General features: G+C 37.8%; 2 protein-coding genes across 2 annotated transcripts; one reads left to right on the forward strand and one right to left on the reverse strand.

Annotated features, from left to right (window-relative positions):
* The first annotated feature begins 2,210 nt into the window (after window positions 1–2,210).
* Window positions 2,211–3,816, forward strand: LOC138871354 (uncharacterized). The gene is made up of 3 exons (XM_070149226.1): window positions 2,211–2,333; window positions 3,229–3,284; window positions 3,483–3,816. The coding sequence occupies exons 1-3, from the start codon at window positions 2,211–2,213 to the stop codon at window positions 3,814–3,816; spliced, it is 513 nt and encodes a 170-aa protein (XP_070005327.1).
* Window positions 3,817–9,674: 5,858 nt separating this feature from the next.
* Window positions 9,675–56,655, reverse strand: LOC104224561 (uncharacterized). Its single transcript, XM_070149227.1, has 13 exons — window positions 56,453–56,655; window positions 55,412–55,497; window positions 54,617–55,053; window positions 53,588–53,632; window positions 16,670–16,762; window positions 16,454–16,570; window positions 15,937–16,353; window positions 14,437–14,553; window positions 13,920–14,336; window positions 12,384–12,500; window positions 11,867–12,283; window positions 10,360–10,476; window positions 9,675–10,259 (listed from the first exon to the last, which is right to left on the reverse strand). Exons 1-13 carry the CDS (start codon window positions 56,653–56,655, stop codon window positions 9,675–9,677), a joined length of 3,168 nt encoding a protein of 1,055 aa, XP_070005328.1.
* Window positions 56,656–72,089: the final 15,434 nt, after the last annotated feature.

Below are 72,089 nucleotides of genomic sequence, written 5' to 3' on the forward strand. Positions count from 1 at the left end.
CTGATCACAGAGGTGATGGCGTACATGTTATAGAAACAAATGAGGAATGGGACCCTGAGGGGTCAATCAAGCTTATTCGAGAAGGCGATGACGTAAGGTTGCAGTCACACTTACTCCTATCGTAGTTCAGACTCAAGCACCTATTGATGTTGAGATAACTACACCAGTTCCATTCGAGGTAGAAGTAGCTCCGCCCGCAGCCACCTCCGTTCCATTTGAAGTAGAAGTGGTCATACCTTTTACTGTAACGGTGTCAACCACACCCCCATTCAACTCAAAAGTAATACCCTAGGATTATGTTGCCGAGGCTCGGCGAAAAGGGAAGACTAAGATAGAAGAATCTGACGCCGCAGAAGGAATGACTAGAACTGGAAGAGTCTACACACCTGAACACCTAGGAGGTTCAAGTAAGGATACCACTGCTAGGCAGACTGTCATTGAGACTGGGCCGGATGACCTGTGGAGGAAAGTTCAGGCAAAGGAGTATTCTATTATTGACCATCTGAACAAAGTCCCTGCTCAGATATCTATCCTGTCACTATTACAGAATTCAGAGGCACACAAGAATGCCTTGATGAAAGTACTGTGTGAGGCTTATGTACCCAATAATATCACTGGTGGAGAAATGGCCAACATGGTCGGTCAGGTGCTGGAGAGCCATAAGATTATCTTCCACGAAGATGAGCTGCCGCTCGAAGGTCAGAATCACAATCGAGCATTGCATATTACGGTACAATTTGAAGACAATTTCATTGCCGGGGTCCTGGTTGATGGAGGTTTGAGTCTATATATTTGTCCACTAGATACCCTGAAAAGGCTGGACAAATGTTTCCACGAAATACAGATCGGAAGCATGAATGTGAAGGCTTTCCATGGGTCCTAGAGGGCCACAATAGGGGAAATCAACCTTTGCTTGTAGATGGGACCAACTTGGTTCGACGTTGAATTCCAAGTCCTTGACATACTAGCCTCATATAATCTTTTGTTGGGCCACACATGGATCCATGTTGCTGGAGTCGTGCCCTCCACGCTACATCAAGCCGTGAAGTTCGAATGGAACCGTTAGGAGGTAATCATTCATGGAGATGGGAGTAACCCCATCTACACTAGTCAAACCATCCCGGCCATCGGACTTAGAAGGAGGCTAGGAGGGGAAACCTATCATCACATTGAACGGGTCAATGCCACCGAGAAGGATAAGTGGTGGAGTAACAAAATAGAAAGCATACTAGCATGGCCCGATCCGGCAAAGGGTTGGGAAAGAACATCCAGGGTATCACCAAGCCGATATGACTGAAAAATCATGGTACCACCTTTGGGCTCGGATATCAGTATATATGGCAAGAGTACAGGGAGTGGTCGCTTCCATGGCGTGGACCATATTATCTTCTTGAGCAACAGGTACCCCGTTTGGAACAAACTTTCCATCAGGCGGACACAATATAGGGAACTGCAGAAGAAGAAGCACTAGCTGGGCTAAATGATCTGTTCTTGGAAGTGATGACATGGATTGTTGTGCCATAATAGAGGAGGAGGAGGAAGAAGGCCTCACCATTCAGACTGTGGCAAAGGGATTTGTCCTCAGAAACTTCACTGCCACACCATCCCGACTCCGCTGAGTCCCTGGGTAGCTTGGCAGAATTTATAGCCATTCTAGGCATTTAAATTTTTCAGCAATTTTGTTTTAAGATTTCTTTGTTTCAAAATAAATGCTCGATCCACCGAGCCAAGCTTTGTTTGAACAATTTTCTCACTTTTAATCAAATGAATTTATCCTTTATCATTATGCATTACTATTTTATACTTTTCCCTTCTACAGTATTATTATTACTTTTCCTGATGAATCAGTGACTGTGACGTGTAATGAGGCAATACAACATGAGAATAGTGACTCAGAGGAAGAAGATGAGATACCCGAGGAAATTGTCAGAGAAGTTGAGAATTTTGAGAACAAGCCTAAATCCAACTTGGACGAAATAGAAGCAGTAAATTTGGGAGACGCCAAGACCGTCAAAGAGACCCGCATCAGCATTCACTTGTCGCCAACAGAGAAGGAAGAATACATCCATTTTCTAAAGGAATATGAGGATATCTTTGCATGGTCATATGATGATATGACCGGTTTGAGCACATCTATAGTAGCTCACAAGTTGCCTACCAATCCCATGTGTCCGCCAGTCAAACAGAAACTCAGGAAATTCAAACCAGACATGAGTTTGAAAATCAAGGAGGAAGTTACCAAGCAGATCAAAGCCAATGTTCTCAGGGTGGTTGAATACCCAACATGGTTAGCTAACATTGTTCCAGTTCTGAAGAAAGACGGGAAGGTCAGGGTATGTGTTGATTATCGGGATTTAAATAGAGCAAGTCCCAAGGATGATTTTCCACTGTTGACTATACACATCCTGATTGATAACTGCGCCAAGCATGAACTCCAATCCTTTGTAGATTGCTTCGCAGGTTATCAGCAGATCTGGATGGATGAAGAAAATGCCGAGAAGACAACTTTTATTACACCTTGGGGTGTATACTGTTACAAGATGATGCCATTCAGTCTGAAGAATGCTGGGGCCACTTACATGAGAGCCATGACAACCATTTTCCATGATAAGATACACAAAGAAATAGAGGTGTATGTGGATGGAGTTATTATTAAATCCAAGAGGGTCACAGATCACATAGCAGACTTGAGGAAATTCTTCGACAGGCTCAGGAGATATAATTTGAAGTTGAACCCTGCAAAGTGTGCATTCAGGGTTCCCGCAAGAAAGTTATTGGGATTCATTGTCAGTCGCCGTGGGATCGAGCTAGATCCATCTAAAGTCAAAGCTATTCAGGAGCTACCACCACCTAAAAGCAAAAAGGACGTGATGAGCTTTCTAGGACAGCTCAACTACATCAGTCGATTCATTGCACAATCCACAGTAATATGTGAACCCATCTTCAAGATGTTGAGGAAAAATGTCGGGACAGTTGGATCGAGGACTGTCAGAAAACTTTTGACAAGATCAAGGAATACCTGTCCACACCGCCAGTTCTGGTCCCTCTAGAACCAGGATGACCGCTACTACTTTATCTATCCGTGTTAGATGGAGCCTTCGGATGTGTTTTAAGACAACATGATGAGACAGGAAGAAAGGAGCATGCCATATATTACCTGAGTAAGAAATTCACACCTTACGAAGCACGGTATTCTCTGTTTGAACACACTTGTTGTGCTTTGACCAGGACAACCCAGAAATTGAGGCATTATTTCTGTGCCTACACTACATACCTCATATCCAGTATGTATCCCCTAAAGTACATATTTCAGAAGCCCATGCCTACTGGGAAGTTGGCTAAATGGCAGATACTACTGAGTGAGTTTGACATCGTCTATGTAACTCAAAAGGCAGTCAAGGGACAAGCATTGGCAGATCACCTCGCTGAAAATCCGGTGGAAGGAGAATACGAACCCTTGAAAACGTATTTTCCTGATGAAGAAATATCATTATAGGAGAATATATTATTGAAGCATATGACGGTTGGAGGATGTTCTTTGACGGAGCGGCAGATTTCAAAGGAGTAGGCATTGGAGCAGTTTTGGTATCAGAAACGGGTCAGCATTATCCCGTATCTGCTAAACTCAGATTTCCCTGCACCAACAACATGACAGAGTACGAAGCCTGCGTACTAGGGCTCAACATGGCAATCGACAGGAACATTCAGGAATTGCTAGTGATTGGTGACTCAGATTTGCTTGTACACCAGGTAGAAGGAGAATGGGCCACCAAAAATTCCAAGATATTGCCATTTTGCACCATGTGCAGGAATTGAGAAAGAGGTTCACAAAGATAGAATTTCGACATGTGCCCAGAATTCAGAATGAGTTTGCTGACGCATTAGCCACTTTGTCATCAATGATGCAGCATCCAAATAAGAATTATATTGATCCCATTCTGGTGAGGATCCATAATCAGCCAGCATATTATGCTCATGTCGAGGAAGAATGTCATGCCCCAACATCGGGAGGCACAACCGGCGCTCAATCGAGTGAACCCAACTGAGCAAGCCTTAACATACACTTTCTACTCAACTTAATACGATTAAGGAAATCATGCTTCCGTTTATTTAGACAATAAAAAAGATAGTACATTCAACATTGTTGGTTCATTCTATAACACAACCTTAAATCGTAGTTAAGTTTTCAAGATTCCATACGATTACACTTTAGAGAAGCAAGAATTATAATTACAACATAGTTCATAGTAGACCCATCCAACACCCGTACATAACCCACACATACGTCTACGGAGCCTCTAAGGATACAAAAGACAAGTGTGATAATGCCGGCAACAAAGCTCCGGCTATACCTCAAAAGTGGAAGTCTGCAACAAAAGATGTGCAATATAACCCCTTCAAGGAGAAAGGGTCTCACCAAGACTTTGAGAAGAAGGTACTCCGCTACGTGCAATCGGCACTATTCGCAATGGAGCCACGTACATTAATTTAAAAATGTAGCGCTCCCGGCAAAAGGGACGTTAGTACCATGGAATAGTTCTAGTATGTATAACTAAACACCATCTAGTTAGAATGAACTTTCATACAAAAATAAGGAAATCACAAGTATAACTCAAAAGCTTTAAACGATCACAACATTATCAAGGTAAAAGAATCATACAATTTTCACATCATGTTTCCATAGCCTTTAGTTTGGGACATTTCATATTGTTCAACATTGTTCACAATACCACCGCTATCTTGAGCGGAGTCCGATCACGACCCGATCGGCTAGATTGCCTCATTTGAGGCATATACTTCAATCACCATTTCATTTCCCTTTTTCCAGAATTCAATATCATTACAGTACCACCATGTGTGCGGCATGGTGTCCGATCACGGCCCGATCGGCTAGGCTGCCTTACCTAGGCGTTGTTCCTTTCTCATTAATCATCTCATTTGAATCTTTATTTCATATCTATCATATCAACTCATTGGCACTTAGGGACACAATTATCACATCATTTCCACTTTCAATGTTAGGCTTGTAATTTAGGATAATATGTGCACACAAGAGCAAATAAAATTGTAATCATAGATGAGACTTCACATAGATGGCACAATATATGCAGCTTCAATCTCAATTTAAGGTTAAGCATTTCAATACATGATTCATATTCCTTGCACCTTTTCAAGTTATCAAGAATAATATATTAATCATATTGAGATACATCTTTCACGCATATAAGGTCGCAACCCCAAATTCATGTGAAACAATAATCAATACAACAGTTCAACTTTAATCTTACCGTATTTACAAAAACACCGACGGAGCTCAATTTCTAAAAGACGGGGTTTTAGCCATACATACCTCAATTGAGCTTCCTTAGACTCTACAATGTTCCAGAATTCTTAGCAACCTCAATCTATTTTGGAAATATAACAATTTGAACAAAAATTAGGAATATGATCATAATTCTAGCTCATTTGAGCATTTCATCAAACACTATGTGTGCGTTAAATCTTTATGGTCCTTTTATAGAGGATTTCATCAACCCACAACCCATACTTTACCATTTTTAGCTCAACAATGTTCCTACACCCTTTGACAACACATGCAAGCAAGATAACAACTCCAATACCCACAAACTTTCTTGATAAATACCCATCTTTAGCTAAAATTCGAAATTAAGGGTTAGGGTGTAGAATCTTACCTCAAAGATGAAGACCTAGTGTGTTTTTCCTTGTTAATCTTTCAAGATTTGAGCAAGAATTGAAGAAAAATTGATGAGGAACACTTTCCCACTCTAGGGCACTCTCTCACTCTAAAAATATCCGGTTTTAGCTAAAAAGAAATGACCCATTGAATTCATTTAGCAAAATGAGGTCGTTTTATAACAAAAGCCCAATTTTTTGCATAGCCGGCGCGCATGGGGCACCGCGGTTGTGAAAAATGTGCTCAGAAAACGTTTTTGAATGCTCTCTGTACCTCCCCACAGGCGCACTGCATGGGGCGCCGCGGTAGTGTAAAATTATGCGCTGCTTTTGGTAATTTGGTCATAACTTCTGGTAGCAGTGTCCGAATGTCGAACGGTTTGAAGCGTTAAAAATTAGACTTGAAGATCTTTCATTTGATAAGTTGTACATCCCATAACTCCTTAGGTATATGTATATATGCTTGTCCAAAATTTGGCCTGGTGCGTATACATTTGTAACATTAGACTTATCATGTAATCTTCCAACTTGATTAGACTTATGACTCTCCTTAGACCCCATATGACTTATAATGTGCCTCATATACTTATTATCATAGCCAATTGATATCCATCATGTTAATAGCACATAAAATATTATAATTAGCCAACATGGCACCTCGAAATCCTAAATTACTTAGCAAAAATTTTCCGAGGCCTTACAAAGAAACAGATAGAAAGCCTTGGGTCCATGACATCAAGGAGTACTTATCAAAAGGAGAATACCCGGAGCATGCAAATCACATTCAGAAACGCACACTCCAGAGACTATCAAATCACTTCTTCCACAGCGGAGGAAACTTGTATAGAAGAACTCCGGATTTGGGTTTGCTAAGGTGTGTCAACACAAAGGAAGCTTCTAAGCTACTTGAGGATGTGCATGCTGGGACTTGTGGTCCACACATGAACGGTTTTGTCTTGGCCAAGAAAATACTCAGAGCAGGTTACTTTTGGATGACCATGGAGACGGATTGTTTTTAGTATGTCCGCAAATGCTTTCAATGTCAAGTGCATGCCGACATGATAAAAGTGCCGCCAAATGAGCTCAATGCAGCAAGCTCACCTTGGCCATTCGCCGCCTGGGGAATGGATGTTATCGGTCCGATTGAGCCCACTGCTTCGAACGGACACCGGTTTATTCTGCCATTGATTACTTAACAAAATGGGTAGAAACCGCATCTTACAAAGCTGAAACTAAGAAAGTCGTTGCAGATTTTGTCAAGGATCGTATTGTATGCCAATTCGAAGTTCCTAAGTCCATTATTACTGAAAATGACGCCAACCTCAATAGTGATCTAATGAAAGCTATATGTGAAACTTTCAAAATCAAGCACAAGAATTGCACCGCCTACAGACCTCAGATGAATGGAGCCGTAGAAGCCGCCAACAAAAATATTAAGAAGATACTAAGGAAAATGGTAGAGAATCACAAGCAGTGGCATGAGAAGTTTCCCTTTGCTCTGTTAGGGTACCGCACCACAGTTCGCACGTCAACCGGGGCAACCCCCTATATGCTGGTTTATGGTATCGAGGCTGTCATCCCAGCTGAGGTAGAGATTCCTTCTTTAAGAGTCATACAGGAAGCTAAACTCAGCGATGTGAAATGGACAAGGAGCCGCTATGAACAATTGGCCTTTATCGATGGAAAGAGGATGAACACAATATGTCACGGCTAACTTTACCAGAACAAAATGTCTAGAGCTTTCAACAAAAGAGTCAGACCAAGACAGTTTACACCAAGGCAGCTGGTATTGAAGAAATCTTCTCGCATCAAAACGAAGCCAAAGGGAAATTCTCTCCCAACTGGCAAGGTCCGTACATGGTTCACAGGTCCTGATAGGAGGAGCACTCATACTTGCAGAGATGGATTGAGAAATCTGGCCAAAACCAATCAATTCAGACGCAGTCAAGAGATACTATGCCTAGATTATTTCACATTTCTTTTATGATGTAATGGAACTACGCTTGACCTGATTCCCGTTTAAGAGGGGATACATAGGCAGCCTTATGGGTTCGGACATATCATAATAAAAATTTTATTTCTCCCCAAAATCAGAAACTGGGGCAGAATTTTGAGGAGGGTCCTCAAAATTCCGGAGCAAGTCCATCCAGCGTCATCACATGCCAGGAAGTTAGTAATCAGTCAAGAACTGGGGCAGAATTTTGAGAAGGATTCTCAAAATTTTGAAGAAGACTCAGCAGGGTCCGCCATCCGCAAACAGTTAAAAATCATCTACCAAACTTGGGCAGAATTTTGAGGAGGACCCTCAAAATTCCAACATAAGAGAGCTGCAATGCCTCTGAAATGTGTCACAGTCGCTAGTTCATCAAAAATTACTTGATATATCAATACGCTTCCAAAATGATTCTATCTTATCAATGAATTCATATTTTTCGAAAATTCTACTTTTCATAATGGTCAGGTGCTACCTAGGGGAACTCGAAGGGGGCTTCCAGAGCAGAGCAGAGCAAGGTCGGCTGACGAAGCAAGAAGCAACCTTCCCTCCTAAAACTTACAATTTTTCTTTGAACGCAGGCACATTTGACGTAACGGTAGCATTTGTGAAACCTGTATACACAAAGCAAATTCACCATCCATCCGGCCATCAGACATTGAATATATCAAAGTTAAGACATACCCTACCCTTATCTGTTATTCGCTCTTTGCATGAGTCTAATCTCTGACTCCACGCTTGCATGAGTCTAATCCCTAACTCCATATTCGCATAAGGCTAAGCACTACCCTTTCTTTGCATGAGGTTAAGCTCTACCTCCATACCTGTGTAAGGCTAAGCACTGCCTTCTCTCTACATGAGACTAAGCCCTGTCTCCAATCTTGCATGAGTCTAATCTCTGACTCCATATCTACATAAGGCTAAGCACTGCCTTCTCTCTGCATGAGACTAAGCCCTATCTCCAATCTTACATGAGTCTAATCCCTAACTCCATATCTGCATAAGGCTAAGCATTGCCTTCCATGCATGCACTACAAGAAATTAGCTTTATTGCGGCGACTAAAGTCGCTACAAAATCACTGAAAGTCGCTGCTACATGTTATCAGTGGCTACATTTGTGTTGCTACAAGAAAAAGCGTGCCTGAAATGTATTTGTGGCGACAAAGCAAAGTCGCCGCTAAAACCGGTACATTTTGCGGCGATACAGTTGCCACAAAAGGTGAGAAACCTCGCTACAAAATTGGCTCCACAAGAATAGAAAATTAGCTTTGTCGCCACTGATATTCATCTTTAGTGGTGAGTACTATCGCTGCCAAAACTTTTTTTTAGTGGCAAGTTAAGGTCCGCCACTATAAATAACTATTAGTAGCGACCCGTGTTGCTACAATATAATAAACCATGAAATACACAATATCTTTCTGTAGCAACTAAAGTCGCTGCAAAATGAAGATTGGCAAATTTAACATTATATTTTGTGACAAAATAATGTCGCCACTAAAACTTATCTTCTCAAAAACTACATAATGACGAAATTATATATATTTCCAGTAGGAACCGAATTCTCTAAATTTAATGACTGTATATTCACATAAATTGAATACCAATATAAAAAGCAACCAATAATATTTAAAAATACCAAAAGAATTTCTCAAACTGAATATTATAAATATTTTCATTACTAAAAAGGTCAATTCATAATACAAAACTACACTTCATTATGCATTGTAATATAATTGTACGCATATACATATCCCAAAAAAGATAAAATATTAAGTGTCTTGTAACTGCTCTTGTCTACTTCTACACTTGACTGTTCACGCTCCTCTGCCAACTTCCTTTGCAACCCAAGTTCCATATTTCTTTGCTATGGTACATATTTCACATAAACTAAGGTTTGCAAAATTCAGATTTCATATAGACTAAAAACAGCCCAATAGTCTATTATCAACTAAGCCCCTGAAGCCCAACGTTTGCAAAAATCTAGATTTCACATAAACAAAAAACAGCTCAATAGTCTATTATCAAGAGGATAAAAGTTAAAGAAGGATAAGTTGACAAGAAGATATGGAGCAAGTGACAGAAGAATTGTCCCGAATGAAGGAAGAAGAAATGCCGAGAAGGAAGAAGAATTGTTAAGAAGCAGCGGAGCAAGTACCTGTTGTAGCATTCTGGTCATCAAACTAGCAAATTGTTCATGCATCCTCTTGTCCACTTCTAGATGGATCCTCTTGTCTACTTCTACACTTGACTTTTCACGCTCCTCTGCCAACTTCCTTTGCAACTCAAGTTCCATATTTCTTTGCAACTGAGCAGCCATTTGTTCACGTTCTTCTTGCAACTTTCTATCCATCTCGGCTTGCATCTTTGGACGCATAATTTCCATAGCGAAAGACACGCTGGACTCTACGCTTGCCTGCTGCATATTACTCTTTTTAGGAGGCTTCTTTCCGTATCCTTTTCCGTGAACATAACCTGTTCTCTCACCAAGAACGGTGGATAAAATCTCATCTCTAGTCATAGGATGCTCGATCTCTTCAGATTGTTGCTGAGTGACAACTTCTTGGAGTTGACCCTGGATTTATGCTTAATCATTTACATCAAAATATTATAAAACACACTGAATGTAACTTGCAGAAACAGAAAGATAATAGTCTATGATTTTAGATAATTACATGAATTTGTTGGGATTGTGGATCCACCCACACCAATTCTCCTCTATCATCTTTGCGTGTATGTTGGATCTCCCAAACTTTATCTGGTGTGTCTATTTCTCCAGTAATAGGATTTCTCTGCAATATAATTTTGGACAAAAAATATATAAGCAAATATATAAATATGTAAATAACAAAGAAGCGTATGTGATAGTAGGGGACTAAATATATTTTTACCGTAGATCTACACTTCATTATGCATTGTAATATAATTGTACGCATATACATATCCCAAAAAAGACAAAATATTAAGTGCCTTGTAACTGCTCCTTGGTCGACACCATCCTTGCATGATACCATTGTTTAAGTGCATTGTCCCTCCTAAAAAAACTATATATATATATATATATATATATATATATATATATATATATATATATATATAAGGAACATAATGATATTTTTTATATCAAAAAACATGCATAGAAAAACTTCAAGGATAACAAAAGGGTCTCAGCTGATTCCCAGTTTACTCTAAATTTGCCCAAAGGTTTAATAGCTTTAAGGTTGATGTGTGGACAACAGTAAGTAAAACTAACCTTCCGATCGAGTTTTCTACTACCAGTTGAAGATGATGTAATTATAACTTGATCCTACTTTTGCAGGTCGTTAATCCTTTCATAAAATATCCTTTACTGAATCCATGATGGTTACATTTTATCACCATTCTGGTCCACAACTAGTATATAAAAGAAGTGATACTTAAACAAAATATCCTTGTTTTATCACTATTCTGGTCCTTTCAGGTAGTATGTAAAAGAAGTGATACTTAAACAAAAAAGAATCCTACTTTTTCCAGTTATGCTACATTAAGAGTGAACACTTGAATTTTTTCATGCCTAGCTCTTGCATTAGCCTAAGTCATCAGCTAGTATTTAATTAAGCACTTCTTGTCAAAAGATTCTGATCCTTTTGATTTAGTTTAAAGGGGGTCTACTAAGTTTAAAGATGATGTGCTTCTTTTTATCTAAAAAGAGTTATTGGTTTCATATTTAGGACAAACTTATGCTTCATTGGCATCTTGTCCACTCCCTCAATTCCATTTACATCCTTCTACTAGCCTCATAGTCATGAATCAACACCAGGAGAAACCACACAAGTACCAACTAAACAGCAGAAGCAGCAGCCCACACAACTAAGGTTTGCAAAGAAACCGCAGCAGCAGCCCCTGAAGCAGCTACGATACATATTTCACATAAACTAAGGTTTGCAAAATTCACATTTCATATAGACTAAAAACAGCCCAATAGTCTATTATCAACTAAGCCCCTGAAGCCCAACGTTTGCAAAAATCTAGATTTCACATAAACAAAAAATAGCCCAATAGTCTATTATCAAGAGGATAAAAGTTAAAGAAGGAGAAGTTGACAAGAAAATATGGAGCAAGTGACAGAAGAATTGTCCCGAATGAAGGAAGAAGAAATGCCGAGAATGAAGAAGAATTGTTAAGAAGCAGCGGAGCAAGTACCTGTTGTAGCATTCTAGTCATCAAACTAGCAAATTGTTCATGCATCCTCTTGTCCACTTCTAGATGGATCCTCTTGTCTACTTCTACACTTGACTGTTCACACTCCTCTGCCAACTTCCTTTGCAACTCAAGTTCCATATTTCTTTGCAACTGAGCAGCCATTTGTTCACGTTCTTCTTGCAACTTTCTATCCATCTCGGCTTGCATCTTTGGACGCATAATTTCCATAGCGAAAGACACGCTGGACTCTATGCTTGCCTGCTGCATATTACTCTTTTTAGGAGGCATCTTTCCGTATCCTTTTCCACGAACATAACCTGTTCTCTCACCAAGAACGGTGGATAAAATCTCATCTCTAATCATAGGATGCTCGATCTCTTCAGATTGTTGCTGAGTGACAACTTCTTGGAGTTGACCCTGGATTTATGCTTAATCATTTACATCAAAATATTATAAAACACACTGAATGTAACTTACAGAAACAGAAAGATAATAGTCTATGATTTTAGATAATTACATGAATTTGTTGGGATTGTGGATCCACCCACACCAATTCTCCTCTATCATCCTTGCGTGTATGTTGGATCTCCCAAACTTTATCTGGTGTGTCTATTTCTCCAGTAATAGGATTTCTCTGCAATATAATTTTGGACAAAAAATATATAAGCAAATATATAAATATGTAAATAACAAAGAAGCGTATGTGATAGTAGGGGACTAAATATATTTTTACCGTAGATATACACTTCATTATGCATTGTAATATAATTGTACGCATATACATATCCCAAAAAAGACAAAATATTAAGTGCCTTGTAACTGCTCCTTGGTCGACACCATCCTTGCACGATACCATTGTTTAAGTGCATTGTCCCTCCTAAAAAAACTGTATATATATATATATATATATATATATATATATATATATATATATATATATATATATATATATATATATATATATATATAAGGAACATAATTATATTTTTTATATCAAAAAACATGCATAGAAAAACTTCAAGGATAACAAAAGGGTCTCAGCTGATTCCCAGTTTACTCTAAATTTGCCCAAAGGTTTAATAGCTTTAAGGTTGATGTGTGGACAACAGTAAGTAAAACTAACCTTCCGATCGAGTTTTCTACTACCAGTTGAAGATGATGTAATTATAACTTGAATCCTACTTTTGCAGTTCGTTAATCCTTTCACAAAATATCATTTACTGAATCCATGATGGTTACATTTTATCACCATTCTGGTCCACAACTAGTATATAAAAGAAGTGATACTTAAACAAAATATCCTTGTTTTATCACTATTCTGGTCCTTTCAGGTAGTATGTAAAAGAAGTGATACTTAAACAAAAAAGAATCCTACTTTTTCCAGTTATGCTACATTAAGAGTGAACACTTGAATTTTTTCATGCCTAGCTCTTGCATTAGCCTAAGTCATCAGCTAGAATTTAATTAAGCACTTCTTGTCAAAAGATTCTGATCCTTTTGATTTAGTTTAAAGGGGGTCTACTAAGTTTAAAGATGATGTGCTTCTTTTTATCTAAAAAGAGATATTGGTTTCATATTTAGGACAAACTTATGCTTCATTGGCATCTTGTCCACTCCCTCAATTCCATTTACATCCTTCTACTAGCCTCATAGTCATGAATCAACACCAGGAGAAACCACACAAGTACCAACTAAACAGCAGCAACAGCAGCCCACACAACTAAGGTTTGCAAAGAAACCGCAGCAGCAGCCCCTGAAGCAGCTACGGTACATATTTCACATAAAATAAGGTTTGCAAAATTCACATTTCATATAGACTAAAAACAGCCCAATAGTCTATTATCAACTAAGCCCCTGAAGCCCAACGTTTGCAAAAATCTAGATTTCACATAAACAAAAAATAGCCCAATAGTCTATTATCAAGAGGATAAAAGTTAAAGAAGGAGAAGTTGACAAGAAAATATGGAGCAAGTGACAGAAGAATTGTCCCGAATGAAGGAAGAAGAAATGCCGAGAAGGAAGAAGAATTGTTAAGAAGCAGCGGAGCAAGTACCTGTTCTAGCATTCTAGTCATCAAACTAGCAAATTGTTCATGCATCCTCTTGTCCACTTCTAGATGGATCCTCTTGTCTACTTCTACACTTGACTGTTCACGCTCCTCTGCCAACTTCCTTTGCAACTCAAGTTCCATATTTCTTTGCAACTGAGCAGCCATTTGTTCACGTTCTTCTTGCAACTTTCTATCCATCTCGGCTTGCATCTTTGGACGCATAATTTCCATAGCGAAAGACACGCTGGACTCTATGCTTGCCTGCTGCATATTACTCTTTTTAGGAGGCTTCTTTCCGTATCCTTTTCCACGAACATAACCTGTTCTCTCACCAAGAACGGTGGATAAAATCTCATCTCTAATCATAGGATGCTCGATCTCTTCAGATTGTTGCTGAGTGACAACTTCTTGGAGTTGACCCTGGATTTATGCTTAATCATTTACATCAAAATATTATAAAACACACTGAATGTAACTTACAGAAACAGAAAGATAATAGTCTATGATTTTAGATAATTACATGAATTTGTTGGGATTGTGGATCCACCCACACCAATTCTCCTCTATCATCCTTGCGTGTATGTTGGATCTCCCAAACTTTATCTGGTGTGTCTATTTCTCCAGTAATAGGATTTCTCTGCAATATAATTTTGGACAAAAAATATATAAGCAAATATATAAATATGTAAATAACAAAGAAGCGTATGTGATAGTAGGGGACTAAATATATTTTTACCGTAGATCTACACTTCATTATGCATTGTAATATAATTGTACGCATATACATATCCCAAAAAAGACAAAATATTAAGTGCCTTGTAACTGCTCCTTGGTCGACACCATCCTTGCACGATACCATTGTTTAAGTGCATTGTCCCTCCTAAAAAAACTATATATATATATATATATATATATATATATATATATATATATATAAGGAACATAATTATATTTTTTATATCAAAAAACATGCATAGAAAAACTTCAAGGATAACAAAAGGGTCTCAGCTGATTCCCAGTTTACTCTAAATTTGCCCAAAGGTTTAATAGCTTTAAGGTTGATGTGTGGACAACAGTAAGTAAAACTAACCTTCCGATCGAGTTTTCTACTACCAGTTGAAGATGATGTAATTATAACTTGAATCCTACTTTTGCAGGTCGTTAATCCTTTCACAAAATATCCTTTACTGAATCCATGATGGTTACATTTTATCACCATTCTAGTCCACAACTAGTATATAAAAGAAGTGATACTTAAACAAAATATCCTTGTTTTATCACTATTCTGGTCCTTTCAGGTAGTATGTAAAAGAAGTGATACTTAAACAAAAAAGAATCCTACTTTTTCCAGTTATGCTACATTAAGAGTGAACACTTGAATTTTTTCATGCCTAGCTCTTGCATTAGCCTAAGTCATCAGCTAGAATTTAATTAAGCACTTCTTGTCAAAAGATTCTGATCCTTTTGATTTAGTTTAAAGGGGGTCTACTAAGTTTAAAGATGATGTGCTTCTTTTTATCTAAAAAGAGTTATTGGTTTCATATTTAGGACAAACTTATGCTTCATTGGCATCTTGTCCACTCCCTCAATTCCATTTACATCCTTCTACTAGCCTCATAGTCATGAATCAACACCAGGAGAAACCACACAAGTACCAACTAAACAGCAGCAGCAGCAGCCCACACAACTAAGGTTTGCAAAGAAACCGTAGCAGCAGCCCCTGAAGCAGCTACGGTACATATTTCACATAAACTAAGGTTTGCAAAATTCACATTTCATATAGACTAAAAACAGCCCAATAGTCTATTATCAACTAAGCCCCTGAAGCCCAACGTTTGCAAAAATCTAGATTTCACATAAACAAAAAATAGCCCAATAGTTTATTATCAAGAGGATAAAAGTTAAAGAAGGAGAAGTTGACAAGTAAATATGGAGCAAGTGACAGAAGAATTGTCCCGAATGAAGGAAGAAGAAATGCCGAGAAGGAAGAAGAATTATTAAGAAGCAGCGGAGCAAGTACCTGTTGTAGCATTCTGGTCATCAAACTAGCAAATTGTTCATGCATCCTCTTGTCCACTTCTAGATGGATCCTCTTGTCTACTTCTACACTTGACTGTTCACGCTCCTCTGCCAACTTCCTTTGCAACTCAAGTTCCATATTTCTTTGCAACTGAGCAGCCATTTGTTTACGTTCTTCTTGCAACTTTCTATCCATCTCGGCTTGCATCTTTTGACGCATAATTTTCATAGCAAAAGACACGCTGGACTCTATGCTTGCCTGCTGCATATTACTCTTTTTAGGAGGCTTCTTTTCGTATCCTTTTCCGCGAACATAACCTGTTCTCTCACCAAGAACGGTGGATAAAATCTCATCTCTAGTCATAGGATGCTCGATCTCTTCAGATTGTTGCTGAGTGACAACTTCTTGGAGTTGACCCTGGATTTATGCTTAATCATTTACATCAAAATATTATAAAACACACTGAATGTAACTTACAGAAACAGAAAGATAATAGTCTATGATTTTAGATAATTACATGAATTTGTTGGGATTGTGGATCCACCCACACCAATTCTCCTCTATCATCCTTGCGTGTATGTTGGATCTCCCAAACTTTATCTGGTGTGTCTATTTCTCCAGTAATAGGATTTCTCTGCAATATAATTTTGGACAAAAAATATATAAGCAAATATATAAATATATAAATAACAAAGAAGCGTATGTGATAGTAGGGGACTAAATATATTTTTACCGTAGATTTCTCTATTTCTGCAAAAGACTTTGTACCACAAGTATACTTAGTTACTTGCTTTTCTCTATTTCTTTTGTTCCTCTCACTTACAACCTGTAAGTAAACAGATTAATAGATCACCTTTCAAAGATGTGAATGGTGCCCTTTGGTTGGCAGAATCTTCAGGTATTAAGTTAGTACCTTAAAATCCTGACTTCCAAGAAATGTGTCTGACAATATTATATCAACTTTCTGATATTTCTATATGATTGTCATTAATGAATCAGCTTCATCATTATGCACATTGTTTTGAGCTTGCGTACTTGCATTATCATAGTTAATACTTTGTGGTTCAACATTATCCCTATGTAGTCTACCTCAATAATATTTTCTTGGTCATTGGTGCACGAAGTATTAAAATCAGCTTCCTCTTGTTGATAGACTTCTTCATTCAGTAATTCTTCATCTTCAATTTCTACACAATTATACAGCCATTTTAAAAGGTCGCAAGGATTTGTCTTCACAATAATAAGCTAATCATTATCGACCATGTCGTCCAAGTAAAAGACTTGTTCCGACTGAGATGCCAACACAAATGGCTCATTTGTATTCAGGCACACCGAGTATTCACACTTGTGAAGCCATATTTGTCTATCTTATATCCTCTTCCTAAGCGAGTCACATCCCACCAATGACACTTGAATAAGTAAACTTTTATGTTTCCCACATAAGATAACTCATAAATATCCTCTAATACACCATAATACTCCTTATTAGAGTCTGAATCATCTCCTCTCACAAGAACACTACTATTCTGCATTTTTCTTCTCAATGCAAGCTCTTTTGTATGGAATTTAAATCCATTCACTACAAATATTGAATATCGATGTACTAATGGTGCAGAGCCCACGGCTAAGCTTATGAGCTCATCATTTGTTCGTCCTTGTGAAGATAGTACAAATATCTGCAAAGACGAACAACACTATTATGACCAATAACATGATGGGATGATTAAACTAATATCAATATTAGTAATTAAGTAGACACCTACATGTGCGCGAAACCAATCAAGAAACTCATTTTTATGAGCTCTCATTGAACTTTGGCTTTCAATCTCTCTTGTGTATTCCCTACATTTTTAAGTTAGTTAAGATAAATCGGGTTCGAATTATATCAGTGTGAAACTACCGTGGAGTTAATAAGATACTTACTCCATGAAATGCGAAACCTCTTCACAATTTTAAAGCACATACGTACATGCTTATTTAAACTCATCATGAGATAGCTTGATGTCGTCTGAAGCACCTTTTGTTTGAACACTTTTTTTGAAGATAGACATCACATCATTTGACACAGATCCATTGTCATTCCTAGTTGGTTTATTAAACTTGGTTGAGATATTCTTCAAGTATAGCGAACAAAATGTGAGGCTTTCCTCTGCCAAATAACCTTCTACAATTGAACCTTCTGGACGATTTTTGTTGCGAACATAAGACTTAAGTGTTCGTAAATACCTATATAAAATAACCCATTAAAATAATATAGGTCATTCAAAAACTATAGTATCGAGATTATTAGACAATAAATTACCTCTCTATAGGATACATATTCCGATATTGAGCTGGTCCACCAAGCTTTGCCTCACTTGTCAAGTGAATTGACAAATGAACCATGACATCAAAGAACGCCGGAGGGAAAACAAGGTGAAGTTTGCTCAAAATAATAGGAATTTCTGCCTCTTGGATTTCAAGATCTTCAATCATCAAGCACTTAGAGTATATATTCTTGAAAAAAAATTCTAAGGCTATAATTGGATCACACACTTCCTTGGGTAGCAAACCACGTATAACTACTGGAAAAATATCTTGCAACAATACATGATGATCATGACATTTCAATCCATGTATCTTTTTTTCCTGTACATTGACACACCTTGAAATGTTTGAGGAAAAGGCATCAGGAACCTTCAGATTAGCTATAAAACTGCATACCTTCAGCTTCTCTTCCGGGGACAATGCATAGCACGCTACCGGTAACAAAATATTGTTCCCATCCTCAATTGGATGCAACCTTTGTCTGATTCCAAGGTCCATCAAGTCATATCTACTTTTCAATGTGTCTTTTGTCTTTCCAACCATATTCATGACAGTTGATATAATATTGTCAGACACATTTCTTTCGATGTGCATCACATCAAGGTTATATCATAACATAAGACTCTTCCAATAAGGCAATTGGAAAAAGATACTTTTCTTCTTCCAGTTGTAAGCATTTTTATGAACATCACACTTTCTCTTTTATCCTTTACCAAAAGTCACATTACCCAAAGCTTGTAATTGCACAAGTACTTCATCACCGGTTACAGGGTTAGGTGCAACTCCCATTTCAACTTTCTCATCAAATAACGTCCTACTTTTTCTCCATGGATGGTCCATGGGAAGGAAGCGACGATGACCCATGTAACACAACTTACTACGCAAAGAAGTTGATTGTGTATCTTTATGGCAACAAGGACATGCAAGCTTGCCTTTGGTTGACCATCCTGAAAGATTCTCATATGCAGGAAAGTTATTGATCGTCCACATAATAGCCACACGCATCAGAAAATTAGATTTTGAGTGAGCATCATAAGTCTCCACCCCATCCCATAATTCTTTCAATTCTTCCAATTCTTCAACCATTGGTTGTAAATATACATCGATATCATTGCATGGACACTTGGGGCCTGGAATAAGAAGTGTCATCATGAAATATGGATTTTTCATGCAATCCTATGGTGGCAAGTTATACGTAGCTAGTACGACTGGCCAAATACTATGATTAGAACTCATGTTCCCATAAGGTTGGAACCCGTCATTTGCCAAACCTAATCGAACATTTCTTAACTTAGATGAAAAGGTGGGATGTTGTGCATCAAAGGATTTCCATGCTACTGAGTCAGACGGATGTCGCAAGACACCATCATCAATATTTTCCTCCTTGTGCCACCTCAACTTTTTAGTTGTTTCTCTTGCCATGTACAATCTTTAAAGCCTTGGTTTGATTGAAAAATGCCGCAAGATTTTATGAGCTACTTTCTTGCCTCCGTGTTCTTCATACTTCCATTTAGACTTACCACACTTAGGACATGCTTGGACATCGGCATAAGCACGCCAATATAAAATACAATCATTCTGACATGCATCTATTTTGGTGTACCCCAAGCCGAGGTCACAAAGAACTTTCTTTGCTTCATAGAAAGAATTTGGCACAAATGACCCCTCGGGAAGAACTTCTTTAAAGAAGCTCAACAATGCATCCATCGATTTATTGCTCCAATGGTTAAGACACTTCAAGTGAAGTAGTTTAACAACAAAAGACAACTTCGAGACTTTTTTACAACCAGGATCAAGTTCTATCTCAGCATCTTCTAATAATTTGTAGAACTTTGTTGCATGTACATTTATCTCTTCATTGTCCACTGAATTATTACTATTATTATCCTCCATATTTGTATATCCACAAGCATCGTGAATCATTTCAGTAATATTATCTTCTTCAATGTTATCATCTTCTACTTCATCACTAACTGCAGTATTAGAAGTGTCAACTCTATTTAACACTTCTCCATGCAAGTCCCACACTTTATAAGAATCCCAAAAACCCTTCCTCAATAAATCTCCTCTTACACCAACCCTTAGCTTGAACGCGGTATTCATACACCCTTTACAAGGACACCAAATCATAGTGTTCACAGTTGGTTGACTGAATTCCCAATTAAGAAAGTTGTCTACTCCATCTCTATACCTTTGGTCGACTCTATTCCTATTCAACCAACTTTTCCATCATATCTATTTTCAAAAATAAATAAATTATTACCTAATTAAAAGTGGAAGGATGATAATAATCAAAATATCTATAATAATTAGCATACCAAAGAAAGATGAACAAATCAAATCACTTATAAATAAAATAGAATTATTGTAGCAATTTTTTCTTCTCACACACCTTTAGATTAACAAGGAAAATAAATAGTTTCATAAAAAGAATTTATACACTACCACATAATATAAACACCTTTTTGATAAACAGATGTAACATATCTTACCCAACTAGACTCAAAGTGTCGTGAATTTTACTTTTAGTTCAATTCAATTATTTTTAACCTGTAGTGCTTTTGTGAGCATGAGACTATACCTTCTGTGAGCATGAAACTACATATTGTTGATGAAAATGAGACTGTATATAATAGATACTATATATTTAATAAACTGCTCCTTTGCAATTCTTTTTAAACTTCATATCAAATGCAATAACAACAGAACTATGGCAAGGACTGAAAACAACTCCCTTTCAAATCCTAGGAAGAGAAAATCAAATTATTGTGATATCAAAGTCGATATCTAAGTGGTAAGGGGACATAACTGAAAGAACCTACGAAGCTCATATAATAATTCAAACTGAATTGAATGCCGACATGTAAAACGTCTCTCAAAAAGAAGATTTTAACTTACCTAGGAAAAGAGATAGCTGAGATTCTGTCAAGACCGAGAATCGACAATAACAACACCAAATACGCTTCAAATGATTCTTTTTGTGTGATTTTTTTGGTATTCCTGTAGATTATCAAATGGCTCAGAGAAATTCGAGATAAAATCTAAGAATACAAAAGTGAAATTGCTGAAAAAATAATTATCCCTAACTGCATGTTGAAACTTTTGTCAGAAAAACCAAGGAGGAAAACAATCCCTATTCTGTCATTTTGTTGGATAATTCAACAAGAAAGTCCAAATAAACTTGAAGAATTGACATGAATTCAAATGGAAATATTGCTTTTTTACAAGCAATAGCCAATGAAATCATTTGTACTAGATGCATTTGAACTGCTTAGCTACTTGCTCTCCATTACTAGCTGAAGCTCTTTCTAGCTAGTACAAAACTACTTATATCTTACATAAGCAAGCAGAAGATGCAGGTTTCATCACAACTAAAGCATCCAGTATATGCCTAATCGGTGAAGTAGGCCAGAACGCTGTTAAACAAACATACAAGGTGTTCACTCGACGCTGTTAAACTACAACTTCAAGTCCATAAAATTGAGATCTCAAAACTCCATATGTTAAATACAGGGGCAGATGTAGAGTTAGAAGGTATGATTCGATAGAACCCAGTAGCTTTGGACTGTTATTTTTCTTAAAGAATTTATTTCCAAATATACAAATTATTAAGTTAGAACGTGATAACTCAAAAGGGCTAAAATCTATAACCCAGGATCCGCTCCGGCGTGCATATAAATAAATGTTTGTGTGGGTGGGTATTAATTCCGAACACATTGTCACAAAGAATTGGGTGCAACGTTACTTGCCTCTAATGGTTAGTATCAGCACAAAAAAATAACATAGCACATAGGCAAATCAGTTGGCAAGAACTTGATATCAATTAAACTTAAGCCATTCTTGTCAATGCTAAACTTTAATAAAAAAAACAAGAACCCAGAAATTTACCCAAATAGTTTATCAAGAATTAGCACTATATATGGCAACAAGACAACACACAGTGAGAGAGAGATAGAAAATGATGGACCTCGTTGTTTGAAACAGGGTCTGACTTAAAGCTCTTGAGAAGGTGATCGTGAAGAACAAAGTAGCGTTTTCTAGAATTCTGATTCTTTCGCCACAACACGAAATCGATCGATTATCAACTTTTCCCCCCCAAAAAATGAAAAGATTAGGGATTTGAACATACCTGACAAATGAGATTCACATTTTGATTTGAGGGGTTTTGATTTGGATGAAATTTTAGATGAAGACCTGATTTAATTTTTAGAGAGAGAGGGCTGATATTCTCGAGAGAGTTTTGCTCCTCTATTGTTTCACTCGCAGCTTTGTGGGTTCTGTTTCACAAATAAGTTTTAATTAGCTTATTTAATTTTTATTTTCTTTATTATTTTAAAAGTAAAAATCTAGGTTATAGGAGCGACCCAGTCGCTGCCAAATACTTTTAGCGGCGACTTTGCCATAGTCGCCACAAATATTATGGAGCCAAAATTTTATTTTTAGCGGGACTGAAAATTTCAGCCATATCAGAGGTGACCCAAAATAACTCGCTGCTTAAAATTATCCTTCTGCAGCGACTTTAGATGTCGCTGCTAATAATATAGTTGTTGTAGCAACCTATACAGTCGCTACTATATGTTGCCACTAATAATCCAATTTCTTGTAGTGATGGGACTAAGCCTTGTCCCGAATCTTTCATGAGGTTAAGCTCTACCTCCATATTTGCATAAGGCTAAGCACTGCCTTCTCTTTGCATGAGACTAAGCTTTGTCTCCAATCTTGCATGAGTCTAATCCCTGACTCTGTATTTGCATGAGTCTAATTCTGAGCTCCATATTTGCATCCCTATTCTCCCCACATTTGCATGAGGCTACTCTTTGCCTCCATAGTTGCATGAGTCTAATCCCGGACTCCATATTTGCATAAGGCTAACCCCTGCCTCCCTTTTGCATGAGTCTAATCTCTGACTCCACGTTTGCATGAGTCTAATCCTTGACTCCATACTTGCATGAGTCTAAGCCCTGACTCCATATTTGCATGAGGCTAATCCTTGCCTCCATATTTGCATGAGTCTAGTCCTTGACTCCATATTTGCACGAGGCTAATCCTTGCCTCCCCATTTGCATAAGTCTAATCCTTGCCTCCCCACTTGCACGGGACTAAGCAATGTCCCTTCTTTGCACAGATATTGCTCTATTTCTACTACTATCTATTTGTTTTTCAATCAGGCTAAGCTCTGCCCTCCATTACACAAGACTAAGCCCTGTCTTGTTACATCATATTATTGCATCTCATTGGCTGAAATATCGCCAATCTGTCCAAAGGTGTCATAGTCTAAAGGCATCATCCTCATAGCCGGAAGACATCATGTCATGGCCTGAGGATCTCTCGAGCTTGCATATCATTATTCAAAGGCGTCATGGTTCGAAGGCACCATTTTCATGGCCCGAGAACACCATTTTATGGCCTGTGAATCCCTCACTAAACAATTCATGGCCCATTTTTAACCGTCCGAAGACAACCTTCATGGTCCAAAGGGAATTTGCATCATGTGTAAATTTTCGCAAATACGTTTGTAGCATCTTTTATCTGCAGAAAACCAGTAAGCAACCTTTATCCTAGCAGGAGCAATCTCGCTCCGCTCCAGTTCCCTCCAACCGTCCCGAGCCTTAACCGCTCACCATAGCCGCTTCCGCATCTCGTGTCCGTTCTTGCAATAATTTCATCGGCATACTCCGCGGGTGAATCCAGAACTACACATGGCCTGATTCCTATAAAACCAGGGATATGTAGGCAACTCGAAAATCAGAGTTCGGTCTCTGTCTTTCAAAACATCCCATCCGGTCAAAATTGGCCATCATTTATTTACCCGAAAACTCTTCTATCCTTCCCGGGTAAAGAGGGGCAGTTGTTGATACCCAATTTTCCCTATATTTTTAATATGCATAAATACCTTCAATAAGCATATATATGCACAAGGTTTTTATAATTTTTCCCACAATTTTAAGGATTTAAAATGATTTATTTTCTCCCCTTTTATTCATAAATCCCCAATAATTATTTCCTAATTTATTGTTATGATGATTTGTTCATTTAATCTCCATACTTATGCCAAAATATAGTCGATATATTTTTTATAATTGCATTTGGTATTTTTCAAGATAAATTGCATATAATTGCAATATTAGCCCTTTTTAATGTATAATTATATTATTATGCGTAAAATTGGTTCCTATATTTTTAAAATAATAATTACATATTTTAAATCATTTTGGTATAGAAAATTATTTTTAGAAAACTATTTATTATTTATTATAAATTAAATAGGGAAAATTGGCTATTTAATTATAGCCAGATTTGGCTTTCAATTGTAACCCAAACTAAACCCACTCCCCAGCCCAATTTCTTACCCAATTAACCCGACCCAAATTCTATAAACACCTACCTAGACCCGGAATCCATTTACCCGGTCAAATCTTGACCGTTGATCTCTCAGATCAACGGTCCACACGAGCCCTTTCCTTTTTTAATTCAAAGACCACCTAACCCTACCTCATTTCCAAACCTCTGTCGGCTTCAGATGCTCTCGTCCTCTCTCTTCTCTCAACCTAACCCTAATCCCTCTTCAACCGCCGCCTCCTTCTCCTGCCTTCTCCGGTGACCACCTTTCAACCCCAAGCCTCCAATGATTCCTCCATTGCCTTGCTCATCATCTCTGAGGCCTTCAAGGGCCCTGGGCCATGCCGACTTGTATCTAGGGTTGCTATTTTTGTTGTTCATGACTTCTCCGGTGCAAAATCACACCATATTTGTTACGATCTATGAAGTTCTAAGCAAGTTCTTCTATCTCTACTTGGATTTCCTTTGAAACCCCAATTTTCATTTGTATCTCTTAGATCCGGTCCATTTTTTAAATGATTCAGGCTTGTTCCTTTGTGTTTTATACTGTTCTCAAACCTCTTTTGAAAAATCATCAACTTTAAGTTGTTTTACCTCCTTTTTACAATTAGGGTTTTTTGCAACTCCTTCTATACTTAGTTGAAACTGATTCTTTATGGTTGAAACTTCTATCCTTGCATATCTTTACTGATTGTATGTTCTTACTGCTTTTTCAACTCGCCTATGTTAAAAGCCCTAATTTTTTCAGATCTTCTTTGTTTTGGTTCTGTGTTAGCATGACTACTCGATTCTTGTTAAGTTTCTGTGGTTACCATGCTTCGAATAGGTTTTATTGAGTTCTTAGCCTACTTATATCACCTTTATGTGATTGTATTCATCTTGATTGTTTAAGAATCGCTCTTTCTGTCGATATTGCTGGCCTTGCCTGTTTGCTACATCTGTTTGTTCTTCTCTATTTTATATGTTGAAGTATAGAATCATAACTCCCTCTTGATTGATTCTGATTTCCTTATTTGGTGGTTTGATTGAAAGACTTTCTTTTAAAACCCTAAAATTCTACCTCGTCTGTTTAAATTGACTGATCCCCCTACCTTATTTGTTGTGGTACTTTATTCTTACTGAATCATTTCCCTAATTGGAGTTTTCTGAACTTAGTCCTAGTTTCCCTATGCTTACTGAACTTTGATTCTTTCCTTATCAGTTATATACTAATTTTCTTGCCTTATATGCTACTGGTTCTTGCCGTTTGAATTAATTCCCTTAACTTAAGGGAGTACTTGCCTTGATTTTCTAACTGACTGATTCTGAGTTACTCAATTACTATGCTGCTATGATTCTTACCTTATTTACTACCTGCTTTCAAACTATATATATGCTCTCTCATTGACACACACAACACACGAACTCTTGGGTTCAAAAACTATCTCTCATACTTAAAAAATCTCTGCTCTCTCTCTTATGCTACTTGTTACTGCTCTAAGTTAGTCGGCTGCAAGTTGAGGCTAACCATTTGTTCTCTCTTGTTCTTTCATTCTGCTTACTATCCTCTTCACTGGTATGTTCTAGTTTCAATTAAAAGTTCCAAATACAATATGATTCTCTTGTTGCTTCAGTTCACATTGTTCCTAGTTTGCTTCTATTTGTGGTTTTGTTGTGAAACTTGTAGTTGATAGCTACATTGTTAGCATGATATCATGTCTTCCCCTCCCCTTGAGATCGGTATGTTTCCCCTTCTGTTTGTTTCTGCATGTCTACACTAGTCACCTCTTGTTTGTTATATGTTTACCACCATGGATCTCCCAAATCCCTATCCCCTTGCATATAAGTCTGTTCTTTATGTCTGATTCTTTGATTATGTCTAATTAGCTACTTCTGGGCATGACTATTAATTCCCAGGTCTAACTATGTGTGTCCTATGTATTCCCAAGCCCCCTTGTACCCATGTTTGTGACTACCAAACCTGCTTTGATGCTATGACTCCTAGCTGTGTATGAACCTATCCTAAGGTGTTTGGACTTTGTTAACTACTCCAGTCTCTTTTTTTTTTCAAATAATCTCTGCTGCTTTACTGGATTATTTTCAAAAAAATACTTTTATTAAATACAGTTTCTTACTAAAACCTTTTCAACTTGTGTCCATCACTTTTCACTCTACTCTTAGTCAATAAGTTATGCCCCCTCTAATATGTGTACTGCCTTGGGATCCTTTTGAGAACCCTCTGAACTCTGTCATACTGAGGCTGGCCTTTCCACACTGCACTTGTTCAATCTTTGGTTACTAAGTCTAGGTGTAAGCACTGCCCAGGATCATTGAGATCCTTAGGGAACTTTGATGCACTTAGACTCTGATTTGTCTATGGAACTGAGGCGTACGAGGCCATTGGAGGCTTTGGGAAATCTGGGCCTAATTGAAGGCTTCCTATAAAATAGCTTCTTGATATTCTATTTGTACTTATGTAATTCATTCATTGGCCTGTAATAATTTGTAAACAGATATTGGGGTATTTAGTAGAAAAGGGTGGGTGCATACTTTATGGGGTAATCTGGGTAGAAATCCTGCTCGTAGGACCTTACTTTTAAAAGTTCGTTTGCTCTACTAAATAGAAAACATGCTCATAGGATTTTACTCTTTAATCTGATTGCTCTGCTTAATAGAAATCATGTCCATAGGATTTCACTTTTAAGTTTGTTTGCTCATCAAGTAGACACCATGTCTATAAGGTTTTACATTCTGTCATGTTTAGAAACCATGTTTATAGGTTCCAAGCAATCATGTCTTAAAATCAGTTCAATAATAGATGACATGCCTATAGGACCTAATCCAGATTCAGTTATAACAAGTGTCACGGCCTGCAAATCATTAAAATCAGTATTACACTTAGATACCATGCATATAGGGAGCCCTACTCGCAATTCTGTCTGTTAATCTAATTTAGTCTCAATAATTATGCCTAGTTCATTTCTAAATTAGTCTTATTAAGTATTAGGCATTTTCTGAAACAAGTTCTTTCAAACTGCCTCAATCTCATTAGATATCATGCCTATAGGTATTAAAGGAGTCTATTTCAAAACCTATTTTGTTTTTGCATTAATATAGACATCAGTACTTCGCGTGTAGGCAAGCCTTTAGGGCGTTTTAGAAACTGCATTCTCTGAAACTGTCTCTATTGCTTAATGTTTTCTGATCCTAACAGGCTTTTCTTTTTAAAAGAGTCCCTTTGTAACTTCTGAGTCTAAAAAATTATTTGTCTGTTTCTGCATATTCACTTAGATATCCTGCTTTAGGACATTATCTAATAAAAGACCTTAACTGTGCTTGAGTCGTGCTGCTTATGTGTTTATTTGAGGAGGAAACTCTGAGCCTCTTAATTGCTCCCATTATGTGTGAAAGTCCTAAATGCTTTTGACAGTCACCTTAGAATTTTCGCCTTTTAAAACCTTAGGGGTACGTCTAGAACCACCTATAGGTAGAGGTCCTAACTCCCTCTAGGACCATTAAGGAGGGACGGGTAGCAGCACGCAATAGGAATCGTTGACCAAACACTCGCTTTGCATGACCAATAAGTGGATGGGAAGGGTAGACATGTGATATGATGACTACGTGCTAATGTCACGTGTAGCCCCTCATTGAGGAGTGTTTAACGGACATTGTGTGGGGTGATCCTATAGGATAACCAACATAGGACCCCTCTTTACCAAATCCTTTCTTTATTTAAACCTTTATTTTACAACTTGTTCAAACATTTATCTTACTACTTGAGTTATTCTAACGTACTTTACTTGCAACCTATGATTCAACTGTTTACTTGTGATGGACTAATTTGTCAATATAAGTTCTGTCGGGACCCACAGTTGTGGACCAAGAGGGGTGCCTAACACCTTTCCCTCGAGGTTACTTCGAGCCCTTACCCTAATCTCTGATAATGCAAACCAATCCAAGAGTTAATCGCTCTAGGTGCCCTAACGCACCATAATCTGTTAGGTGGCGACCCAGATGTCGAAACCCATAATCAATACACCCCGTGAATGTCGAAACCCAGACCGCTCCCCATCAAAATGGAGGGAAAAGGGGGGCGCGACAAGTAGTGCAGTCGACGGTTCCGTGCCTTCCCCCTCAAGTTGTCTGCTTGAGGGTACTAGTCTAAAACCCCATAGTAGTCTTACTCTGGTCAAAATTGCGCATGCATCATGGTCAAACCTAGTCGGATCAATATGATGTCCACGCAATGATCCTTTAAGATAAGCCTTATCCAAAAGTCCATCAGATTTTCCATAATCCCAACCGACACAACCACGTTATGTGCATTAATTTGGAGAACTAAATGTCGATATGTTGATCATAAATGTATAAATAGTCGAGTCTGGTGGGGGTGAGGCCTAACCCTTTTGTTTTGCAGAAAATGAGGCATGAGGTCCCCAGATTCGGTATGGTTAGCAACATCCCACCATTGCTACTAGATTGGTGGGAGGACCTTTCCTCAAGTGATAGGAAACATGTGAGAAAGTACCTGGGTAACTTGCCTACCTTGCTAGACATTGAGCCAAACAACAAGTTGATTGTGGCTACCACTTTATTCTGGGATAGTGAAAGGGCTATGTTTCGTTTCGGCAACATAGAAATGACACCCCTTCTAGAAGAAATTGGAGGTCTTGCGGGATTGACTTGGGATAGTCCCGAGTTATTGGTACCAGAAAACCGTACTGGCAGGGGATTTTTAAAGATGATGGGGCAGAAGAAGAATGTCGACCTAGTGTGCTTGAAGGAATCTTACATACCTTTCGAATACTTGTATGAGAGGTATGGCCATAACAAGTCTTTTCGTACCTACCATGATAAGATCTCTCTCACTTCTCTGGGCCACATCCACCGCAGAGTGTTCATACTCATTGTATGCTTCCTAGGCTTGATAGTGTTCCCAATAAAAAGGGAAGAATCCACACTAGGTTGGCCATGGTCGCCAAGAGTTTGATGGAGGGGATTAATGGACAGACATATACCATAGTCCCCATGATCATAGCCGACATCTACAGGGCTTTGGAGCGCTGTCAAAGAGGGGTCAAGCATTTCGAGGGTTGTAACTTGTTGTTGCAGTTATAGTTGTTGGAGCATTTCCAAAAGGGTCGTTATCGCCAAGAATTTCCGCGAAGGGCTTGGAACGACCATATTGCCTTCCATCACCCCAAGCAGATGACTTATATTCCAGACAGATTTGCTCAGCCATAAAGTGGCAAAGAATGGGTAGATTTCTTTGACAATCTGACCGAGGAATAGGTGCAATGGATGTTTGAATGGTTCCCAACAGATGAATTTATTATCAAATCCAGGGATGCTCCGCACTTGGTGTTGATCGGGTTGAGAGGGATATACACGTTTGTCCCTATCCAAGTTATGAGACAAGCAAGCAGGAAATAGGTTGTACCAAGGGTTGTCAAGATGAGTCATTTCAGGGCAAACGTTTAAGACGACGACGTCCCTTACAAGTGCCAAGCTCAGCATATGTGGCACTGCAAAATCATTGTGGAGAAGAACACCGTTGAGCCAGACAGGTATCATGTAGGGTGCGAGCCTCTCTACCCAGCATGGTTAGAGGACAATCTGAAAGAAATGGTGACACCAGGGTCCGGTCGAGGAAACAGAATCATAGATGAAGAAGCTGACGCTCAAGTCAAATACAATAGGCTGCACAAAAGGGTCCACGACTCTAAGAATGAGCACCGGGAAATACATAAGAGGAACGTGAGGTTAATCGAGGAATGGAAAGAAATGGCAGTCACTTCCAACAGGAAACTAGAATATCTGGAGCGAGGAATAATGGAGCTGGAAGGTAAAATCATAAAGAGGATTGAAAATTGCCAGAACGTTGAAGGAGCTGAAGGAGGACATCTGGCCAGAGCCTACTTGCAGCTGGGACTGCGCGAGCTGGGGGATCTATATGATGGAATCCGGAAGATAGAATCTGGGAAAGGTCCTTCTGGGACCAAATAGGCTAGATTTATTTGCCTTTTCCTAAAAATGTAATAAGGTCAAGTGCTAGTAGTGACTTATTTTATTATTATCTTAGTGTCGTTTTGGGATTCGTCTATTGTTACATTATGAAATGAAGCATTTATTGGCATTTAAAGTTCTTCAAATCTATTTATTTCTAGTCCTACCTCGGGCACAACGATATTCCTAAATTAAGACGCGAATTTACATTTCTGCAATATGTGTTTAAATACTGCAAACATTTCATGATCCTCACTGACTTGTCACTTTTTTATTTTTTTCTTCTTATTATTTTTATTATTCCCATCCCCTTAGGTTGGTTCACTCATACTGGCCTCATCAGCGTACCACACCAGATCCAGAGGCCCTCCACCTCCTCCTCCTCCAAGCAACACAAAAGGCAAAGGAAAAGCAAAAATGGACGAATTAAGTGGCATCCGAAAGGAGAATATTGAGAATGCAGAGATTTCAGATGGCCGTAGTACTCCGGCCCCAAATGATCTAGTCTTGAGACTGGAAGAAAAGATACTGGAATTGCAAGGAGAACTTGAGTAGGTTCGCAACTTGGCAAACTTGTCACTCACCCTCAATGTCCTCGATATCCACCAACAAAACACAAAGAACCTAGCACCTCCTAAGAACACACAAAAACAACAGCCACAAAATCCTACCACACCAAATCAATACGCAACACCACCCCAAAATATCAATCCGCTATCAATACCAACTCCGCCACAACATCATCATCAACCGATTCAGTACCCACCAACCACCACTTACTACACTCCCCAAAACACACCATAACCCCTTCCCGACCCCCAAAACTCCACCAATGACCATCATTACACCCAAGTCCCTGGCACCCATCAAAGCAACCCTATATATGTGAAAACTGTACCTCACTCTACCCAACCAATTTTATATACACCGGAATCCTCCGAGAAGGACGTGCTCATTAAAAACATGGCTGAAGAGCTCAAGAAGTTAACAAGCCGAGTTCAGGGTGTTGAAGGCGATAGAGGAATAGAAGGTTTGAACTATGAAGATCTGTACATACATCCGGATGTCGAACTGCCAAAGGGGTACAAACCTCCCAAGTTCGAAATGTTCGATGGCATAGATGATCCCAGGGTTCATCTAAGGACCTATTGTGACAAGCTTGTCGAGGTCGGAAAAGATGAAGAGATCCGGATGAAGCTCTTTATGAGGAGTCTTACTAGGGATGCTTTGTCTTGGTATATCAGCCAAAATTCCAAGAAATGGTCCAATTGGGTAAGCATGGCGTCGGATTTCATGGACCGGTTTAGGTTCAACACAGAAAACGCAATTGGATGTTTTCTACATTCAGAATCTTAAGAAGAAACCTACTGAGACTTTCTGTGAATACGCTACTCGTTGGAGGTCGGAAGCGGCCAAGGTCAGGCCCTCTTTGGACGAAGAACAGATGAATAAACTCTTCGTCAGGGCACAGGATCTACAATATTATGAGAGGTTGATGGTTATCAAAAATTATAAAATTCTCTGACATCATCAAACTTGGAGAAAGAATCGAAGAAGGAATCAAGAGCGGGATGGTAACAAATTTTGAGGCACTACATGCCACAAATAAGGCATTACAGTCAGGTGGCATATCAAAGAAGAGAGCGGTTGGGGCAGTAATGGTGGCTCAGGGCCCACAATCTCCACTTGTTTATCAAACACCTCCACCCACATACCAAGCATCATCGCCTACAAATCAGCGTTCATCTCCCAGATATTCCCAATTAGCCACTGTTCATCACGCCTATAATTCCCAATCATCCCATTTCCAATCGCCTCCAACTCGCCAAAACTTTCCAAGACCGAGACCCAAATTCGACCGCAAGTCACCCAGACAATACACCGCCATTACTAAGCCCATCGATCAACTGTATGAAAGGTTGAAAGCCGCGGGTTACGTCACTCCTGTTCCATTGTGGAATTAGAAAACCCATCCCAATGGGTCAATCTAAACAAAACTTGTGCATACCATTCCGGTATAAAGGGGCACACCACTGCTGAGTGCCGAACATTGAAGGATAAGATCCAGGCGCTGATTGACAACAAGGTCATACAAGCAAAGGAAGTTGCACCTAATGTTTGCGACAACCCCCTCCCTGATCATAAAGGTGGTGGAGTACATGTGATAGAGACGAACGAAGAATGGGACCCTGAGTGGTCGATCGGGCTTATTCGAGAAGGCGATGACTTTAAGGTTTCAGTCACACTTACTCCTATTGTGGTTCAGACTTAGGCACCAATCGAGGTTGAGGTAACTACATCAGTTCCATTCGAGGTGGAAGTGGCTTCGCCCGCAGCCACCCCCTCTCAATTTGAAGTAAAAGTGGTCACACCTTTCGCTGTGACAGTATCAACCACACCCCCATTCAATTCAAAAGCAATAACCTGGGATTATGTTGCCGAGGCTCGGCGGAAAGAGAAGATCAAGATAGAGGAATCTGATGCCGCACAAGGAATGACTAGAACTGGAAGAGTCTATACACCGGAACATTTGGGAGGATCAAGCAAGGATGTCACTACTAGGTAGCCCATCATTGAGACTGGGCCAGATGACATGTGGAGGAAAGTACAAGAAAAGGAGTACTTTGTTGTTGACCATCTGAACAAAGTCCCAGCTCATATATTTATCCTGTCACTATTGCAGAATTCAGAGGCATACAAGAACGCCTTAACAAAAGTGTTGAGCGAGGCTTATGTACCCAATAATATCACCGGCGGAGAAATGGCCAACATGGTTGGGCAAGTGCTAGAAAGTCATAAGATCATCTTCCACAAAGATGAGCTACCACCCAAGGGACTGAATCACAATCGAGCATTGCATATTACGGTGCAATTTGAAGACAAGTTTATTGCCAGGGTCTTGGTTGATGGAGGTTTGAGCATAAATTTGTCCATTGGTCACTTTGAAAAGGTTGTACAAAGGTTTCCATGAGATATGGGTAGGAAGCATGAATGTGAAGGCTTTCAATGGGTCCCAGAGGGCCACGATCGGGGAACTCAACCTTTGCTTGCAGATGGGGCCAACTTGGTTCGACGTTGAATTTCAGGTGCTTGACATACCAGCGTCATATAATCTCCTATTGGTCCGGCCATGGATCCATGCTACTGGAGCCGTGCCTTCCTCACTACATCAAGCCATGAAGTTTGAATGGAACCGCCAGAAGGTAATCATTCACGGAGATGGAAGTAACCCCATCTACACTAGTCAAACCATCCCGGCCATTGGGCATAGAAGAAGTCTAGGAGGGGAAACATATCATCATATTGAACGGGTCAATGCCGTCGAGAAGTATAGGTGGTGGAGTAACAAAATAGAAAGCATACTAGTATGGTCTGGATATGAACCCGACAAAGGGTTGGGAACCTCCAAGGTATCACCAAGCCAATACAGCTGAAAAATCATGGTACCACCTTTGGGCTCAGATACCACTATACATGGCAAGAGTACAATGATTGGTCGCCTCCATGGTGTGGACCGTATTACCCTCTTGAGAAACCAGTGCTACGTTTGGAACAAGCTTTTCACCAGGCTGACACAATATAGGGGACTGCAGAAGAAGAAGCACTATCTGGGTTGAAGAATTTGTTCTTGGAGGATGAGGACATGGACTGCGGTGCCATAATTGAGGAGGAGGAGGAAGAAGGCCTCACCATTTAGACCGTAAAGAAGGGAGCGGGTCTCAGGAATTGGACCGCTACACCATCCCGAGCCCACCGAGTCTGTGGGTATCTTGGCAAATTTTACTTCTATAGCCGTTCTAGGCATTTAAGATTTCCCGTGATTTTGTTTTAAGATTTACTTGTTTCAAAATAAATGCTCGAGCTGTACTTTGTCTGGATGATTCTTGAGTTTTAATCAAATGCATTTGCTCTTTCTTATTCACTACTATCTTTACATTTTTCCTTTCTACATCATTATTATTACTTGTCTTGATGAACAAGTGACTGTGACATGTAATGAGGCAATGCAACATGAGAATAGTGATTCAGAGGAAGAGGATGACATACCCGAGAAAATTGTCAGGGAGGTTGAAAATTGTGAGAATAAGCCTAAGTCCATTCTAGACGAGACTGAAGCAGTAAATTTGGGGGACGCCGAGATTGTCAAGGAGACTCGCATCAGCATTCATTTATCGCCAATAGAGAAGGAAGAGTACATCCGTTTTCTAAAGGAGTATGAGGACATTTTCGTATGGTCATATGATGACATGACCGGTTTGAGCACGTCCATAGTAGCTCACAAGTTGCCTACTAATCCCATATGTCCGCCAGTGAAGCAGAAACTCAGAAAGTTTAAACCAAATATGAGCCTAAAAATCAAGGAGGAAGTTACCAACCTGGTTAGCTAACATTCTGCCAGTTCCGAAGAAGGACGAGAAGGTCAGAGTATGTGTCAATTATCGAGATTTAAATAGAGCAAGTCCCAAGGACGACTTCCCACTACCGAATATACACATCCTGATCGATAACTGCGCCAAGCATGAAATTCAATCCTTTGTAGATTACTTCGCGGGTTATCACCAGGTTTGGATGGATGAAAAAGATGCACAGAAGATAGCTTTCATCACACCGTGGGGTGTATACTGTTACAAGATGATGCCATTCGGTCTGAAGAATGTTGGGGCCACTATAACCATCTTCCATGATATGATACACAAAAAAATAGAGGTGTATGTGAGCGATGTCATTATCAAATCCAAGAAGGCCGCAGACCACATAGCGGATCTGAGAAAGTTCTTTGATAGGCTAAGGAGGTACAATTTGAAATTGAACCCCACAAAGTGTGTATTCGGGCTTCCCACAGGAAAGTTAATAGGATTCATCGTCAGTCGTCGAGGGATCGAATTGGATCCGTCTAAAGTCAAAGCTATTCAGGAGTTACCACCACCTAAGAGCAAAAAGGATATGATGAGCTTCCTAGGGCATCTCAACTATATCAGTCACTTCATAGCATCATATGTAAGCCCATCTTCAAAATGCTAAGAAAAGATGCCAAAACAAGCTGGACCGAGGATTGTCAGAAAGCTTTCGACAAGATCAAGGAGTACCTGTCCACATCACCAGTTCTGGTCCCACCAGAACCAGGACGACCTTTGCGACTCTATCTATCTGTATTAGATGGAGCCTTCGGGTATGTTTTGGGACAACATGACGAGACAGGAAGGAAGGAGTAGGCCATATACTACTTGAGTAAGAAGTTCACATCTTACGAAGCACGGCACTCTCTGCTTGAATGCACTTGCTGTGCTGTGACCTGGACAACTCAAAATTTGAGGCATTACTTCTGTGCCTACGCTACATACCTCATATCCAGGATGGACCCTCTGAAGTACATATTCTAGAAACCCATGCTGACTAGAAAGTTGGCCAAATGGCAGATATTGTTGAGTGAATTCGATATCGTCTACGTAACTCAAAAGGCGGTCAAAGGACAAGCATTGGCAGATCACCTTGCTGAAAATCCAGTGGGAGGAGCATATGAACCTTTGAAAACATTTTTTCCTGATGAAGAAGTGTCATTCGTAGGGGAAGAAAGCATATGATGATTGGAGGATGTTCTTTGATGGAGCCGCATATTTTAAGGGAGCAGGCATTGGAGCAGTTTTGGTATCAGAAACGGGTCAGCATTATCTGGTATCTGCTAAAGTCAATTTTCCCTGCACTAACAACATGGCAGAGTATGAAGCCTGTATACTAGGGCTCAACATGGCAGTCGACATGGACGTTTAGGAGTTGCTGGTGATCAGTGATTTAGATTTGCTTATGCACTAGGTACAAGGAGAGTGGGCCACCAAGAATTCCAAGATATTCCCATATCTGCACCATGTGCAGGAATTGAGAAAGAGGTTCACGAAGATAGAATTCTGACATGTGCCCAGAATTTAGAATGAGTTTGCTGATGCATTGGCCACCTTTTCATCTATGATACAACACCCAGATAAGATTTATATTGATCCTATTCCGGTGAAGATCCACAATCAGCCGGCATATTGTGCTCATGTTGAAGAAGAAACGGATGGAAAGCCCTGTCTCCATGACATCAAAGAGTACTTATCAAAAGGAGCATACCCGGAGCGTGCAAATCACACTCAGAAACGCACACTCCGGAGATTGTCCAATCACTTCTTCCACAGTGGAGGGAACTTATACAGAAGAACTCCTGATTTGGGTTTACTAATGTGTGTCGACGCGAAGGAAGCTTCTAAGCTACTTGAGTATGTACATGCGGGGACCTATGGCCCACACATGAATGGTTTCATCTTGGCTAAGAAAATACTCAGGGCCGGTTACTTTTGGATGACCATGGACACAGATTGCATCTAGTATGTCCGAAAATGCTTTCACTGCCAGGTGCATGCCGATATGATGAAAGTGCCGCCAAACGAGCTCAATGCAACAAGCTCACCTTGGCCATTCATCGCTTGGGGAATGGATGTTATTGGTCCGATTGAGCCCACTGCTTCAAACGGACACAGGTTTATTTTGGTAGCCATTGATTATTTCACAAAATGGGTAGAAGCTGCATCTTATGAAGCTGTAACCAAGAAAGTCGTCACAGACTTTGTCAAGGATCGTATTGTCTGCCGATTCGGAGTTCCCGAGTCCATTATTACTGACAACGCCGCCAATCTTAATAGTGATCTAATGAAAGATATGTATGAAGCTTTCAAAATCAAGCACAAGAATTCCACAGCCTACAGACCTTAGATGAATGAAGTCGTAGAAGCCGCCAACAAAAACATTAAGAAGATACGAAGCAAAATGGTAGAGAACCACAAATAATGGCATGAGAAGTTACCCTTTGCTCTATTGGGATACCGCACTACGGTTCACACATCAACCAGGACAATTCCCTACATGCTGGTTTATGGTACCGAGGTTGTCATCCCAGCCGAGGTGGAGATTCCTTCTTTAAGAATCATACAGGAAGCTGAACTCAGTGATGCAAAGTGGATAAAGAGTCATTATGAACAATCGGCTCTTATCGATGGAAAGAGGATGAACGCAGTATGTCACGGCCAACTTTATCAAAACAGAATGTCTAGAGCTTTTAACAAAAGGGTCAAACCAAGACAGTTCGCACCAGGGCAGCTGGTATTGAAGAAAATCTTCCCGTATCAAGATGAAACCAAAAGGAAATTATCTCCCAACTGGCAGGGTCCGTACATGGTTCATAGGGTGCTGACAGGATGAGCACTCATACTTGCAGAAATGGATGGAGAAATATGGCCAAAGCAAATCAATTCAAACGCAGTCAAGAGATACTATGCTTAGATATCTTACATTTCTTCATTTGATGTAATTGAAGTACGCTTGACCTGATTCCCATTTAAGAGGGGATATGTAGGCAGCCTTATGGCTTCGGTCATATCATAATAAAATTTTCTTTTCCCCCAAGATCAGAAACTGGGGCAGAATTTTAAGGAGGGTCCTCAAAATTCTGGAGCAAGTCCAGCCAACGCCATCGCATGCCAGAAAGTCAGCAATCAGTTAAGGAAACTGGGGCAGAATTTTGAGAAGGATTCTCAAAATTCCGAAAAGACTCAGCAAGGCTTATTATCCGCAAATAGCATCCACCAAACTGGGGCAGAATTTTGAGGAGGGCCCTCAAAATTCCACCATAAGAGAGCTGCAATGCCTTTGAGATGTGTTACAGTCACTAGTTCATCTAAATGTATCAATATATTTCTGAAATAACTCTATTTTTATCAACAATTGCGTATTTTTCGAAAAACTCTATTTTCATAACAGTCAGGTGTTACCTAGGGGAACTCGAAAAGGGTTTTTAGGATGGAGCAAAGAAAGACCAGCAGACAGAAGCACGAACCAACCTCCCCCCACAAAACTACAATTTTTCTTTGAACGCAGGCACATTTGACATAACGATAGCACTCGCAAACATATATACACAAAGCAAATTCACAATCCATCCGGCCATCAGACACTGAATATATCTCCAGCTAAGACATACACTACTCTTATTTGCTACTCGCTCTTTGCATGGGACTAATCCATGTCCCCCATATTTGCATGCGGCTAATCCTTTCCTCCCTATTTGCATGAGGCTAATCCTTGCCTCCCTACTTGCATGAGGCTAATCCTTGCCACCATATTTGGATGAGGCTAATCCTTGCCTCCATATTTGCGTGAGGCTAATCTTTGCCTCCCTATTTGCATGAGGCTAATCCTTGCCTCCCTACTTGCATGAGGCTAATCCTTGCCTCCATATTCGCATGAGGCTAATACTTGCCTCCATATTTGCATGAGGCTAATCCCTCCCTCCATATCGGCATGAGGCTAATCCTTGCCTCCCATTTGCATGAGGCTAATCCCTGCCTCCCTATTTGCATGAGTCTAATCCCTGACTCCATATTTGCATGAGACTAATCCTTGCCTCCCTACTTGCCTGAGGCTAATCCTTGCCTCCCATATGCATGAGGCTAATCCCTGCCTCCCCATTTGCATGAATCTAATCTCTGACTCCATACTTGCACGAGGCTAATCCTTGCCTCCCTATTTGCATGAGTCTAATCCCTGAGTCCATACTTGCATGAGGCTAATCCTTGCCTCCCTATTTGCAAGAGTTTAATCTCTGACTCCATACTTGCATGAGGCTAATCCATGCCTCCCTATTTGCATGAGTCTAATCCTTGACTCCATGAGGCTAATCCCTGCCTCCATATCTGCATGAGGCTAATCCTTGCCTCCCTACTTGCATGAGGCTAATCCTTGCCTCCCATTTGCATGAGGCTAATCCCTGCCTCCCCATTTGCATGAGGCTAATCTCTGACTCCATACTTGCATGAGGCTAATCCCTGCCTCCCTATTTGCATGAGTCTAATCCCTTCCTCTCTATTTGCATAAGGCTAATCCCTGCCTCTCTATTTGCATGAGTCTAATCCCTGACTCCATACTTGCATGAGGCTAATCCCTGCCTCCCTATTTGCATGGATTTAATCCCTGACTCCATACTTGCATGAGGCTAATCCTTGCCTCCCCCATTAGCATGGGACTAAGCATTGTCCCTTTTCTCACAAATTTTGCGTTATTTCTAACACTATCTATTTGCTCTGCTGTCGGGCTAATCTCTGCCCTCCATTTCGCAAGACTAAGCCTTGTCATGCTACATATCATGGGCTGAAATATCGCTAATCTATCCGAATGCGTCATAGTCTAAAGGCATCATCCTCATAGCCGGAAGACACCATGCCATGGCCTGAGGATCTCTCAAATTTGCATATCATTATTCAAAGGCGTCATGGTTCGGAGGCACCATCTTCATGCCCCGAGAACATCATTTCATGGCCTGTGGATCCCTCACCGAATAATTCATGGCCCAGGACGTCATGGTCCGAGGACATCATCTTTAACTGTCCAAAGACAACCTTCATGGTCCAAGGGGAATTTGCATCATGTTTAAATTTTGCAGATACATGTTTGTAGTATCTTTTATCTGCAGGTAACCAATAAGCAACCACTATCCTAGCAGGAACAATATTGCTCCAGTTCCTTCAACCGTCTTGAGCTTTAACCGTTCACCATTGCCGCTTCGGCATCACATGTCCGTTCTTGCAATAATTTCATCGGCATATTCCGCAGATGAATTCAGAACTACACATGGCCTGATTCCTGTAAAACAAGGGATATGTAGGTAGCTCGAAGACTGGAGTCTGGCCCCTGTCTTTTAAAGCATCCCGTTCGGTCAAAATTGGTCATCATATCTTTACCTGAAAACTCTTTCATCCTTCCCGGGTAAAGAGGGACAGTTGTTGATACCCAATTTTTTCCTATATATATTTAATATGCATAAATACTTTCAAAATAGCATATATATGCATATATACATGCACAAGGTTTTATAATTTTTCTATAATTTTAAAGATTTTAAATTTATTTATTTCCTCCCCTTTTTACTCATAAAATCCCCCAATAATTATACCTCAAATTATTCTTGTGGTAATTTAGTCATCTAAATTCTATATTTATAAAAAATATTGTTAAAATATTCTTAGTGCATTTTTATAATTGCATTTTGCATTTTTAAAGCTAATTTGCATATAATTACAATATTAGCCTTATTAATGTACAATTACTTTTTATATGCACAAAATGATCTTCTATATTTTTAAAATGTTAAATATCTATTTTAAATTATTTTAGTACACAAAATTATTTTTTAGAAATTATTTAATATTTATTATAAATTATATAGGATTAAATTTGCTATTTAACACTTAGCCAAATTGAATTTCAATTATAGCCCCAATTAAACCCAATACCCAGTCCAATTTCAGGCTAAATTACCCATCCAAAATCCTAAACACACCTACCCGACCCAGAACCAATTAAATCATAGCCGTTGATCTGAAAGATCAACGGCCCGTATTGATTCTTGCCTTTTCTAATTCTAAACCACCCTCAACCCTAATCATTTTCCATATATCGCCGCCTTAAAATCCTCTCTACTCATAGTACTCTCTCAACCTAACCCTAGCCCTTCAACCGCCGACCTCTCTTCTCTGGTCATCTCCGGTGATCTCTCATCGTCTCCTATGCCTCCAATGGCTTCTCTCATGCCATGTCTGCCTTCTCTAAGGTCTTCAAGAGCCCAAGGCCATGTCGATTTGCATCTAGGGTTCGTCACATGTCTGTTCTTGGCTACTCCAGCATGATTTTAAGCAAAATCATGTTGTATTTGCTACAATCCTTGGGTTTCTTAGCAGGTTTCTTCATCTCTATGTGGATTTCTCTCGAAACCCTAATTTCTTTTCTATACCTCCTAGATATGTACAGATCTAGGACGATTTGAGTTTGTTCTTTTAATGTTTCACATTGTCCCTGAGATTCTTCACAAGAATCATTGATTTTAAGTGTTTTTCACCTCCTTCTAAAACTAGGGTTTTCGGAACATCCTTTTAAAAATCTTGTTTAACTGATTCTTTGTGTTTAAACTTCTATTTCTTGCATATTTTGACTGATTCTTTGTGTTTAAACTTCTATTTCTTGCATATTTTGACTGATTCTATGATTTTATTACATCTTTAACTCGTCTATGTTGAAAGCCCTAATTTTCTAAGGTTTCTTCGTTCGGTTCTGTGTATCAGCATGACTGACCGGTTCTTGTTTGAGTTTCTGTGACTATCTTGCCTCGATATGTTCCTACTGAGTTTCTTAGCCTAACTTACATCAACTTTATGTGCTTGTGTTCATCTTGATTGTTCACGACTTGCCTCTTTCTATCAGTGCTGTTTAACCTTCTTGTTTACTATGTCTGGCTATTCTTATCTTACTCTATTTATATGCTAAAACATTGACTCATGACTCTCTCTTTGATTGATTCTGAGTTCCCTGTTTCTTGGCTTGATTTGAAAATTTTCCTTTAGACCTTCAATTCTTCCTGTTTAAACTTGGCTTATTTGCTTATTCATGGGAACCTAAGATATTCTCCTTAAATCAGTAATTTCGTGTTACGCCTCGCAATATTATGTCGATATTACGTCACGCAGTATTATATTACGATGATGTTATGCTCTGCAGTAATATATTATGATGATGTTACCCTCTACAGTAATATATTACGATGGTGTTACGTCCTGCAGTAATACATTGCGTTGATGTTGCGCTTCACAGTATTAAGTTACGATAGTGTTGCACCCAATAGTATTACATTACGGTGATATCACACTTCGCAGTATTAAGTTACGAAGATGTTGCACCTTGAAGTATTGTACGTTAAATTTGTCGTAAGGTAATTGACATCAGTCCAAGTAAAAGATTATTTGGAGATTATAAGGATTATGCTATTTCACAAGCGATTAATAAATTCATGAAGATGAAAGGGGGAGTAAGTCAAAGAAAATGAATTTTGTCCAAGCTTGGCATTTTGGGGTAAAATACGGCCCGAGCTAAAATATCTGATATTTATGGACTAGTGTCATACAAGGTACTACATGACCATGCTAGTAAGGTATATAAGGCATGTGAAAAGTGAGTAATATTTTAAGTAAGTGGGAATAATTCTTAATTTTACGGGTAATTAATTAATTACCGGGTAACGGGGCGCTACCTAATTAATTGGGGATATATTTTGGATAAGGCATAACGCGGAAGATTTCCTTGAAAAGCATGGTGACTCATGCATTAGTAACATGTGGCATGATTTGAAGACTTGACGAAAGTCTTATAACGTAAATTAGGCACCATTTTAGGAAATGGGTCCATTATGTCTAAAAGACATAAATCACATCTCACTTTTATTAAACGTGCTTTGAAGAATTCAAATATGATTTATTCTGTCTCTTGCAAGAAGATTCCATTGCTAGCCCTTGAATATGAACCACCAAGGACCAAGTCCTTAAAATCCATTGAGGCATCACAGAGACTTGATGCCATCGCTAGTGCAGGATTCAAAGTTTCACGAACCAAAATGGCCAGTTTGATTAGTAATGGAGATGTTCGTGTCAATTGGACAACCGTGACAAAAGCAATACTACCATTAAGACTGGATATATCATATCAGTTAGTGGAGAAGGCAGACTTAAGGTCCAACGTGAAATGCTAAGTCAAAGACAACCCGATACAATCTTTTCAAGAATATCATACGGATTCTTCCCTACTTTGGTCCTTCGTTATTTGTTTTCGCAAAAGAGAATCGGTACAGGTATGTTAAGGCTAAGCTCTTCCTTCATTTTGCATGATCTCGTCATTACACAAGTTTGATAACGAGGCATAAAGAAAAATTCATATCCCGGAATTTACGTATATTTTGCTACTCTCGCAAATTACGTATATTTTCCTAGTTTTGTAAGTTAAAATATTCTCCTTATCGGGACTTCATATTCAATTGAGTATTTTTCTTCTTCCAGTCAAGAGAGCAGAGAATTTATATATACAGTATTAAAGTATTTTTATTACCATCGAGCTATAATGGATGGGCAGGCCCCTATTGGGCAACCTCTGATCAGATGGTAAGTTATATACCTATCCTACTTTGGCCGAGCTCCTATGAGCGAGCCTAGTTGGTCGAGATACAGAGCCTAGTATGGCCGAGTGCCTATGAGCGAGCCTACTACGGCAGAGCAGTTATATATATATACCGAGCCTTATAGGGCCGGACAGCTATTTTACTTACTATATTGAGAGAGCTGAGTCAATATCAGCAGGTAAGCATATCTTCAGATTATCTTTGACTTCCAGCTACTTGCAGTTATTATATTATCGGTTCAGCTTTCAGTATATTGCCTTACATACTCGGTACATTATTTCGTACTGACGTCTCTTTTTTGGGGGCGCTGCATTTCATGCGTGCAGGTTCATATAGATAGATGGGTAGTCCTCCTCATTAATTGTTGTCGAGTTAAGCTTGATCGGTAAGCTCCATGCCTTTCGGAGTTGTCGGGTCTAGAGCCTTATGTACATCCTGTATATATATGTATATATGTTATGAGTAGGTCGGGAAGCTATTCCGATCATAGTATATCTATCATTAGAGGCTTGTAGGCATATCTTGTCAGTTAGTGTAGTATGTTGGGCTTTCAGGCCTTATATGTATATTTGGTTGGTTTGTCAGGTGTAATAATTATGACGGCCTTGTCGGCCAAGTTTTATATTGACATTTAGTCAGCATTCGCAGTCGTCTTGCAATGTGGCCCATGGCCAACGTATGACATCATATGTTCAGAGTCCCTTAGTTGCAAGTTGGTGCGTAAAGATAGGTGAGGCACTGGGTGCCGATCTCGCCCCACCCCCCTAAGTTCGGGGCATGACAAAAGTGGTATCAGAGTAGTTCTGTCCGAGGGAGTCTACAAGCCGTGTCTAGTAGAGTCTTATTTATGGGTGTGTCGTGCACCACACTTATAAGCAGGAGGCTACACGGCATTTAAGATTGTCTCTCTTTCTTCTTACTCTAGATCGTGTGGTAGAGCTCACTTATAAGAATTCAAGTCACGAGCTTCTATTTTTATTCGTAATAAGATGGTTCCTACGTTCATAAAGATGATCGATAAGGGATATAGCTCTGGAAGTGTTGAATTAGAGGAACCTGACTTTGTATCATGCTTATAATAAGTGTATATGAGGTCTTCAGCAGATTATGTGTATACTGAAAGGTGTAAGCCTCTTGATAAGGAGCCTTAAGACAAGAATTCCTATCCATCTTTATGGTGAAAGACAATGAGAGATTCAAAAGATAAATACAAGTTTCAACAAGCAAAAGAAGTAAAATGAATTAGGGTACGAGGCGCCCAGTTAATGAAGGTTAACAACGTTTATATTTGAGGCAGAGGAACATAAGTTTTTTGAGTTATATTCAACAGTAACAAAGGTATGTTGGGGGCTAACAAGTATAGTTAAGAGAAGGATGGGATATCAAGATCTGGTTGGGGTTAGAGTAACCCAAATTGGTAAATGGATTACTTTCATTTGTTGGCATTTCCGAAGGGTATTACAAATGTGCCAATAGATCTTCTTGTGAGAAACCCAGATGGTGCACCCTAGAATATTACGATTAGATGTGAATACAAGCATTCAGAAGATAGGCAGTGAAAGCCTAGATGGGATAAATATTACCTTAAGTGTGGTTCCCATTCCTAGTAGAGCGAGGATATTGTTCTCATACCTAGTAGAGCGAGGATGTTGAGCAACCCAAAGAGCCATTGGATGGAGCATAGGGAAGCTAAAAGCGAAAGAATGTCGTATTGAAGTTTTCACAAGAAAAGAGGTATGCAGAAATATTAGCAGAGTAATGAGAAGGGAGATAAGGAAGCATTATGAATAAGGTGTGATACATGGATGAAAACGGTAGAGTGTTATAGAACCTATAGTCAAATGAAGGAAGAGATGAAAGGCGATGGGTCTTAAGACAATGAAAGAGTATAGGCCATAAGGTTATATCCTCATTTCGAGAAATAAGTTCGTGACTCCAACGCGACTACCAGAGGGGAGAGTTAATTCCTAGAGTAACAGAAATCAGTATGGACTAGTAAACAAGATAAATAAAAAAATGAGTTAGGGATTGAATGATTGGAAAGTACTCGGCATCATGGGAATCTCATATTTCGTTTCGGCGGTAATAGAATGGACCACAGAAGAAGATTCACGATGAATTCAGAGAATGGAAACGCTCCCCTAGAGCAAGCAATGTGAGCAAAGTTAAGCTTAAGAGACTGTATGTGCCAGTTACGCTAAGTGTCACCCTCGCGAGTAAGGGAATTTGTCATCCTTGGTACAGAAGAATTGCCACAAGGTGAGTAAGGATCATTGATGTTGAGAAAAGATGCCAAAGATGAAGAGGTAAAACATCTATAGGTACATCCTCATGGCTTCAGCTTTTAGTACACCCCTAAAGGGAGGAATATGGAGTAATGTGGCATTAAGTCAGAATTAAGTGGTTCTAGTGACTGTGGAATAGTAAAGGAAGAATGTGATAAATGAAAGAGGAATGAGATGTCACTTATTCAAATCTTACAGATACGCTACGATTCAAGAATATTGTGCGAGCACAACGTCAAGGAGAGGAAGTAAAGGTTCCTGCCCGAGCTATTATTATTAATAAATAAGGAGCCAGTGCGAGACGTAAGTTAAAACAAAGGAAATAACCCAAGAAGGATTACGAGGAATATTAATATGAGAGTGGTCCAACGAGTAGTTAGTAATTAATCAGGAAGATCCCAGTTATGGCTAAACAGGAGGTTACAGACGAGTCATCAGATCGTGTAAGATAAACATTATAGAACCCAACGTGGAAATTCAGCCTCGAAGAATATCATTATAATACTTGAGATATATTCAAACAAGAGTCGGGGTAGCTAAAGGTACCGTATGAGTGTTACGGGGATAAAAGAAAGTGCCACTAGGAAGGTGGTCAAAATATCAGTTCAGAAGCAACCATACAAGCACAAGGGCATGGAAGTAAGCAACTACGGATGATTATAGGCAAGTAAGGACATCAAAAAGGTCCGTAATAAGCTCACAACTTTACGAGAGTCAAGGGTTCTCCCTAAGTACTACAACAAAAGACTAGATGAAGAGATAAGAAAGAAGGATTCAACCTAAGCACAACGACCTAAAGAGGAAATGGTCATGTAACAACAATCTCGCAACAACATTGTAAGCATTCCATAGGAAAATGGCACCTACCATGGCTAATGAACGGGAAGTAAGAATTAAAAGTAATATTCGAGATCATATGAGTTGTATGAAAACTCTGGCAAGTGTGGGCACTAAGATAAGCTAAGTATGGACGTAACAAGGGGGCAGAAAGACCAGGAAAAGTAATAGCTTATGTTGAAATAAAGGTAAGAGGGAACGAAAGAATTATTCGATCAATGATCCAGAGTTAGTACGTTATGGATACACTCAAGATTTTAGAGCATTATCAAGGCAGTATATTTGTTGACAATCATACAGCCTAGAAGACTCCGGTATAAGTTAAAAGAAAGAATTAAGCCCAGGGCATAGACAAAGGATTGAATTATTAGAAGATTGTATCACAGATATTCCATAACGCCCATGAAAGGCTAAGGTAATAACTGATATCATGAGCCACAGATCGGAAGATAGCTTAAGCCTACGTAAAGGATGATTAGAAGGAACAGGAAAATAAAGAATTCATTACCTAAGTAAATCAGGAGTTTGATTATCAGACCTAGAAAAATTATAGAAGTTGTGCTGGAGAACATGACAGAATCACTCTTAATATCATATGTTTAAAAGAAATAACACAACAACCGTAATCTATAATGTCTCTACAAGGAAGCCAGTTAGAAGAAGTACCAGCCTCATAAGAATTCAGTATGAAGCTCCCACCGGATTGTGTATGTACCAGAGGTGCTAGTATTATAATAGAGCTTCAAGTTATGGACGTGAATTACACCTAGGTGGAAGGAAGGTTATGAAGGAGATAAAAGATATGATACGAGATTTTAAGTAAGTAAGGTAAAAGTGAACAACGTACGAGATACTCAAATGCAGAAAGTTGTGAATAGTCCATATTTTGGATAGAAGGCTATAAGCACGGGAGTCCAATAACCGGGAATGATAGCGGCATCGTCAGCGGCATGTCTTCCAGCCTATGGTTTCTAAGTACTGAGAGATCTAGTTAACAAAATAGAGAAAACTTGGAGACGATGTGATGTCTCGCTTGAAATTCCAGAATAACATAAGGAAATCTATGGTGCAAGCAAGTTGAAAGAAAGTTTATATATGAATATGTGTAGGTCGCAAGCTAAAGTATGGTAGAGCGACAAAGTTTTAAGGAAACATGAGTAAGGATGAGGAAAGGCAAGTGAAAAGGTGACGAGAATGGATAAGTCCTCAGGATTAAGTCCATGAAAACAAGAGAGATAATGGTTTCTCTAAGTTATTGAAAGTTCAGTATAGCCTGAATAAACTCAAAGGAATCTAAGATTAATAGCATTTAGAAAGAATGAAATGCTGACCTAGTAATAAAATGAGGGTATAATTGTGACAGATAAAGGATGACGTTTGGGCCTTCGTTTGAATAATGATTTGAAAAAAAAAATAGAAGAAGAGAAGGAGAAAAGATTTCACTGGAGACACAAAATTAGGATACCCTCATTGAGACACTATGAAATATGATTATGGAAATCACTTCAAATATTCCTCAATGCAACGTAAGCCCTAGGGACAAAATATTACGTAAGAAGTTTCAAGTCTTCAAGTAGAGGATTAAAGATCAACATTGAGGAGAATAAAAAATGGTTAGATACAAGTTACAAAGTATGACATACGATTACGCCATCCTTCTTAAGACGAACGGTAATGAAGGAGCATTAAAGGACTGAAATTTATACCTAAAGGATAGGCAACAAAAGTAACAGGGAGATTGGTAAGCATACCTCAGTAAAGATAGATTGAAGTAAAAGATATGGTATAGTATAACCCATGAAATGCAGTAAAGTCATATGAATGGATAACCAGATCTATGAAATAAGATATGGCCATATTCGCAAGTTCTACAAAATATCGAGCAAAGGATTTCAGTATACCTATAGAGGCCCAGAGAGGCATCCTATTAAGCCTTGTATATACAAAGTAAGGCCTAGAGATTGACTACAAGATAAAAGGAAAAAGGAAAGATGAATCGCATAAGTACACTTACAAAGCCAGGGTCATACAAGCTGCATGACAGGAGGTAACATCAGTTGCAAGATTAGGAAGATTTCGAATACAAGTCATGATATGAGCAAAAATACTAAATGGGGGAATACCCTAGACTTTGGATTTATTCACAGAGCAACTGCTTAAATGGCAAGAAGAGTATTAAGGTATTCACAAGAGCTATAAGTTACGAAAATGATAAGAGCATCAGTCAACATTCGAGGACGAATGTTCCAAAGTGGGGAATAATGTTATGCCCCGCAATATTATGTCGATATTACGTCCCGCAATATTATATTACGATGATGTTATGCTCTACAGTAATATATTACGATGATGTTACCCTCTACAGTAATATATTATGATGGTGTTACGTCCTGCAGTAATACATTGCGTTGATGTTACGCTTCGCAGTATTAAGTTACGATAGTGTTGCACCCAACAGTATTACATTACGGTGATGTCACGCTTCGCAGTATTAAGTTACGACGATGTTGCACCTTGAAGTATTTTACGTTAAATTTGTCGTAAGGTAATTGACATCAGTCCAAGTAAAAGATTATTTGGAGATTATAAGGATTATCGATTAGTAAATTGATGAAGATGAAAGGGGGAGTAAGTCAAAGAAAATGAATTTTGTCAAAGTTTGGCATTTTGGGGTAAAATATGGCCCGAGCTAAAATATCCGGTATTTATAGACTAGTGTCATACAAGGTACTACATGACCATGCAAGTAAGGTGTATAAGGTATGTGAAAAGTGAGTAATATTTTAAGCAAGTGGGAATACTTCTCAATTTTGCGGGTAATTAATTAATTATCGGGTAACGAAACATTACCTAATTAGTTGTAGATATATTATGGATAAGGCATAACGCGATAGATTTCCTTGAAAATCATGGTGACTCATGCATTAGTAACATGTATGTGGCATGATTTGAAGACTTGACAAAAGTCTTATAATGTGAATTAAGCACCATTTTAGGAAATGGGTCCATTATGTCTAAAAGACATAAACCACATCTCACTTTTATTAAATGTGCTTTGAAGAATTCAAATATGATTTATTTTGTCTCTTGCAAGAAGATTCCATTGCTAGCCCTTGAATATGAACCACCAAGGACCAAGTACTTAAAATCCGTTGAGGCATCACTGAGACTTGATGCCATCGCTAGTACAGGATTCAAAGTTTCACGAACCAAAATGGCCAGTTTGATTAGTAAGGGAGATGTTCGTGTCAATTGGACAACCGTGACAAAAGCAATACTACCATAAAGACTAGAGATATCATATCAGTTAGTGGAGAAGGCAGACTTAAGGTCCAACGTGAAATGCTAAGTCAAAGATGGCCCGGTACAATCTTTTTCAAGAATATCATACGAATTCTTCCCTACTTCGGTCCTCCGTTACGTATTTTTGCAAAAGAGAATCGGTACAGGTATATTAAGGCTAAGCTCTTCCTTCACTTTGCATGATCTCGTCAAGAAAAATTCATATCCCAGAATTTACGTATATTTTGCTACTCTCGCAAATTACGTATATTTTCCTAGTTTTGTAAGTTAAAATATTCTCCTTATTGGGACTTCATATTCAATTGAGTATTTTTCTTCTTCCAGTCAAGAGAGCAGAGAATTTATATATACAGTAGTAAAGTATTTTTATTACCATCGAGCTATAATCGATGGGCAGGCCCCTATTGGGCAACCTCTGATCAGATGGTAAGTTATATACCGATCCAACTGTGGCCGAGCTCATATGAGCGAGCCCAGTTGGTCGAGATACAGAGCTTAGTATGGCTGAGCGCCTATGAGCGAGCCTACTACGGCAGAGTAGTTATATATATATATATATATATATATATATATATATATATACCGAGCCTTATAGGACCGGACAGCTATTTTAATTACCATATTGAGACAGCTGAGTCAGTATCAGTAGGTAAGCATATCGTCAGATTATCTTTGACCCGACTAGTCGTTTTGAGCTTTTGCACTTTGACCGCCAGTTCTCGGGCATGACTTACCCCGTGTGGTATATTATGACTTATGTAAATCATTGGTTTTGCTTTTCAGGGTAATCGACATAAAATTTGGAAGAACAGTCCTCAGTTTGAAACTTAAAATTTGAAAGGTTTGACCAAGATTTGACTTGTTTGTATATGATCTCATATCAACCTTTTTCTGATTTGGTTAGCTCCGTTAGGTGATTTGCGACTTACGAGCGTGATCGAATGCATTTTGGAAGTCCGTGGAAGGTTTAGGCTTGAATTGGCGAAATTGAGATTTCGGTGTTTTCCGGTTGGTAGGTGAGGTTTTGATATAGAGGTCGGAATGAAATTCCGGAAGTTGCAGTATTTCCATTGTGTCATTTGGGATGTGTGTGCAAAATTTCAGGTCATTCGGACGAGATTTGATAGACTTTTTGATCGAAAGTATAATTTAAGAGTTCTTGGAGTTCTTAGACTTAAATCCTGTGTTAAATTTGTTATTTGTTGTTGTTGTTGTGAGCATTCCAAAGTTTTGAACAAGTTTGAAAGATGTCATGGGATGTGTTGGTACAATTGGTTTGAAGTTTCGAGGGGTTCCAGGTAGGTTCCGGCCGAAAATCATAGTTGTAGCAGGTCCAGAAGAGTTGCAGGCCTCGGAACCCACCAGCAGGGTCCGCACAAAATGAAGTGCGGCCGCGGTAGGTGCTGTGCGGACCGCACAAAATGCAGTGCGGCTGCGGTGGGGAATATTTCACTGGTCCTACTTTGGAAGCTCATATCTTTTGATCTACAAGGAAATTTGAGATGATTCAAAAAAGAAAGTTGTAGCCCTTCGTGTCTAGTTACCAGAAAGGTAAAGATATTGCAATTTGGACATTTGTAGTGAAAGTTATGGCCAAAATACTAAAGCCTATCACTGCAGATGAAAACCTGTGCAGCCGCATTCGTTTATGTGCGGACCGCACTGGTTTTGTGCGGACTGCAGTCGTTTTTGGGCGGTCCACATAGGTGGAAATCTGTGGGGTACTTTTTAAATATGAGATTTTGGGTTTTATTTAATATTTTGACCTAGAGAGTTTGGATTTTGGCGATCTTTCGAAGGTTTTTCAAGAAATTCATCGGGGTAAGTGATTCTAACTCAGATTTGGCTAGAACACATGAATCTATCATTGAATTCATCATTTAATTCGTGAGTTGGGATGGAATTTGGGAAGAAAAGTTGTGGAATCTTCCAAAAATATAAAATGATGATTTGAAGGACCAAATGGTACCGGAATTGTATAATTTTGGTATGGTTAGACTCGTGAGGGTATGAGAATTCTGAAAATGTAAATTTTACCCGATTCCTAGTGTGGGCTTGGGGCTCGGGTTTTGGTAAATTTGGGAGTTGTGCCCTGTGTTGGTTGTTTTCACTTGGGCTTTGTTCCCTTAGCATATTGTGACGTATTCGTTCTAATTTTGGATAGACTCGATGCACGTGGAGGCCGATTTTAGGAGCAACGGTATCGCGGGCTAGAGTTTGGATCGGATCGAGGTAAGTAATGATTGTAAATATTGTCCTGAGGGTTTAAAACCCCGAATTACATATCGTTGTGTTACTTTGAGGTGACGCACACGCAAGATGACGCGCGTGGAGTGGTGTACCGTTGGGGATTGTGACTTGGTCCGTCCCGTACGGCTGTTAAGTCACGTATTTGATTTGAAATCTTATGATATTCCGTGTTTTAGAGATTTATATTATATTTTGGGATGTATGCCATGTTTGGGGCCTTGTGCCGACATGCTGAGACCCTTAGGGGCACTTTCACTATTTTTCCTCACTCTATTTGTTTTGAAAGCATGTCCTTAGTCATGTTTTACCTGTTTATTATTTAAATCTGGTTTTATCACTTTTTTTCTTAAAAAATATGAAAACTGTTTGGGTTGGGTTCCCTATTTTACTGATGGTCCGAGTGATTGTGAGTTGATGACTGAGATAGACTGAGAGTCTTATTATGAGGTCAATGACTGAGAGAGGCCGAGGGCCTGGTTGTGAGGATTATATTTCTATGGATCGAGCTGCACGCTGCAGTAATATATATATATATATATATAGAGAGAGAGAGAGAGAGAGTTAAAGTCGTCTAAAAAGTTAGGGTTAAAAATTAAAATCGTCTTCTTAGATGGTATAGATGATATGATTGATGGTATGATAATATTAATAATATCAAATGCAGTTGTTTTCTATATATATCTGAACAGATACTACTATTGTATTGTAGATATATAAAATGTACGGCCAAATCTACTATCGAATAAAATCCGATTTCTATGTCTAATATAAATTCTTCCAAACTTTGAGTAAGGCTCCTAGCAAAGCTTTCTGGATTTGTATAGTTATTACGATTATTGGACATTAACAATAAAATATATAAAATGTGATTAAACTCTTATGTGTGAAAATCCTACTCGGTACTTTCTCTCTCTCTCTTATTCTATAGACTTGTATAGTTACCATATTATCTAAATTATGAACTGATATTACCCCTTTACTACTCTTTTTTTTTTCTTTGTTCATCTCTTCTTCCCAATCTTTTAAAGATTTAACACTTTTCTTAACTCTTATTTCTTTAACCTCACCCCGGCCATGGTTAACCACTTAGACCCTTCTTAATTATTTTCGGATTTTACTTAACCAATTTCTCATAGAAATTTACAGGTTAATCCATCATAATTGTTAAGAAATTGGGAATCTAACCATATACTAAGAGTGATATCTAATAATCGATCATATGAACATGGAACATAAAACTATACAGAATAACAAAAAAATTTAAAATAAACAGGGGTAATATCTAGCAGAAACATAATTTAGATAAAGATGAGTAACTTACATGCTTATAGGAGAGAGATTTCCCTTTCGCGAAACCCGAAAAAATCTACTGAGCTTTGGGAATTAAAAACGATCACACATAAGCATAAAGACTTATTTATTTTACAAGCTTAGAGGAGGAACTACTAAAGTATTCATAAGGAAATATTTTACAAAAGTGTTTTGGAAGGGGGTTGATGATGAAAAGGTTGGTTGGATGGGTTTTCTTCAGAGTGTTTTTCTTCTTCTTGTATCTTATTTTTCTTCTGTTTTCTTCTCCTTTTTATAGCTAAATTTTGGAACGGATTTGAAAAATGGATTCCAAACTCTTTCGAAATCTATCTTGTCCAGCCTTGCAGGATACTTCATTAGGCCCCATCTTCACATGGCTTTGTCGGAGATTCCTTCCGTGTTTGTAACTTTTTCTTCCACTCAAAATTTTAACTTGTCTTTTAGCACAACTAACATTACCTCTTGTCACATCTTCTCTACTTTATGTCACTTGTCACTTTTATCTTTTAGCACAGCTAGCATTTCTTCTTGTTACATCTTCTTTACCTTCTTGTTTTTCTCATTGGTACGCTAACATTATTGCTCTATATACCAGCCTTGTTACTTTTCCTTTGTCTTTGGTGCTCTTTAATTGCTGTTTAACTGGGATTTTATTTTTATGTGTCTAAATTATGTATAGCTATTGAATCAAAACTCATTTCTAACTCATCTTCATATGGATCTTGAGCATCTTGATAATTTAGGTTGTCTTCATAGTTATCATCTTCTCCTAAACTTTGGATCCTTTCTGGATTTGGACTTGGATTTGGACTAGGACTTGGACTTGGATTCTTAACCATGTGTTTGTCTTGTTCTTCCTTTTCTTGAAAAAAGTTTTCTAATGTCTGTTTGATGATATTTTCTATTTTTCATTTTTTTTCTTTTTTGAAATTATACTCTTATTTTTTAACACTTCTCCCTGTGTTAATGTTCTGGGTAGTCTTCTTCTCGATGGACCTTCATCAGCCATAAACGGATTTGATGTGTCTTTACCGGTTACCGTTTGAACCGGACTAGCTGTATCATTATCCGATACAGTGGATCTTGATGCATTCATTGGGGAATGCACACCCTTCTCATCCATTTTTGTTTGAGATGGAGAACTTTGTTTTGGGTTGTTCATCTCTGTGTCTTGTTGAGAAATTACTTGAGTCTGGGATAATTCAAATCTCAACGCTTGTACCCTGTGTTCTAATACATTTACCTGCAACATAAGCTTTGTCTTCTCTTGTGCCAGGGTTTCATTTTTCTGGTTTATTCGTTTAAAGGCTTTTGTCATTGATGAGTAATGATCACAGAATATTATCTTGTCATTGTCTTTTCGGGTGTTGTATTGAGGGGTTTTTTCTGGGTTTTGTCTGAGTGCTGGGGAGATATAGTAGTTTGGTCCTAGTATTCCTCTTGCATAATCTAATGCTCTAGTAAAATCATTAAAACCTTTGAAAAGTTGTTTTCTATATCCTTAATGGAATCTAGTACTTCTAACCATGTCTGAAAAATACCATTTGTCTTACCATGTATAACCACATAATACTTAAATCTTTTATCTTGGTTTTTATCTGTAAATATTGTCCTAAGGCAATAAGAGACACTATAAAATATTTAGTGTCTTTCTTGTTATATGTTATCCATAAGTTATCAATTAAACACCGTTGAGGTCTGTCTATGACAAATTCTGGTAGGACTCTAAATGACATATTTGATGGTGGAAAAAATATTAAATTATGTTTTCCAAAATTTATTCTTTCCATATTAGTCTGTTCTCCCAAAGGATGTGGCTTAATATGAAGATTACCTAATACTGTCTGCAAGTATCTATCTGAGGGTGAGGCTTGAATGCCCTTCCCTTTGTCTTCAGTCTTGGAAACTGTTGGTTTCATGCTGTACATGTAAAATACTTGTTTATTAATTGACAGTAATTTTAAGCCTACTTAACCTATCTACTAAATTATTATCTTTTCCTTTAATATGTTCAAAAACCAGATTATAATTGATATAGTATCAATAAAATTTAACCATCTTCTTCTACTGCTATTCTTTGCGTTTATATTCTGGTGAAATTTAACTATGGCTTCGCAATCAGTTCTAATTGTTACTTCTTGTTTATTTAATATATATAATTTAAAACTATTTAATCTGTAAATTACAGCTAATATCTCTGCATCTATACTACTCATATTTCCTTTTTCTTTATATTTACCACTTTGATAAGCACATATTTTTTGTGCTCTTATCACTATATTTATTTGGTTTTGCTTTTAGAACTACTCCACACCCTTCAAAACTACTGTCTGTTTCTATTACCAAATAGTTTGTTTTTAATGGCATATTTAAATCAGGAATATTTTTTATTCTTTCTTTAATATTTTGTATTAATTTAATATCTTCTGTGTTAAAATATTTTTGTCTTGTAGATCCTGTCTTACCATATAATGGTCCTGCTATTATTCCTAAGTCTTTTATAAAATTTCTCGCATAATTTACTATACCCAAAAACTTTTGTAGCTCTTTGGTACTATCTAATTTATCTGGCATTTCTAAGGCTTTTTTAGCTATATGGGGTTGTAATTTAATTTTTCCATCCCCTAAGATTACTCCTAGAAAATTTATATAATTTGTACATATTTTCATTTTCTTTTTACTAATTATTATTCCATTATCTACAAATAATCTAAATACTGTCTGTAAATGTCCTAAATGTTCTTTAATATCTTTACTAAATACTACTATATCATCTACATATACTAAAACAAATCTCTTATATTCTCCAAATATACTTTCCATTTTTCTTTGAAAAATTGGTGGAGCTATTTTTAGTCCGAACGGCATTACTAACCATTCGAAGTGTCCTTCTGAACAAGTAAATGCAGTCCACTCAATGCTTTCTTCATGCATTTTTACTTGCCAATACCCTGATTTACAGTCAAACTTGCTAAATATCCTTTTTCCTTGTATTCTATTTATTAGTTCTGTTTTATCAGGTAACTTATATCCATCTGTTCTAGTGTTATCATTAAGTCTTTTGTAGTTTATTACCATTCTTGTTTTTCCTCTTACTATTTCACTATGGTTTCTAACCATAAAGGCTGTTGACCTGTGTTTAGAAGTGGATCTTCGTATTACTCCTAAATTTATAAGTTCTTTAATTTGAATTTTGAAGTCTTCTAGATCTTGACTTGTAGCTTCTATTGAGGCTGTTTTAATTATATATTCTGGATTAATTATATCTAGTTTACACATAACTTTATTGTTTTCCCAATGTTTTAAAGGTTTTTCTCCTATTATTTCTATTTCATCTAATATTTTTATTATATTATCTAGATCCTTTTTGTTCTTTATTATTCCTATTTTTTGTAGTCCTCTTTTAAAATTGTATAATTGTGTTTCAATATCTATTAAAGTATAGTCTTTTTCTAATATATCTCTATCTTCATTTTCTTCTAGTATTAAGGTTTTAGATTCTTCTTTAATCTTACAGCATGTATTTTTATCTTTACACTCTTTACAATATTCTTTTTGATTTTCTTGCAGGTTTTTCTGGCTTGTGTTCAGTCGTGTTCTTATCCTGGTTGTAGTTTCTATTGTTTGTACTGTTTGTGTAATATTTTTAAAGAATATTACTCCATCTCTACTGCGTAGACAACTACCATTATTATGTAATATAAAACTTAATCCTAGTACAAAGTCTACATTTATGTTTAAGTCTCTTACCCAGATTTTGTCTATCTTGTAGCTGGGTTTATAGAAATTTAAACATGTATTTATAAAGCTAATCTGTGATTTATCTATATAATGTTTGTATATATTATGGGTTTCATCCATTTGCATAGCTGCAACTGGTTTATCTAAGGTTTCGATTAGATTTGAGGGAACTATCTTTTTATTTATTATACATCTTGTGCACTCGGAATCTACTAGAGCTAACGTTTCTATTTTATAATCTTCTATTTTGATTCTTGCTAAAATCTTTATTGTACTTAATTTTTTATCTTCATTACATATTAGTGTATCATAATTTTCTATACTCATTAGTTCTTCTTCTACTGTTGTTATGTCTTCTTTTATATCTTCTAATTTCTCTTTTCCCTTTTCCATTTTCTGTATTCTTTTTTCTAGTTCATTTATTCTAGCTTCTAATGTCATTATTCTCAAATTCATGGTATGATCATTTACTTCTTGGTGTTTTTCTTATTTATTTATTTTTGTTTCAAACTCTTTTTCTATACATGAAATACATCCTTCTAGATAGCATAATTCACATTTAGCTCTTTTATTTCTACTAGGGTACTATTTGCATATGAAACACTGATTACTATCTAATCCTTTATTTCTTTCAAATTTATGGGTACATTCCTCTGATATGTTTACAAAGGTATTTTCTTCTAAATCTAATTTTTCTAATCCTATCTCATTTATTAATTCTTCTTCTTCTGATTCTGAGGTATCTATTTGAGTTTTTTCTTCTATATCTACGCTTACTATAGAGTATATATAACTAACATATATTCGTCTACATTTATTAGGTTTTCTTGAAAATCTTCTATTAACTGTGAATTTCTTGTTTTATTATTAATTCTTTTTGGGCACGTATTTGATAAGTGTTCTATACTACCACAAGTAAAACATTCTAGTTTGTTTTTATAGTTCCTTTCTATTCTATATTTTCTAACATGTCTATCCCTATCTAGGTAGGGTTTTCTAGCTGATGATTTTCTAAGATTATAATTTTTCTGTTGTATCCCTTGTTGTATTGAGGTTTATATTTTCTATATTTCTTCTTTCTATATTCATTTTTGTCATAACTTTGTGTTGTATGCACCATTGATCTACAGAAACTCATATTGTTCTGGTTTAGTTGTTTTTGTATCTGTAAATTGGTACATTTTTCTTGTCGTATTTCCATTATATGTTGTACTTTGTGCCCTATAGACCATTTTGCATGTGGATTTTGTATTACACCTTCTCTTTTATACCATCGTTCTTCTATTTCTCTTCCAAAGACTCCTGGTAGTTTATTAAATAACTCTTTACCTAGATCTTGATCAAAAGCATTTCCACTAATAGTACAATAATAAAAATAATCATTAAAAAAAATTTTATATGAAACCAACTGCTTATACTTAATTGTTCTAATTTTATTAAAGTGTTCTTTTGTAATACTACTAATCCACTATTTGGATCTTCGCCTATGATCAAACTATGTATTTTATTTGTAAAATTATAAGGATTTGGTCCCATTGCTATTAACATTTGAAAATCTTGTGGGAATTCTGATTTATAAGCTTCCCATAAGCCTTTTGTTGATTCTCCTAAGAAGGTCCCCATATATTTATACATTGTTTCTGCGTCTGTGTCATTATAACTTTTTATAAAGTCTGCTACTACTATTCATTTCCATAGGTCTATTACTGAGTTCCACATTTGTGGATCATGAGCTGCTATATTTAATATTTTACCCTTACTTCCTCCTTCCTGTAGTCTTATAGGTTCTTCTATAGGCATTGTTTTTCCTGATGGTTTTACATTTTCTATTTCTGTTTCCTGATCTATTCTATATACTCTTTTTCTAGGTATATTTCCTGTGCTAGTATCTATGGTACTTTGGTAAGTTGTTCTCTGAAATGGGCTTGGGTTAGAACTAGTTGATTCCATTAATTCTTTTAAACTTATTAGAGATTCTGTCTCTATTTCTTCATAACTATCTTGTATTTCTTCAAAAATTTTATCGAATTTATCTGATTTTTTCTGTGAAATATTTTCTTTTCTATATCCCCAATTATCTGTTCTTAATTCACATTTCTTAAAATGCTCTTCTACTTTGCTTAAAGTTAATTTTCCAAGTTTACACACTTTACATTGGAAAGTCTTATTTCTATTTTCTTTAACTAGCCTTCTTGCTTTTTCTAATGCTATGTCTACTTCAAATTCGTCTTGTATTATTTCAATATTCATAAATTCAGTATCATTATTTTCCATCGTACTTTCAGTTCCATCATCTATTTCTTTTTGGGTAGAATAGTTATAATTGGTAAACCTAATTGATGTTTCTCCTTTAGAATTTGTATACATTAAATGAGATTCTGGTTTGAATATTTTTGGCTTTGCGAAATCTTCTAGATTCCATTCTAATTCAGCATATTCTTCTGGGTTTATCTTAATAGGTTTTATTAATTTTATCCCTTTATTTCCCATTACTTCGACTACATCGTCTACCTTAATCCTAAATTTTGTATTACTATTTGTTGCCATTTTTCCTATGAAACCTACACATATCAGTAAATTATTTCCATTATTCATTTCTTCATATCCCTTAGTCTGTATTTCTATTTTGATATTTTTTCCAAATTCTGCTAGATTTATCATGAAATCTGGGCTAATATAAAATATTCCTCCATTATTTGTCATGTCTACTTCTGTTAAATCTATTATAGATTTCTTTTGATCTAACCATCTGTCATCATATACTACTATTAGTACTTTAGTTCCTAAATTCTTTCTAGTTAGTCCTTTTAATCCGATTACTATTAATCCCATATGCATTAAATTCTTTTTATAATTTTTAATTTGTCTTACTGATTCTGGATTAATTAAATTTAATGTTGCAACCTTATTTCCTATAGTTGATAATTGCTCTTCTCTATAATGTCTATATAGTTGAGAGTTATTTGAAAAATATCCTGTATTATATAGTATTCTCGGATTGAGTAACCTTAGTTGATTTTGTTGAAAGATTTGTATATCTTTGTCTATATCTATTATTTCGTCTAATTTCTGATTTTCTTCTTGTCTTTTTCTAGTTAGAATTCTGGCTAACATGTTATTACCTATTCTATTATCTGAAAAACTTATTCGTGATCTTTCTTGATTTGTTGTTCTGACCCACCTGAAAAAAGGTTTATTTTTGTGGTTTTCTTATTTTAATTTTATCTTTTTGCGGTGTTATTTCAACTCTTTTTAATTGTTCTATTAGATCGTCTACTTTTGGGATTTCAGTCTTTATCTCCTTTTCTTTAATAATTTTATCTAGCTTTTTATTAATTTCTAAAAGTAATACTATTATAGTATTATTTTGTTTTATTATTGTTTGATCTGCTTTCCCCTGGGGAGTATAACTAGTTAGTCCCTCTGGATTGGGTTGAATTCTTTCTGTGAACTTTAATGCTTCTTCATATATTGGATCTAGTTCTAGTTGTAACTCACTCATGAAAGAACGATTTCTTTTATTGTGTCTATCTTTTCTTTTAAGGTATTTATCTCACTTTTTAATACTTCTACTTGGTGTGTTATTTTTTCTACTAATCTGGTTGTTTGTATTTCTAATTCTTTAGGCTTTTCTATAATAGTTTTAATTAATTTCTCTATTTAGTCTTTCTTAGGTATTTTTTCTAGATTAAACTTATTGTTCAGAAATTGTAATTTTCTGTCTATTTCTAGTTCTTGTGATTTTAAGAAATCCAAATTTTGTTCTAATTTTTCTAAAGTCTTTCTTTGTTTAGTTTGTAATATTTCTACTAGTTCTAGTGTTCTTATTATATTTTTATTATTTTCTTGGATTTTTTTCTCCAAAGTTGATTATTATATCTACTAAAGTATTGTATTGTTTATCTTCGGTGTGTAATATATGTTCTCCACTACTAAAATTATACTTAATTACCGTATTATCTTTTAATATTCTATACTTCTTTTCTGGATATATTTTTAAATCTAAATATTCTAGGTTCTTTAGTTTATCTATTTTTTAACCTAATGGTATCCAAATATTTCGGTTCTTAAAGAATTTTATTCTTTGATTTCCTAAATATATTTCTCCTTCTATATATTGTATTTCCTACTCTAAAGTTGATATGGTTTCTGAGCTAATACTACGTTTTACTATATAACTTAGTTCTATGTTTATTTTTAACTCTAATTCTTTTATTTGTTTAGCTAATTCTAAAGTTGATATTAATAAAGCCTTAGTCTTTCGTAGTATGTTCTTTAATTCTCCTTTTCTTTGTATATTCCTACTTAAAATCCAATAGTTACAAGCTATTTCTTTAGTTAAAGGATGTTGTTTCAACATATATGTTATCCTAATGGGATATGTTTTATCTTATTCCTGGTGGTTTGGATATAATCCTTTTCTTGTTGTATTTGAATATTAATTCTTTCTATTTCAAGAAGAAAATCTTCTGTATTTAAAATATCTGGTTCAAAGAAACTTAGTTGTGATTCTAACGTTTCTCTATATTCTATGCTATTTTAATAATCTCACGACTAATATATATTAGATGGTGATGGTAACTGATGTATATAGCAAAAATAAGTTGTTTCATAAACTGTTTGGTCTGAAAATCTTCTAGCTCTGATACCAATATAAGAGGGGGTATAGAGTTAAAGTCGTCTAAAAAGTTAGGGCTAAAAATTAAAATCGTCTTCTTAGATGGTATAGATGATATGATTGATGGTATGATAATATTAACAATATCAAATGCATTTGTTTTCTATATATATCTGAACAGATACTACTATTGTATTGTAGATATATAAAATGTACGGCCAAATCTACTATCGAATAAAATCCGGTTTCTATGTCTAATATAAATTCTTCCAAACTTTGAGTAAGGCTCCTAGCAAAGCTTTCTGGATTTGTATAGTTATTACGATTATTGGACATTAATAATAAAATATATAAAATGCGATTAAACTCTTATGTTGTGAAAATCCTACTCGGTACTCTCTCTCTCTCTCTCTTATTCTATAGACTTGTATAGTTACCATATTATCTAAATTATGAACTGAGATTACCCCTTTACTATTCTTTTTTTTTTCTCTGTTCATCTCTTCTTCCCAATCGTCTAAAAAGTTAGGGTTAAAAATTAAAATAGTCTTCTTAGATGGTATAGATGATATGATTGATGGTATGATAATATTAACAATATCAAATGCAGTTGTTTTCTATATATATCTGAACAGATACTACTATTGTATTATAGATATATAAAATGTACGGCCAAATCTACTATCGAATAAAATCCGGTTTCTATGTCTAATATAAATTCTTCCAAATTTTGAGTAAGGTTCCTAGCAAAGCTTTCTGGATTTGTATAGTTATTACGATTATTGGACATTAACAATAAAATATATAAAATGCGATTAAAATCTTATGTTGTGAAAATCCTACTCGGTACTCTCTCTCTTATTCTATAGACTTGTATAGTTACCATATTATCTAAATTATGAACTGAGATTACCCCTTTACTACTCTTTTTTTTTCTCTGTTTATCTCTTCTTCCCAATCTTTTAATTTAACACTTTTCTTAACTCTTATTTCTTTAACCTCACCCCGGTCATGGTTAACCACTTATACCCTTCTTAATTGTTTTCGGGTTTTACTTAACCAGTTTCTCCTAGGAATTTACAGGTTAATCCATCATAATTGTTAAGAAATTGGGAAGCTAACCATATATTAAGAATGATATCTAATAATCGATCATATGAACATGAAACATAAAACTATACTGAATAACAAAAAAATTTAAAATAAACAAGGGTAATATCTAGCAGAAACATAATTTAGATAAAGATGAGTAACTTACATGCTTATAGGAGAGAGATTTCCTTTTCGGGAAACCCAAAAAAGTCTACTGAGCTTTGGGAATTAAAAACGATCACACATAAGCATATGGACTTATTTATTTTACAAGCTTAAAGGAGAAACTACTAAAGTATTCATATGGAAATATTTTACAATGTGTTTTGGAAGGGGGTTGATGATGAAAAGGTTGGTTGGATGGGTTTTCTTCAGAGTGTAAGAAAATATTTCATAGAAAAAATCAGATAAATTCGATAAAATTTTTGAAGAAATACAAGATAGTTATGAAGAAACAGCGACAGAATCTCAAATAACTTTAAAAGAATTAATGGAATCAATTAGTTCTAGCCCAAGCCCATTTCAGAGAACAATATACCAAAGTACCATAGATACTAGCACAGGAATCGGGCTGCACGCTGCAGCGATATAGCGCTTGGGCTATAGGAGCCCCTTCGGAGTCTGCACACACCCAGTGAGCACCGTCGATGAGATATATGGATCGGGCTGCATGCCGCAGCGATATATGGATCGGGTTGCGCGCCGCAGCGGTTACTATGTGGTACCTATTGAGCGTGAGTGCTGAGTGTAAGTACTGATTGGTAAGAGTTGAGTCACGAGTGATAGAGAGGCTAGCCCGAGGGGCGATAGATATATATATACATGCACCTGAGTGATGCTTTGCCTGAGAGACCTGTTTATGAACTTATTGATTTTTACTCCTCTTTAAGTGAGTTTCTATCGAATACGTTGATTTATTGACTGCTTTCACTCATCTTTATACCGAGCCTTAGTCGAAAACATTGAATAAATGTTTCTAAACAACTTTCATTTAAGCTGGGGCTTATGAGATGTTCAGAACTTAACCACTGATTTGGCTTTTGATATTTCTACTGAGATTTTCTTGTTATGAGGTATTTATGACTCCTGTTTTGCCTGAGGGGTCGATTATGGTTTTCATCTCCTTTATTAAAAAAATGGTATTGAGCCCCTACTAAAACCGTTGGAAGGTATTTTTAAATGATTTTTTTACCAAAAGTTGGATTTTAAACGAGACGATTGACTCGTACTCTGATTTGAAAGCCTGTTGTACGTATTGAGTTTAACACAAATGTGGATTCATTGTTTCATACTGTGCAGACTTTATTTACTCTTATTACTTACTGGGTTGAAGTACTCACATTACTCCCTGCACCTCGTGTGCAGATTCAGGTATTTCGAAACCCGGTAGCGCGGGTGTTGGATGCTCAGACGCGGAGTCATCAGGGTTAGCAAGGTGGCTGCACGATGTTCGCAGTACTACTTCCTTCCTCTCATTTCATTTCTGTACTTAGTACATTTTGACTATTTTGTAGTATTCAGACCTTGGTAGATGCTCATGGCTAGTGACACCCCGATGTCGGGCTTGTATGTTATTTCCCCATTGTTCATTCGAACTTATGTTATGAGATATTGTTTAATTAAAGGCTTTAAAATGACTCTTAATGATTAAGGGGTTAATATGGGTGTTGTGTCGGCTGGCCTTGTCTTCACGAGAGGCGCCATCACGGCCGGTTCGATTTAGGGTCGTGACAAGTTGGTATTAGAGCCTAGATTACATAGGTCTCACGAGTCATGAGCAGGGTTAGTAGAGTCTCGCGGATCGGTATGGAGACGTCTGTATTTATCCTCGAGAGGCTATAGAACCTTCAGAAAAAACTTCACATTCTTGAATTCTTATCGTGCGTCCTTGATCTAGCTTGAAATGTAACTCTTTGAATTCCTTCGTCGCGTTCGTAGAGTGCTCAGTATTAGATGTGCATCGTGGTTGTTGATTCCTTGATCGAGGGACGAGATGTGATCTCTGTGAGTTGATGTTGGGCCAGTCTGGAGGAGTTGAGGCTGGATATTTGCCTATAGTTTGAGCACCGAGGTGCTGATTGTGTGCGCACGTGTTTTTGAACTTATATATTTGATAGTGCCCCTATTAGTAGAAGTGATGGCTGGATGGCTCCGTGATGAGTATGTTATGACTGCGAGATGTATCCGTACGAATTGGAAGCGACGATAAGGGTTTGCTGAAGGATAGAAGAACTATTAGGTGCTTGGATTCCATCTTGATTCGAGGTATAGCCCCGAGTTATGGGCGTGTGAAGAATCTTTTTGTGTTTCCCAGTTGTGAGTGAAGTAAATTTCATGTTTCGGTATGAGTTCAAACTCAGGAAGACTAAGTGACTGCTTAATGTTTGTGACGGTGGAAGGTATACAGAAATGATAATTGAAGGCAAAGCATGTGGTCTATCTCCTGTGAAGTGTTCTGAGGTTATGTGATCCTTATGTGTCTGTTAGAAGATCTTATGTACAAGTGAAATGTAAGTGTGGAAATTTGAATTTTGGGTCGGTTAAGAGAGTGGGCTTAGCTGTTGCGAGAGTGAATGCAAGATTTGCAGAAGATTTAAAGTACTAGATGATCTGTGTTCTCACAAGCTTACAAAGGATTTGAGTTTAATCTCACTATGGTATTAAGGAATCAATAGAGTATATGCGTTATGAGTTATTGAGTGTGTGTTGATCTATGGCTTCGAGCCAAGTGGGGGAGTCTGTTATTGATTAGTTGACTGCACGGTTATGTGCTATATCGGTTCCAGTTTGAGGCATTCAGGTGAATCCGTTATGGCCTATGGAGATTGAGACCGAGGATGGATCGAGTAAAGGAAAATTCTTAACAAAGGTTATAGTATGCTTCATAGGTGTGTGAGAATCTCGGCATGTCTTGAGTCGTTGTTAGTAAAGGATGCTCGGTGCATAGAGCAGGAAGTTGCTTGTTGTAATGGAATGATGTCACACTCTGCGGTGTCGGAGTGCTAGTGAGGCACGGGTGGTTCTGTTTGTTTGATCAGGCTGATTGCAATTTGAATAGACTGAATGACTCTCGAGAATGGTTCTAATGTATTCAAGATTCTACATGTAACAATTGGGCATTTTAAAGTGATATGTGGTTAGAAACTGAGTTTTCATGGGAAGATATCAAGACTTGTGGTATTTTCTATATTAATTATGGGATTTCATGTATCAGTATCAGGAAGGTAAAGGTAACAGAGGTAGATTCGCAGGAAGTTCTTCAGAGTAAAGTATTTTGAATGTGGTACTTTTGGGAATATTTAAGAGAGTATTCAGCGGCTTATGAGCCTTAGACAGTGTGATTTTATGCTTGGGTCTCGTGTGGTAAGTCTGGGCTGAGGAGTTGTGGTGCTACTGTAAGAGGGAATATCAAGTTGAAGATAAATCAAAAGGAAACTCGGATAGATGGGATAGCTTGGTAGTAGGCCGGATAGGTATGGTAAGGATATGATTAGTTCCTTGGGTGTGTACGGGGTAATGAGTTCCTACAGGTATTTCGCGGTAATGCTCTTAGGTTTTGATGGTTTGCATAGCTTGGTCAAGTTAGAAGGATTCAGCCCTGGCAGGTTTGGTTTGTGCAAGGGGAACTCGAAGAGTTCTTGATGGTTTCTACCTCGGTTGGGGAAGTATATTTTCTGTGGGCATGAGGAGCATGGGATGTATAGTGATTTTCTTCTAGATGGGACCAATGGAAAGTTCTTGACTAGTTAAGTACGTAGGTGTTTGTGGCTCGGAAGGAAGATGAAGTTCTCAGGTTATCCTAGGATGGTATATGCGGTATGTTGTGGAGGATTGAGATTTACGGGGGGAAGGTTACGGTTCAGTTTTGAACGAAAAGTCTTAGGCAGCACGGGCAATTTTCAGATGATTAGAGAAAGGAGCTTCAAATGATTAGGGGGATGATCTTCAGATGATTAAGGAAATGGTATTGCTAATTGGAGTGATTTGACGAGGGTATATGTTTAAGAAAAGGCAATGTGGTACAGTTGATGGTACTTCGGTAGTATTGGCGCTTTCTTGTTAGATCGACTGCTGATATTCAAGTGCTTGGTGGTACAGAAGAATTTTAGAGTATCTCTTGTGGAATGATTGGGATCAGGTGTGGTGATTCGTGTGCTATATGATATTGGAGACTAGGAGTTATCGTGTTCAGGCTATGTTGTGGTTGTGGGTCGCGTGTATTGGCACTGTTTAGTGACTATCGGGGTTTGGAGACCCGAGTGGATCTTTTGTTGCTTGGTATGTTAGATTTTGGATGTGATATTGGGTTCAGACTGGTTGGCTCCGAGTTGTATTGTTGAGGCATGTGTTGATTCGATTGTTATTGAGCTTATTAGTAATTTGGGGAGATCTATGAGCTGCATTTCTGTGTTGCGAGGTTTTATGATCTGTTGGTTATAGGCACCTATGGTGTGGTTCTATCGAAGTTTCATAGTGGAAGCCGAGCGGGGAGAGTAATTGGGTGTAGCTCAGTGAATGGCGTATCGGTTATGTCCTTTCGGTTGTGTGATGTATATTATTGGCTTCACCATGGGTATGATGATTTGCTTTGGTTCCAAACATTAAATTGCGCGTGGTTGTCGATTTTGAGCATAGTGACCTTGCGGGTTAGATTCGTGTGTTCTGTTCCGATAACGTGAGACGGGTTCCCAAGCCTTGTGTTGTGGTGGTACTGGTGAGCTTGATGTATAGCTCTTTCATTTGAGTCATTTTCATGATTTGAGTATGTTCGGACAGTTGCTTATTGGTGCGCGTATCGTGCAAGTGGTGGCTTAGGCCTATATTGATGTGTCATGTCACCAGAGTAGTATGTTGGATTAGATGAGATCGTTGGGATCATTAATGAATACAAACGGATTTGATTTTAGCATGTTGGAAGGATAATATCGAGCTTCGTCTCAGGAAAATTGCTATGGTCTTTTCCAAAATAGAAGTGGCTTCATGAATGGTTGATCTGAGAAATAGTTATGGCTCACTGTGTGGTTTATTTATCATTGGCAGTATATGAAAGTGTGGGAATGAGACTTTAGTTGATAAGAGGTTTTCTATCGGTATTCGGTTGTTATGTGTAGCTGCTGTGATTAGAAGTTATTGTTGCGAGTGTTTAAGTTATGTGGTATATCATGTGATTGCACCTGAGATAGCAGATATGGTTTGTGATAGCTTGTTTGGACTTATTCACAGTATAAATGTGAGATTCTGATCGTATTAAGGATATTAGAAGCAAAAATGTGGTTCTATGGTTTATGGACTAGGATGGATTGTGAAATTTCAGTTATATTGTGTTATCGAAACTATGTGAGATAGGGTGACGTGGGATCACCCCCGGGTATGTGCATGGTGAGGTTATTCAACGATTAATTGGCTTTTAGGATAACTCTGGGCACGTTCTAGGCGAACATATGTTTAAGTGGGGGAGGATGTAACGACCCGACCGGTCGTTTTGAACTTCTGCACTTTGATCGCCAGTTCTTGGGCATGACTTGCCTAGTGTGGTGTATTATGACTTATGTAAATCGTTGGTTTTGGTTTTCAGGGTAATTGGCATGAAATTTTGAAGAACAGTCCTCAGTTTGAAACTTAAAATTTGAAAGGTTTGACCAAGATTTGACTTATTTGTATATGATCTCAGATCGGGATTTTTATAATTTGGTTAGCTCCGTTAGATGATTTGGGACTTAGGAGCATGATCGGAATGAATTTTGGAAGCTCGTGGAAGGTTTAGGCTTGAATTGGCGAAATTGAGATTTCAGCATTTTCCAGTTGGTAGGTGAGATTTTGATATAGAGGTCGGAATGAAATTCCGAAAGTTGCAGTATTTTCGTTGTGTCATTTGGGATGTGTGTGCAAAATTTCAGGTTATTCGGACGAGATTTAGTAGACTTTTTGATCGAAAGCATAATTTAAGAGTTCTTGGAATTCTTAGGCTTGAATCCTGTGTTAAATTGATGATTTGATGTTGTTGTGAGCGTTCCAAAGTTTTGAACAAGTTTGAACGATGTCATGGGATGTGTTGGTACAATTGGTTTGAAGTTCCGAGGGGTTCCGGGATGTTTTAGGCCAAAAATGATAGTTGTAGCAGGTCTAGAAGGGTTGCAGGCCTCGGAACCCACCAGCGCGGTCCGCACAAAATGAAGTGCGGTCGTGGTAGGTGTTGTGCGGACCGCACAAAATGCAGTGTGGCCACGGTGGGGAATATTTCACTAGTCCTACTTCGTAAGCTCATACCTTTTGATCTACAAGGACTTTTGAGATAATCCAAAAATGAAAGTTTTTGCGCTTCGTGTCTAGTTTCCAGAAAGGTAAAGATATTGCAATTTGGACATCTATAGCTAATGTTATGGCCAAAATACTAAAGCTTATTACTGCAGATGAAAACTTGTGCGACCGCAGTCGTTTTTGTGCGGACCGCACTGGTTTTGTGCGGACCGCGGTCGTTTTTGTGCGGTCTGCAGAGCTGGAAATCTTTGGGTACTCTATAAATATGAGGTTTTGGGTTTTATTTAATATTTTGACCTAGAGATCTCAGATTTTTGCAATCTTTCGAAGGTTTTTCAAGGAATTCATCGGGGTAAGTGATTCTAACTCAGATTTGGCTAAAACACATGAATCTATCATTGAATTCATCATTTAATTCGTGAGTTGGGATGGAATTTGGGAAGAAAAGTTGTGGAATCTTCCAAAAATATAAATTGATAATTTGAAGGATCAAATGGTACCGAAATTGGATAATTTTGGTATGGTTAGACTCGTGAGGGTATGAGGATTCTGAAAATATAAATTTTACCCGATTCCGAGCGTGGGCTCGGGGCTCGGGTTTTGGTAAATTCGGGAATCGTGCCCTTTGTTGGTTGTTTTCGCTTGGGCTTTGTTCCTTTAGCATATTGTGACGTATTCTTTCTGATTTTGGATAGATTCTATGCGCGTGGAGGACGATTTGAGGAGCAAAGGCGTCGCGGGCTAGAGTTTGGACCGGATCGAGGTAAGTAATGATTGTAAATATTGTCCTGAGGGTTTGAAACCCCGAATTACACATCGTTGTGTTACTTTGAGGTGACGCACACGCTAGATGACGCGCATGGAGTGGTGTACCATTGGGGATTGTGACTTGGTCCGTCCCGTACGACTGTTAAGTCGCGTATTTGATTTGAAATCTTATGATATTCCACGTTTTAGAGATTTATATTATATTTTGTGTTGTATGCCATGTTTGGGGCCTTGTGCCGACCTGCTGAGACCCTTAGGGGCACTTTCACTATTTTTCCTCACTCTATTTGTTTTGAAAGCATGTCCTTAGTCATGTTTTGCCTGTTTATTATTTAAATCTGGATTTATCACTTTATTTCTTAAAAAATATGAAAACTATTTGGGTTGGGTTCCCTGTTTTACTGATGATCTGAGTGATCGTGAGTTGATGACTGAGATAGACCGAGGGTCTGATTGTGAGGTTGATGACTGAGATAGACTGAGAGTCTGATTGTGAGGTTAATGACTGAGAGAGGCCTAGGGCCTGGTTGTGAGGATTATATTTCCATGGATCGGGCTGCACGCCGCAACAATATATATATATATATATGGATCGGGCTGCACGCCGCAGCGATATGTGGGGCGGGCTGATGATAACTGTGATTTCTACATGTTTTATACCCATTGTTACCTGAGCTTTGTGCATTAATTGTCATATATTAGTCCCAAAATGCTTACAAATTACACTTGATTGCAGGTTTGAGCGACAAGATGATAAATATCAAATATCGGCTCAAAAAGGAGTGAAATCTGCCAAGTGTCAAAAGACAACTGAAGTGGGGAACAAGATGACCTGCACGGACCGCACTGATTTGGTGCGCGGCCGCGCAGGAGAGTTCAGAGGCTGGAACAGAACAAGATGACCTGCGCGGACCGCACTAATTTGGTGTGCGGCCACGAAGGAGAGTTCAGAGACCTTGCAAGTTTAAAGTCAAGCCACGTGGTCCGCAATCAATTCCACGTGGTCCACACTGATGGAAGTTTAGAGACCCAGAAAATCAAGGCAAAAGCCCACGCGGCCGCACATCAAATCAGTGCGGTCAGTGTGGGTAAAGGTTCAGAGAGTTGAGTTTTGGGTAAAATCTACTACGTGGCCGCATCCCATTTCTACGCGGTTCGCGCGTCTTAGCATATGCGGCCGCGTGACATATCTGTGCGGTCTGCATCCCTCAGTTCCAGAAGCAAGACTTGAAGACTTATTGCCCACCGCGGCCGCGTGACATTTGTACACGGTCCGCGCCAGACCCTCAGGGTTATTTTCGTCCAGTTTTTCCTGTGTAGTATAAATAGAACATTTTACTTTTTAGCAGAGTTTTTTTTTAGTTCTGTTTTTGGGCAGATAACAGCTGAGCTCGTGAGACTTATATTTTGGCCTATCTTGGGCATTTTTAGCTTAGTTTCATCATAGATTATTGTATTTTAACATAAGCAATTAATTAATATGGTTGTTTCATCTTCTATTTCTTCAATTTCTGTTTCTATTATGTCTAGCTAAACCCATTAGCTAGGGTTGTGGCTCAACCCTAGTGTGGGTAATTAATGGGTGTGATTGTTTAGTGCATGAATGATGTTGGGTATTTGTTATTTGGATTAATCTTATGTTTTCATTAAGATTTGGTGGTTGCAAACACTAAGTCTAGCTTAGTGAGTCTTGACTCTTCTTTGACCCCAAGATTAATTCCGACAAGGAATTGGGATGGACCCATGAGAATGGTAGTCCCAATTAACGGGTTAAACCTCGAGAGAGTAATTACCCAATTTGAACCATAAGTTGCTTGGGCAAATTGGCCTACCCAATTGGTCTCGAGAGAGTCAATTGGGCAAAATCACTCTCTCTACCGAGAGGTGTGAGAGTGGGTGCAAAAGTGCAACGGTTATAGCATAAGTCTCATATTCATCATTCTTGCATTAGGAATCTTTACCCGTTAGTTGACCACCTAGGTACATGCCACGACCCTAGTGCCTTTCTCTATATTGCATACAACTTAGAATCTAT

Source organism: Nicotiana sylvestris, chromosome 6 (genome assembly GCF_000393655.2).
Source record: "Nicotiana sylvestris chromosome 6, ASM39365v2, whole genome shotgun sequence".
Classification (NCBI taxonomy): domain Eukaryota; kingdom Viridiplantae; phylum Streptophyta; class Magnoliopsida; order Solanales; family Solanaceae; genus Nicotiana; species Nicotiana sylvestris.

Coding starts and splice junctions, on each gene's coding strand:
- LOC104224561 (XM_070149227.1), bottom strand. CDS start 56,655: ATGGTAATAAACTACAAAAGACTTAATGATAACACTAGAACAGATGGA. Junction 16,354..16,453: donor CACAATCCCAACAAATTCAT/GTAATTATCTAA, acceptor GCATAAATCCAG/GGTCAACTCCAAGAAGTTGT. Junction 10,477..11,866: donor TGACTAGAATGCTACAACAG/GTACTTGCTCCG, acceptor ATTATATTGCAG/AGAAATCCTATTACTGGAGA.
- LOC138871354 (XM_070149226.1), top strand. CDS start 2,211: ATGAGTTTGAAAATCAAGGAGGAAGTTACCAAGCAGATCAAAGCCAAT. Junction 2,334..3,228: donor AGAAAGACGGGAAGGTCAGG/GTATGTGTTGAT, acceptor TGCTTTGACCAG/GACAACCCAGAAATTGAGGC. Junction 3,285..3,482: donor CACTACATACCTCATATCCA/GTATGTATCCCC, acceptor TTCCTGATGAAG/AAATATCATTATAGGAGAAT.